The sequence below is a fragment of the Oncorhynchus clarkii genome, chromosome 11 (genome assembly GCF_045791955.1).
Source record: "Oncorhynchus clarkii lewisi isolate Uvic-CL-2024 chromosome 11, UVic_Ocla_1.0, whole genome shotgun sequence".
Classification (NCBI taxonomy): Eukaryota; Metazoa; Chordata; class Actinopteri; order Salmoniformes; family Salmonidae; genus Oncorhynchus; species Oncorhynchus clarkii.
Window position 1 is genome coordinate 34529097 of NC_092157.1, and position 72089 is coordinate 34601185.

At 43.2% G+C, this 72089-nt stretch overlaps 1 pseudogene; it reads right to left on the reverse strand.

Moving 5' to 3' along the window:
* Nucleotides 1-665: 665 nt before the first annotated feature.
* On the reverse strand, nt 666-26958 carry LOC139420564 (MAM and LDL-receptor class A domain-containing protein 1-like; annotated as a pseudogene).
* Between the last annotated feature and the right edge of the window lie 45131 nt (nt 26959-72089).

A 72089-nucleotide genomic window follows, 5' to 3' on the forward strand; every position in this document is an offset into this window, starting at 1 on the left:
GGTGGATCAGAGAATCACCAGCAGCAAGAGCGACATCAACGATGTATACAGAGAAAAGAGTCAGCCCGGGAATTTAACACTGTGGCACCCCCATAGAAACTGCCAGAGGTCCGGACAACAGACCCTCCAATTTGACACACTGAACTCTATCTGAGAAGTAGTTGGTGAAGCAGGCGAGGCAGTCATTTGAGAAACCAAGGCTGTTGAGTCTGCAGACCATGGGAGACGCAGACCATGGGATAGGTGGCTGTAAACAGCTGAGGGGAGAGGACGTGGAAAAACCTACAGTAGGTAGAGGAGGAAGGGGAGACGGGGGAGTGTGAAAATACAAATGTAATTGCTTTTCTCCCCTACTGCTTTCTCCTCTCCGCCAGCAGCTGACCCAGACTCCACAGTGAATTTATACAGGCCCTGCAGGCCAACAGACTGCATTAATTCACTACACCACTCTACTCTCCCACTGGCACAATGGAACTGGTTTATAGTGAGCAGGGAGGAACAGAGAAGGAGGGAGGGAGGGTGGGAATGAGGGAACAAGCGAGAGAGAGACGTGATCATTCAAGGAAATGGCAGGGATGTAGAGTGTGGAGTTGGGAAGAGAAGAGGAAAGGAGCAGAGGGAGGAGAAGGAGAGAACGGAAGGGGAGCGCAAGAAAAATAGAGGAGTCAATTGGGGAGAGGTTCAGGAAGAGAGCGAGAGAGAACCTGTGAAAGTGGCTGACCTCCCTCCACACACTCAGTGGTAAAGGAGATGTCATCCAGGGCGATGTCAGTCCACACGTCACCCCCCCCCCCCCACTTCTGCCTGGAAGGTCACTCTGAAGGGGGCCGTGTTGGACAGGATCATACTGGCATAGAAACACCGATCACCATGGTTACTGCTGGCTGGCCCACATCAGCAGGCGGGTCCCACTTGGACCAACCATGTAGACCTGAGTGACACGCCACGAGATTTCAGCACTATAAATGTCACTTAGCCATGACTTAACAAGGGAGTCACACAGTGAGTACAAGGATGCACAACTCAAGTCTTTAAGTTATTTATTAGGACATGACTTAAAGGGAAGTTCAGGATTTTACAACTTAATGTTAGATGGTTCCTCACCCTGAAAGAGGTCTATGGGCCAGGAGAAACCATAATCCATAGTTCGGTTTTCTTTAACCTTTCTGATCTCCCCATCCCGGATCCGGGATCGTGAATACAGACTCAAGCTCATTACCATAACGCAACGTTAACTATTGATACATCGTTCTTGGACACATGCTTTCTCCCCTGAATCAAATGGTAAAGTAGAAGCAGCTGGCAATTGCGCACCGAATTCGACGCAGGACACCAGGCGGACACTTGGAAAATGTAGTCTCTTATGGTCAATCTTCCAATGATATGCCTACAAATACGTCACAATGCTGCTAAGACCTTGGGCGAACGACAGAAAGTGTAGGCTCATTCGTTGCGCAATCACAGCCATATAAGGAGAGAATGGAAAACAGAGCTTCAGAAATTCTGCTAATTCCTGGGTGATGCATCATCTTGGTTTCGCCTGTAGAATGGGTTCTGGGGCACTTACAGACAAAATCTTTGCAGATTCTGAAACTTCAGAGTGTTTTCTTTCCAAAACTGTCAAGAATATGCATAGTCGAGCATCTTTTCGTGACAAAATATCGCGCTTAAAACGGGAACGTTTTTTATCCAAAAATGAAATAGCGCCCCTAGAGCTCTAACAGGTTAAACAGCTAGCAATAAATCTATGGACGTGATGGGGGAACCATTTAACATTAAGTTGTAAAATACTGAACTTTCCCTTGAAGCTTTAATTCTACCTTTAATGTCCCCATCCTGTCTGATCCATGCAGACTCATAGGTGACACAATCCAATACTGGCTGGGGATGGGTTACGTGTTGTAACCTCGGCGATGTCACCTTCCCTTTCTGTGGCACAGTGCACGTACAGAAACTTCCCTTCTCCACCTGTGGATCATGGATAGAAATATGTAGACACATTATCTAGTCATTTCTCAGCTAGCGGGTCAAATCAAATGTGCAGTATTGGGGCCTAACAGTATATCTTTCTCACTCACAATTCCTTATCGGTCCCTGATCTTGCATCCTATGTCTCGTAAACACACGCGGCAGCCCTCTCGACACCGCCTTAGCCAGCTATGGCACCGAAAAGCTAGCATTTTGGCGGCGTGGGTGGTAGCATTTTAAGCTAAGGAGGGAGGTTACCAATCCAACTCGGTTACATAAGCCTATTGGTTCTAACAAGGACCCAGATCATCTTCCGCAGTCCTTTATTCCTCATCCCTGTCTCCTTCATTCTAGGAAAGAGCTGTATGCTGGTTTTTGTTATGTTTTCTAAACTTTTAAATTAGCGTTCATGTGCGACAGTAAAGCAGCTCATGCGTGATTAGGAATTTAACATGTCCATGAAGTCTGCCTTTATAATCACTGCAGCCACTCATCTGTGTGGCTCCTCAGTCCCCTCCACCATCACCATTCTTTTGTATTCTCTATTGTAGAGTCCATAAGCTGTGTGTGTGTGTGTGTGTGTGTGAGAGAGAGATCTGGTTGGCTAGGTCCATCGATCTGCCTCCCCAGTGAGATCATAAGGTCTGCCTGTGACACAAAGCACTGCCTGGTGTCCACATTCATCTCCACGATCAATGAGCTGGGTGGCCAGTCACAGGGGGACACACACACTCTGGCTTCGTCCCAAAGGGCATCCTATTCCCTCTGTAGTGCACTATGTTTGACCAGGGCCCATAGGGCTCTTTTCAAAGTTAATGCACTATATAGGGCATAGTGTGTTGACACAATATGTTATACATTCTGGATAGTTGTGTTCCACTATTACAACAATTGTTCTAAAGTTCATGGGTCAATTTGTTGCGATGTAATGCATCAGATACTGGTGTAACGATCGGCTTTCTACTTGGTTTGTGAACAAGTACACAAACACACACAGACACAGAGAGGCACAGACACACACAAACACTCTTCCAGCCCAACACTAGCCCCAGCAGCCATGTTTTTAACAGCACACAAACCAAACAGCTGTAAATACCCCCTTAAGATTACCAATAAACAGAAGAATGCTGGAATTTCCTGTGTGGAAATCCTCTTATTGCCACGGGAACATTGTCAATCTGCTTCAATGCTTTGGGAGAGTCTTAAATCTGCCACAGAAGATTGTATTCTGTGTGGTATACAGAGCTAATAAGTAATGGACCCAGATGACTCCCTGAACTCAGGCACTCAGGCAGAATGATACTCCATGGGTGTTTCCCAAATGCCACCCTAATTCCCTTATTAGGGCATTATTTTGACCGGGGAACATAGGACCCTGTTCAAAAGTAGTGCACTATATAGGGAATATGGTAACATTTTGGTTGATCCCGTTACTGGGACCTAGGACCCAAGTTTTCCCTGGGCATGTGATCTGTTATTTTTTTTTACCTTTATTTAACCAAGTTAAGAACAAATTCTTATTTTCAATGATGGCCTAGGAACAGTGGGTTAACTGCCTGTTCAGGGGCAGAACGACAGATTTTTACCTTGTCAGCTCGGGGGTTTGAACTTGCAACCTTTCGGTTACTACTTACTAGTCCAACGCTCTAATCACTAGGCCACCCTGCCGCCCCCTAGGAATTTAACATAATGCACTATACCTGTGGGGAGCCACACTACAGACTATTTTTCTCATCATTTGGTCAGGAACAACTCCGGGCCCTAGTTATATTCTATTCTACCTGTTCAGACCACGTGGTCAGTAAAACCACAAGGTCCAAGGAGGGCAGTACTGACCAGGGCTGTAGTCAGTGAGGAGTCCAGTTTCATGGGTGACTCGTCTGGCCAATCCTCCAGTCAAGGTCATTATCAGGGTTCTGAGTCAGCTGGCAGGTCTCCTCCCACATGTCCTCTGGCAAGTAAAAGTTACAGGAACCTGGTTATATATATAACCTTATTATATGGTCTGGGAGAGAGAGTGATTGGGGAGAAGGGGAGAACGAGGGAGGGAGAGAGAGACAGAGGGAGAGAGAGAACTTTTGTGAGTGTAATGTTTACTGTTAATTTCTTTATTGTTTATTTCACTGTTGTTTATTATATATTCCACTTGCTTTGGCAATGTAAACATATGTTTCCCATCCCAAATGAAGCCCTTACATTGAATTGAATTGAGAGAGAGAGAGAAAAGTTGCAGATGACTCATGTATCTCTCTCTATCTCAAACGGACCTCCCCACAGGTATAGTACAGTAGTCCCTAGCTCTGGTCCAGATGCTGAGCTGTCAGCAAGCCATACATAACTGCCGTAACCAGTACTCCCCAGCTCTACTCGCAACAGTCCACCTCGTACTGTATGTCTCGTCTGCACAGTCGGCCTCACTGTCACACACCAGGTGGGACTCGATGCACTGGCAAACAAAGTCTATGACCACTGTACAGGATGGTGGCACCACTGCACCTGGAATACACACTAACGCACACACACTGGCGGGAAGTGGGTTCAGAACAACAATGAAAAAAACTGTATACAAATTGGTTTTTATTATACCACCACCGAAAAGGGCACTTGGCGAGTAGGGGTGCAAAGGTGCATGTGCTCAGCACAGGTAAACTCCTATCTGTGCACGTGCCTGTGTGTGTGTATGTGCTTTTGGCTTTACCATCGTTGTGGGGACCAGAGGTCCGAGGACAATCCGATTTTGCCGGTCTCCACAAGGAAAAAGGCCATTTTAGGCTTAGGCGTTTAGGCTGACAAATAGTTAGAATTAGGGTTAGGGGTTAGGTTTAGGAGTTTGGTTTAGGCTTAAGCTTAGGGGTTTGTGGTTAAAGTTAGGGTTCAATGGGTAATTTGGGATTTTGGCAGTGAGAGTCAGATTAACTCGTGGATACCAATTGTATGTCTTTGCGTGCAGTATGAAAGAAGTTAGAGGTAATTTCGCGAGCCAATACTAACTAGCGACTGCAGTAACACATGTTAGCAACTTCCAAACTGGACACAGAGACTTAAAAATGGTATCCACGAGTTAATCTGACTGGGGAAGTAGATAAAAGGCCTCATTGCCAAAATCCCAAAGTATCCCTTTAAGAGTTAGGGAAAATAGTATTTTGAACAGGAATAAATTGTTTGGTCCGCACAAGAACAATAAAACAAATGTGAGTGTGCCTTTAAAGAACCAGAATAATAGCAAGTGTAAAGGAATTTGAGAGCAGATTGGGTTTGAGATACGGTTTCTCAATTGTGTACAAGCATTTTTTGGAACAATATTGTCCATTTTTAAAACAGAGTTCACAAGACAAACGTTGTGGCCTTTTGCAAAACAGTAAATGCCTTTTCAAAATGTTGCATTCTCAAAACATAAAAACATTCATCGAAACTACAGTACATTCTCAGAATCACAAATAGATTCACCAAAAGAACATGATTGCCTGCAAAAAAGATTAATGTAACTATACTTATCTCGAGTCCAAGCAGACAAAACATAAAGTTAGTCGGTCTTTAAAAAATCCCTGTAGATCAATACATTTTCTTTACAGTCACTAAATCATGATGATCAAAATTGGAAGCAGAATTATGAGCAATTACTCTCCTTTTCTGCACATTTCAAACATTTTCATACACATTGAATCAAATATTATTCCTGATTTTTTTTTTAAATAAATGAAATAAGCACAATGTGTGCAGGATTCATTCGTTGGTATCATCACTATCCAATTCCATGTATTCAATGCAAAGGCTAGTTTGCTAATTGTATTGTAGACATTCCATTGGTGCACAGAAACACTATCCCCAATTGAAATAAGGAAAGGTGAATACAATGGAGGAACACAACTGATATGAATGTATAGACCACAATCCACACCGAAACAAAGCTCTATAATGGAAGGAAACAGAGGTGGAGATGTTGACTTAGGAGTAACCCAACTTCATGCTCTGCATCACTGTCCGCAATATTGTAAAACATCATAACAATTAGACAGTTCCCATTGCCTAGAGCTTTCCATATATTGTACTGTCAGTCTGTTATATATGGAGTATTTCTCCTGTCTTATCCGGTGTCCTGTGTGAATTTAAGTATGCTCTCTCTAATTCTTTCTTTCTCTCTCTCTCGGAGGACCTGAGCCCTACGACCATGCCTCAGGACTACCTGGCCTGATGACTCCTTGCTGTCCCCAGTCCACCTGGCCGTGCTGCTGCTCCAGTTTCAACAGTTCTGCCTGCGGCTATGGAACCCTGACCTGTTCACCGGACAGCACAGCCAGAAGAGGACTGGCCACCCCTCATAGCCTGGTTCCTCTATAGGTTTCTTCCTAGATCCTGGCCTTTATAGGGAGATTTTCCGAGCCACCATGCTTCTACACCTGCATAGCTTGCTGTTTGGGGTTTTAGGCTGGGTTTCTGTGTAGCACTTTGAGATATCAGCTGATGTAAGAAGGGTTTTATGAATACATTTGATTTACTGTATGACACTGATGGCGTGATTTAGAATTTTGTGCCGTAGTATTTGCCAAAAACATTCAACACAATTGCACACATTTCTTATATTCTGAGAACAGAACACTTAACACTTGTGTATTCACTGATGACATTTGTATTTAAAGTTTTGCAAAAAGTGGTCTAAGACATGCAAGTCAGGTATTAAGGCATGTTTTTGCACCCCCTCAGGCTCGTGCGGTGGAGGAGATCTTCATGGGCTATACTCAGCCTTGTTTCAGGGTAATAAGTTGGTGGTGTGTTGATATCCTTCTAGTGGTGTCGGGGCTGTGCTTCGGCAAAGTGGGTGGAGTTGTATCCTGCATGGTTGGTCCTGTCTGGGGGTATCGTCAGACAGGGCCACAGTGTCCCCCGACCGACCCCTCTCTCAGCCTCCAGAATCTATGTTGCAGTAGTCTATGTGCCGGGGGGGTTGGTTCAGTCTGTTATATCTGGTGTAATTCTCCAGTCTTATCTGGTGTCCTGTGTGAATTTCATTCTCTCTCTCTCCCTTCACAGAGGACCTGAGCCCAAGGATCATGCCTCAGGACAACCTGGCCTGATGACTCCTGGCTGTCCCCAGTCTACCTGGTCGTGCTGAAGCTCCAGTTTCAACTGTTCTACCTGCGGCTATGGAACCCTGACCTCTTCACCGAACGTGCTACCTTGACCCAGACCTGCTGTTTTCGGCTCTCTTTATCTCTACCCCACCTGCTCGGCTATGAAAAGCAAACTGACATTTACTCCTGAGGTACTGAACTGTTGCACCCTCTACAAGCACTGTGATTATTTTTTGATGTTCATCTATGAACGTTAAACATCTTGAGGAACAATCTCCATCCAGCACAGCCAGAGGACTGGCCACCCCTCAGAGCCTGGTTCCTCTCTAGGTTAATTCCTAGGTTCCTGCCAGTCTAGTGAGTTTTTCCTAGCCATCGTGCTTCTACATCTGCATTTCTGTTTGGGGTTTTAGGCTGGGTTTCTGTGTAGCACGTTGTGACATCTGCTCATGTAAAAAAGGGTTTTATAAATACATTTGACTGATTGATTGAAAATGATCTGTAAATATATTTGAGCATTTGATGATTGCTGTTCCGCTATAGATATGTTTCAACACAGATCCAAAAATGTGATTGAGAAAACCTGTAATAACGCTTGTTTGATGAAAATGTGTGTGTGTGTGTGTGTGTGTGTGTGTGTGTGTGTGTGTGTGTGTGTGTGTGTGTGTATGTGTGTGTGTGTGGGGGAGTTGGGTAGTGCAGGGGTCTGGCCAGTTGCACACACTGCAAGGCAGCCCATGCTTATTGTTAGGTTGATCTAATGTGGAACACCTGTCTGTGGAAGAGCCTCTAAATAGAAGGCTCTGGCATGACAGAAAATACAACAGGGATGTATTCAGTAAGAACCAAACGGAAGCAAACGAGATGAAACAGGGAGGGACTCAGCTGAATTTGTCCAATTAGAAAAGCTTGTTTTCATTTCTCGTGGTGTTCACTAATGAATACAAGCCAGATTCTGTGAACCCTTTCAACTAAGAAGCACCCAACACAAAAGTATAAACAGACATGAATCTATATATTAGATTCTCTGATAGCATATCAGGACTAGGCTACATAACAGAATGGATCGAAGAAAATGAAGCTATTTTGATACTCGTGTGTGCGTGCTTGATTGCGCGTGGTGGGGTGTTAGCAATTGAATTGCTCATTTTCCTCACACAGCAGCTGGTGTGTTGAGCGTGTTAGACTGTCAGTATCAAAAACAATTTAATAAGGCAGTGTTTGACTGAGGAAGAGCAGCACAAGCATTTCTACTCACAGGTGTTAAATTGCGGTGTGCTCAAAAGGCAACTGGAAGAGCTAACTCAAAGAGAGATGCACATTTAAATGCTGCTGGAGCACTCGCATCTCTTTAATACATGTTATTCAAATCGTGACTCTAGCCTAAGGTGCTATTCCTAGATTTGGTTGTTTTTCTCTACAGGTTTCCATGGGTTAAGCTCCAATTTCAAGCATAGAAACTGACATGACTTGAAATTAATTACATTTATTTTCATTGCGAGGGAATTATATATTCATTTCCATATTGTCAGAGGATCCCGAGAGCTATGCAGGAATTATGCCAATGAACATCTTGTATGTTTCACAATTTAATCCCTGAATCTTGGTGTAATGGTTTTTAGAGTCACGTTCCGTTTGCAGAACATCTTCAAAGACAAGACTAGAGACTTTCTGAAAAGAATCACCCCGCGGAAGGAGTTCAGTAGAGAACAGTGTCAGTACTAAGTCTAGGACTAACACCTAGTACAAGGAATAACAAATTCAATCCTGATAGGATGTTGCCTAGAAAGACATACAGTATACCCCAGGCATGTGTGTATTAGCATGTAAGAGACAGATTTAATACAAGATACACTGAGTGTACAAAACATTGCTCTTTTCATGACAGACTAGGAAAGCTAGGATCCCTTATTGAGGTCACTTGTTAAATCCAACTTCAATCAGTGTAGATGAAGGGGAGGCGACAGGTTAAATAATGTTTTTTAAGCCTTAAGACAATTGAGACATGGATTGTGTACGTGTGCCATTCAGAGGGTGTACAGGCAAAGAACAAAGATTTAAGTGCCTTTGAACGGGGTATGGTAGTAGGTGCCAGGCGCACCGGTTTGTGTCAAGTACTGCAATGCTGCTGGGTTTTTCACACTCAACAGTTTCCTGTGTGTATCAACAATGGTCCACCAACCACAAGACATCCAGCCAACTTGACACAACTGTGGGAAACATTGGGAGTCAACCTGGGCCAGCATCCCTGTGGAACACTCTCGACACCTTGTAGAGTCCATGCCCATGCAACTCAATATTACGAAGCTGTTCCTAATGTTTGGTATACTCAAGCCCTGCTGGGACTCAGGCTGTCCTAATATGGACACCGTAGAACCTGTATACAAATGTTGTCGGTGCATGGGGTCACTTACTGGGATCACAGTCTGAACGACAGGCCTTAGAGAGCAGCCAGCTCCACTCATGCCTCTGGAGCGTGTCCCCTCAAAGATCACCTCCAAGTTCCTACGCTTCCGCAGAAGAAACTAGGCCCAGTTCCACACCCCCCCCCCCCTAGTTCCCAGTCTTGTTCCACACCTCCACCAATCCATTGTTCTCAGTCTGTGGAGAGGTCAGATGTGAGAGGTCAATCATAATATTCCATGGAATACATTGGTAAGGTTTCCGTAGGAACTCCTACTGAGCATATCCTAATATGGTTATTCTATACAGTGGCAAGAAAAAGTATGTGAACCCGTTGAAATTGCCTGAATTTGTGCATAAATTGGTAATCAAATTTGATCTAATCTTCATCTAAGTCTCAACAATAGACAAACATAGTGTGCTTAAACTAATAACACACAAATTATTGTATTTTTCTCATCTATATTGAATACATAATTTAAACATTCACAGTCTAGGTTGGAAAAAGTACGTAGGCTAACCAGGCCCTATAGGGTATAATGGGTCACGTGTTCAGGAAAAGCCCTGGGCACCAGTTATTCTGTCGATAATAGATAATGAGAGAAGCAAGGAATACTCATTTTGATCCAGCTGTCCAATCGGGCCTAATAAAAAGACACTTGTGGGCCTACCCTGGCACCTCTTTTATGCTTATTTCTTTGTCCCGCTTCAATTAAAGGGACAATCAGGTATTTAAAGAACAAAGTGGTCATTCTACTTAAAACAACAAAAATGCATGTACCATTCCCAGATTACCCCTTTAAGGCAGGAGAAATGTTGGAACAAACACACAATATATTTCCTCCCAGTCTGCTAACAAACTACGTAATCGTGGACTAATTGGAACACGAGTGAGGAGGAAGTGGTATGGACTGAATTGTTGTCCTTGATTGAGACAGATGGAATATAGATTTTTTTTGGGGGGGGGGTTGTTTGGGGTCGTTTGTGGTTGTTTGGGGTACATGTTTGGGGTCGTTAGAGGTTGTTTGGGGTACCTGTTTTTTTTGGGTGGGGTAACTGTTCATGATTGTTTGGGGTACCTTTATGGGCTTGTTTGGGGTACCTTTTTGGGCTTGTTTGGGGTACCTGTTTGAAGTTGTTTTGGTTGTTTGGTGTGATTATCTTGTGGTTAGGCTCTCGCTGACCATTCCTTAAATATACATGTCTCATCTATGATATGTGATATATGGTCATTGCAAGGACAGAGGTAATCTCATACAAAAACCCTGAGGTACAGTATAGTCAAAAAACAGAAGTTTACTGTAGCTTCTTGGACTACCAAATGTTTGCCAAGGGTCACCGTTTTCATAGCCACTGCAATGAAAGAGCCTGGACCTAATCTACTCAAAACAGATGACAGATAATGTTATTTTTTATTCAGAAGTTTAAAAGCATATTAAAATGCACCCTAGGGTGAGCCATATACATTCTGTTTTCTCTCTACCAGCCTACTATATGCCAATGAAGTCCTTGCTAGAAGTAATCTTGTTACGGAGAGGGTAAAACATAGATTAATAGCCAGTTTTACCACAGGATTGATCTAGATTTATGTGCGATATAGGAAGGGAGCTCCATCCATAAAACGAGTCTCGGCGCTGCAGCTGATGAGTGGATCGTACAGGCACGGTTCATATTTGATGCCTCGATGCGATATCAATTGAGGCACTTATCAGATCAATTTCAGAGTTTATTCGAAAGAGTTCACACTCTCCGCAGCCAAACCCGTAAATCCACTTTCTGCATAATGAGGCCGGCTATGCATTTACATAATTGTATCATTGGTATAAATTATATCACATTTGATGATAGACGCAGGACCCTAAACGGACGGCGAAAGTTGTAATCGCCATTAAAATAAATATTCAATCCATCTCCCCAATGTCTCACTATTATATTGAATGTCCTGGTAAGATGAAATCCAATTTATATTCATGGCCTTTTCATTTTATGGGGCCGCCGGCAGCTGATTGGCTGTCGGCTCACCTTCAAATCAGAGAGCATTATGGTTTTTTTCTATTCTGTCGAATATTCCGTTGTTGAGAAGTAAGGTCTATGAGTAAAGTAATGCGGAGGCAGATGTGTTACTATGGCTGCATTTACACAGGCAGACAAATTCTGATATTTCTTTCACTAATCTTTTCACTAGTCTTTTGATCAATCACATCAGATCTTTCTTTATACATCAATTAGTGAGAAACAATATCTAAAATTGGGCTGCCTGTGTAAACACAGCATGTACGCACACACACACACACACACACACACACACACACGTCTCTACAGACACCAGCAGAATATTTTTCACAGGCAAAAGACCGATCATTCAAACATTGTATAACTTTTGGCCTACTGGACACTATAATGAAGATACGACCAGTCAAGACCAGAACCGTGGACACCAAGGCTGACAACTGCTGAGACTGAAACTGTCCTAATATGGACAGCGTACCTATGGAATCTCTATGGGTCCAATTAATTGGGATTTCATCTGTATGAGAGGCACTGAGATCTTGACAGAAGCAGATAGGCACTACAACAATTCAAACAAGCATTCTGACTCACTGAGTAATACTGTACTAGAGTAATACCAAGGAACTTACATAGTAAACTCTGGTATAGGAAAGTATTGAACGTTTGGTTGGGGGCACCTAGATTCACCAAATAAAACAGCAATGATTGAATGAAATCATAGCCGCAGGAAGTAGGAGTGCTGAGGGTGCTGCAGCGCCCCCTGAAAATTCTGAATTAAAAAATCTATATTATAGAAAATAAAATGCGAATTATAATAATCATCGTACTAAAGTAGTGCACTGGGCCTTTAATAGTCCTGTATTAGCAGGCAAAAAGATTTGCCCAGCAGGTCAAAAGTAGCGCACTACATATGGAATAATGTAGGGTGCCATTTGGGATGGGCACAGTGTCACAGACTCCCTAAAGTGTTTGTTACCTCCCATTGTTAGAGTGGTAACTAGTACGATCATGACATAACTCAGAAGTTCCCAATGCTGATCTGAATAGACAGCTCAATGGAGTAAACGTTACATATTTAGTGTGTAAAGCCAGGTACGTGCAGTCCTCCCTACCTATCAAGGACTCCTGAGTCAACTACAGTTCCCTTTGTTCTGCAAACACCTTTGAAGACAGACGGCCTCTCTGTTGATATTGTATTTACACTGTCCTTCAGATTGGTGTGTCGGTCTCTCTCTCTCTGTCTGTGTGTACATGTCCTCTCAACATGCATGGCCTGTACGCTGATTTACATGCCTTGGCGACAATCCACATGTGACCCATTTCCAAAAACTGGGAGTGTGACAGAGGTCACTACTTCACAGGAGAGGCATTTAAACATAGCAAACGTGCCTTTTTGAACATGTGAACTTTTATTTGCCGTAATAACAAACTCGTATGTAATCTGAAAATAGAAATAAAATCTGAAATCACGAAGACATGGAGAAAATACACAATCGTGCCTAGTCCTGATTGGTTGAGATAATGAGGGGGCTGGGACATTCACGAGAAAGAGAGTCCCATGCTGTCACATCCTGCTCTCCTCTACCGCAGATATTTGAAATATCTAATTGGATTTACTCATATTTTCATCATGGACAACATGCAAAGTGTAGCTACAGCTATCAATAACAGTGTTGTCCTGAAAACTGCTGCTGGTATCAACAAGGCTCTCTGTCTTCTGTGGCAAAAGGAGTCTGGATTGGTCGAAGCTGAGTGGGAAGGATTATTTTTGAAAGTGTTTCAGTCTGCCTTGAATCATCATAATCCATACACAGGTAAGAGTCCACAGTTATTAAAATGCCAAGGGAGCTACATGTGCATATGGTGTTGTCTCAACTGTATCCAAAAGTTGTTTTCATCAATAGCTATTGGTAGAAATATACAGTTGAAGTCGGAAGTTTACATACATCTTAGCCAACTACATTTAAACTCCGTTTTTTTTTTACAATTCCTGACATTGAATCCTAGTAAAAATTCCCTGTTTTAGGTCAGTTAGGATCACCACTTTAAGAATGTGAAATGTCAGAATAATTGTAGAGAGAATAATTTATTTCAGCCTTTATTTCTTTCATCACATTCCCAGTGGGTGAGAAGTTTAAATACACTCAATTAGTATTTGGTAGCATTGCCTTTAAATTTTGTTAACTTGGGTCAAACGTTTCGCGCAGCCTTCTACATTTCCCACAATAAGTTGGGTGAATTTTGCCCCATTCCTCCTGACAGAACTGGTGTAACTGAGTCAGGTTTGTATGCCTCCTTGCTCAAACACGCTTTTTCAGTTCTGCCCACAAATGTTCTATATGATGAGCTCCAATACCTGGACTTTGTTGTCCTTAAGCCATTTTACCACAACTTTGGAAGTATGCTTTAGGTCATTGTCCATTTGGAAGACCCATTTGCGACCAAGCTTTGATGTCTTGAGAAGTTGCTTTAATATATACACAATTCTTCTTCCTCATGATGCCATCTATTTTGTGAAGTGCACTCCCTCCTGCAGCAAAGCACCCCCACAACATGATGCTGCCACCCCTGTGCTTCACAGTTGGGATGGTGTTCTTCGGCTTGCAAGCCTCCCCCTTTTTCCTCCAAACATAATAATGGTCATTATGACCAAACAGTTCTATTATTGTTTCATCAGACCAGAGGACATTCCTCCAAAAAGTAAGATCTTTGTCCTCATGTGCAGCTGCAAACCGTAGTCTGTCTTTTTTATGTCAGTTCTGGAGCAGTGGCTTCTTCCTTTCTGAGCGGCCTTTCAGGTTATGTCGATATAGGACTCGTTTTACTGTGGATATAGATACTTTTTTAACTGTTTCCTCCAGCATCTTCACAAGGTAATTTGCTGTTGTTCTGGGATTGATTTGCACTTTTCGCACCAAAGTACATTAATCTCTAGGAGACAGAACACGTCTTCTTCCTGAGTGATATGATGGCTGCGTGGTCCCATGGTGTTTATACTTGCGTACTATTCTTTGTACAGATGAACGTGGTACCTTCAGGAATTTGGAAATTGCTCCCAATGATGAACCAGACTTGTGGAGGTCTGCAATTCTTTTTCTGAGGTCTTGGCTGATTTATTTTGATTCTCCTATGATGTCAAGCAAGGAGGCACTGAGTTTGAAGGTGGGCCTTGAAATACATCCACAGGTACAACTCCAATTGATGTCAATTATCCTATCAGAATCTTCTAAAGCCATTACATCATTTTCTGGAATTTTCCAAGCTGTTTAAATACACAGTCAACTTAGTGTATGTACACGTCTGACCCACTGGAATTGTGATACAGTGAATTAAGTGAAATAATCTGTCTGTAAACAATTGTTTGAAAAATTGCTTTTGTCATGCACAAAGTAGATGTCCTGATCGACTTGCCAAAACCATAGTTTGTTAACAAGACATTTGCGGAGTGGTTGAAAAACGAGTTTTATTGACTCCAACCTAAGTGTAGGTAAACTTCCAACTTCAACTGTAAGCTAGCTTACTAGACAATTACATACTGGTAACGTTAACAGTATAGCTAGCTGAACTGGACAGTTGCATTCTGCTGTTAATGTTGATTTCTGGTGTGCTAAACCATGCATGATATGATACTCCTTTTCACGTTTGTCAGTTTGTCATGTATAACTAGCCAGGGAGCTACTGAGAAATATTGGTGCAAATGCTAATCTATAAGCAAGCTAATCAAACCCCATGCTAAATGATAGGGACACATGCTAAACTGACTAGCTAGCTAACCACAATGAAATTATAGCTAAATAGATGGTTATTGGATAATAGATTGAGGCATGGATATTACATGTCTTACTGCAAAGGGCAGCATAGAATTATGCTCTCAGGCTAGATTCCTTTGTTCATAACATAAAAGGCACATGACAGTCCGCTTAGACTTGGCTAAAAAGGCACCTAAAGACTCTCAGACCATGAGAAACCAGATGTAACTCTTGGCTTGAATGCCAATCGTCATGTCTGGAGGAAACCTGGTAGCATCCCTACGGTGAAGCATGGTGGTAGCAGCATCATGCTGGGGGGAATGTTTTTCAGTGGCAATGACTGGGAGACTAATCAGGATTGAGGGAAAGATGAACAGAGTAAAGTACAGAGAGATCCTTGGTGAGAATCTGCTCCAAAGCGCTCAGGACCTCAGACTGGGGTGAAGGTTCAACTTCCAACAGGACAACAACCCTAAGCACACAGCCAAAACAACACAGGAGTGGCTTCGGGACAAGTCACTGAATGTCATTGACTGGCCCAGCCAGAGACCGGACTTGAACCTGATCGAACATCTCTGGAGAGACCTGAAAATAGCTGTGCACCAACGCTCCCCATCCAACCTGACAGAGCTTGAGAGGATCTGCAGAGAAGAATGGCTTTGTCTCTATGGGGTACTGTGTGTAGATTGATGATTTAAAAAAAATCTATTTTAGAATAAGGCTGTAACGTAACAAAATGTGGAAAAGATCAAGGGGTCTGTATACTTTCCAAATGCACTGTTTTCCCCAAGGATTAATATAGAGCAAGTGTGAAAATTGAAGCAAAATGTTTGAATTCCTTTTTCTCCTAAATGGGATTATAAATGTATCAACATTTAAAGCAGCATTACTTCCTCATGTTTCCTCCAACTACAGTGCATGATATGCAATTTTGAAGCTCAGAGTCTGTACTTTTATCCAATATACAAACACATTTTCAAATTTTGGAACATACGACCGAAAAGAGATGGTCAGCCACATTTGAATCTCAACAGAGCAGTCCTTAGTCCACAGTGGCAAGAGGTACTCCTAACTCCTAATCTAAGATGATTGTACTGTGACCTTAGAACTCGTGTGAGACACTTTTCCACTCATCTCCATGACAGTGACCTTTCAGAAAGGTCATGTTCCATCTACGTGAGAGAGGGCGATATGTAAAGTAATCAACACATCCTGCAGGTCAGTCTGCCATTCAAAGTCAGACAGTCAAACAATCAGTGGGTTGGAGTCAAATTCCAGGTCCAACTGTGCACAGTCTGGGGTCAAAGCATTAATGCTCCCGTCTTAGACAGAGACTAGGGTTTTATCCCCGTTCCATCTGTTACTGCCCTTCTTCCCCTCTGTCAATTCATAACTGTCTCAATAATGTGGAAAAAGAATCCCAGGTCCAACACTAGCATGCTGCACTATCCTGAGGCCAATCAAATGCCTGGTTGGCTCAAAAGTGACAAAAGTTTATATGTCCTGTAATGTGTTTTTGTATGGTGTTTGTTGCTGGTTTATATGTCCTGTAATGTGTTTTTGTATGGTGTCTGTTGCTGGTTTATATGTCCTGTACTGTGTATTTTTTTATGATGCAAGACAGATTTCTGTGAAAACAGAGAATAGCCTACAATTCTGTTATCTTTGCTTATTATAGCCATCTAGTGACATCACAGAAATGACACCATTGAGAGCCAGAATGGATGCTGTGGGGGTTTAGATGATGTTTTTAACAACCATCCCCTCAGCAACTAACTTCTGACAAGGCACACAATTAGCTTCGGGCTCTAATGGGTTGGACTCGTAAAGTGCGTCTCAAATGCACTCTACTCCCTAAATAGTGAACTGCTTTTGACCAGGCGCTATATAAGGAATAGGGTGCCATTTGGAACGCAGCCCACTCTCATTGCCTGTAGCTATCCTTCTCACACCTCCACCGTGAGTTCTGTTACGCTAGCTTGTGCTAGCAGCCCAGCCTCTTGCGTAACAGTTGCCTCCTTTATCAGGGGAAGCTTAATGAAATGCTAATTCCAGTAGGTGGGATACTACCCCTCACATCTAGAAGAGGAATAAGAGGCTTTGCTGGAATTTACATGACTTCCTGACCTGCTTGGCAAATTGCACATAATGGTTCCTGCTGTATGTACAAGCTCACACACCCACAGGGAACCAAACCTGTAACCTGTACACCAACACACCAACACATGCACAACCGAGTCACACACCAACACAGGATGCCACAAGTGTATGGGAACACACAGAGCAGTATGTGTGTGCTCAACATGCACGGCTTGTACTCGATCTACTACCCACACGAATTTGAATCTAAAAATAATTGTCATTAGTCCTCACCCTTCATACAAACATAGTGACAGTCTCTCACACACAGGGAGAAACATCTGTACACTAACACACACACACACTTTGAGCACTACCTTGCCAAGTTTAATCATGTTTGAGATTAAACAAACCATGCACAGTAAGAAACAAGAGAACTCTGCCAGGTCACACTTTATTTGGATAGTCTAGATAGTCTATCAACAAACTATGTGTTTATAACCAACTGCTTGCTGAGGTTATGGTTAGGTTTAGAATAAGGGTTAAGGTTAGGGAAACACGCCACAACAACTTGCAAATGAAACAAGCACAAAGTAAAAAAAAAAAAAAAAAACAATTGCAGGGTGTCAGATTAAAAGAGGAGCATCTTGGCCCAGATGGTGGGGTCTGCCATGGTCTGGGACAACCCTCACACCTTCCGTGCCCCCTCGTCTCTACCCTCCTGCAGATTTCCAAGCTGTGGAGCACTGGCACGGAGAGTGACAGGTGTCTGTCTTGCCCCTCTGAAAATGACAGTGAACATGGCAACAGGACTGCAGCTCTAATATGACATTACAGTACCTGACACCCTATTCCCTTTGTAGTGAACTACTTTTAAAAAGGGCCCATGGGGTCAGGTCAAAAGTAGTGTGTTACAGTGCATTTGGAAAGTATTCAGACTCCTTAACCTTTCTGACTTTTACAATCTTATTCTAAAATAGATTTAATGATTCCCCCCCCTCATCAATCTACAGACAATACCAAATAATGAAGAAGCGAACAGTTGTTATAGATTTTTGCTAATTTATTAAAAATAAAAACAGAAATACCTCATTTACATAAGCATGCAAACCCTTTGCTATGAGACTCGAAATTGAGCTCAGGTGCATCCTGTTTCCATTGATCAGCCTTGAGATGTTTCTCCAACTTGGAGTCCACCTGTGGTAAATTAAATTGATTGGACATGATTTGTAAAGTTACACACCTGTCTATATAAGGTCCCACAGTTAACAGTGCATGTCAAAGCAAAAACCAAGCCATGGGGTCGAAGGAATTGTCCATAGAGCTCCAAGACAGGATTGTGTCAAGTCACAGATCTGGGGAAGGGTACCAAAACATTCTGCAGCATTGAAGGTCCCCAAGAGCACAGTGGCCATCGTTCTTAAATGGAAGAAGTTTGGAACCACCAAGACTCTACCTAGAGCTAGCCGCCCGGCCAAAGTGAGCAATTGTGGGACAAGGGCCTTGGTCAGGGAGGTGACCAAGAACCGGATGGTCACTCTGACCGAGCTCCAGAGTTCTTCTGGAGATGGAAGAACCTTCCAGAAGAACAGACATCTCTGCAGCACTCTGCCAATCATGCATTTAAGGTAGAGTGGCTTGACGGAAGCCACTCCTCTGTAAAAGGCACATGATAGCCACTTGGAGTTTTCAAAATGGCACCGAAAGGACTTGCAGACCATGAGAAACAAGATTCTCTGATCTGATGAAACCAAGATTGAACTCTTTGGCCTGAATGCCAAGCGTCACGCCTGGAGGAAACTAGGCACTGGTCATCACCTGGCCAATACCATCCCCACGGTGAAGCATGGTGGTGGCAGCATCATGCTCTGGGGAAGTTTTTCAGCAGCAGAGACCGGGAGACTAGTCAGGATTGAGGGAAAGATGAATGGAGCAAAGTACAGAAAGATCCTTGACAAAACCTGCTCCAGAGTGCTCAGGACCTCAGACTGGGGTGAATGTTCACCTTCCAACAGGACAACAGCCCTAAGCACACAGCGCAGGAGTGGATTTGGGTCAAGTCTCTGAATGTCCTTGAGTGGCCAAGCCAAAACACAGACTTCAACCCAGTCGAACATCTCTGGAGAGACCTGAAAATAGCTGTGCAGCAACGCGCCCCAGCGACGCACCCCATCCAACCGGACAGAGCTTGAGAGGATCTGCAGAGAAGAATGGGAGAAACTCCCCAAATGCAGGTGAGCCAAGCATGTAGCGTCATACCCAAGAAGACTTGATGCTGTAATCTCTGCAAATGGCTCTTCAACAAAGTACCAAGTAAAGGGTCTGAATACTTATGTAAATATGATGTCATTTATTTTTTATTTTTTTTTGCAAAAATTCATAACCTGTTTTTGCATTGTCATTATGGGGTATTGTTTGTAGATTGATGAGGGGAAAAACAATTTAATACATTTTAGAATAAAACTGTACTAAAAACAAAATGTGGAGAAAGTGGAGGGGTCTGAATACTTTCCGAATGCACTGTATACAGTCTAGGGTAACCATGGCAACGACTCCTAATTATCTATGCATCAGTGAAACGGCACTTACTAATTTTATTTGCTGACATCCTGTGGACAACCAATGCTTTTGGTGGAAACAAAGCCACTGTATTTTCTGCTGTAATCAATATATTTGCTAGCCTGAGTGTCCGTCTGTTCGTGCTATCATGCCAACTCCTTGTCACTCATTGTCATGCCAAACATGTTAGAGTTGGCAAAAGCACAAACAGATCTGGGACCAGGCAATGGAATTGCCCAACTCTATTCCATATGTCCATTCCTCAACATACTGTAGCTAAAATAATTAATGTTCCGTACCTTTACCAGGAAGCCTATTGCCTGATGCTTTTGTGGGAAATGTAGTACCAGAATTGGGAGGTTGTAGATGCCACGAGACTCCTTCTACACAGCGCTCTTCATGTGAGCCTTATCACCTTTCAATCCCACTCTATCGGCCTCCAGATAGACAAAATTACCTGGGAGAGAAAGAGCGAGACAGAGAGAGAGAGAAAGACAGACGGACGGAGAGGGAGGCGTGAGGCAGATTGATACCAGTCTCCTCAGGTTGCTCTTGCTGCTGGCGACAAATTACAGTGAGGTGATCGGGGTGCGAGGGAGAGGGGTCAGTGGGTGGTGGTGTAATCACTGCCACAGGTGCCCCCGGATGCGTGCCATTTCAGAAACAGAAAAAGAAACAGAAAAAGTTTCACGGGTCAATGATCAAACATCCAAAGACAGAAAATAAAGTTTTGGATTGAACATGAGTCAGTGATCTAAAACTGCTAGAATTAACCCCTTCTTACCAGGGGCGAAAATCTGATATCAACTTTGGAGGGGACAATTACATGAAATTTTCTCAAGAGCAATTCCTGAGGGGGACACCAAAAGTAGTGCTGTAACACATAGCCTACGTTGTAATATGTTAAATGTATATTGAGGAACCATAATTACTACTACTGGATAATTGATATGTACAGTAGTTAACTGAAGGGTTGTCCCGACTTGTTAAAATGTTATAATTGTTATAGCAGTGTTCCTTATCAGTCCAGTATGTATGCAGGTATTTGTATTTACAACCAGCAAATACCAAGCAAGGCCCGTAGGTGGTAATGGTTCTTTTGTTCAGTACCATTACCACCTACGGGCCTTGCTTGGTATTTGCTGGTTGTAAATACAAATACCTGCATACACACTGGACTGATAAGGAACACTGCTATAACAATTATTATTAGTAGTATTATAATGATTTAAACATTTTAACAAGTTGGGACAACCCTCACTGTACACTGTATGGGTGCAGGTTTCATAAATACAATGAACGTGGTGCGATCTCATCTCAAAGAATCTCCATTGAGAACCATCACAAAGTTGGTCTCCGCACTGAACTGACCTTTTTATTGAACTTTTTCTGATTCATTTCTATAGTCATTAAATATGTGCCACTGGTTTGAGTCTATTACAACATCTTTACAAGAACAAAACGCTCAGAATAAGTACAGTTCTAAAAGCAAAATAACTACTTCAATGAAAAACCCAAACAAATCAACCAAAATATCATTCAGAAATACTTAGTTATTGTTCAGTCAGTGTCTCACTCTTCAAACAACAGCTGTGGACAAGTATGTCACACAAAGTATGCAGTGACAGTAAGTAAGTAAGTGTACTGTCATGTACTAAAAACTACTAAACAAAATAACAAATATCATACTATACACCAGGGGTTCTCAAACAGGGTAGGTGGACTCCTAGAGTTCCCTGGTGTAATGGCAAGGGGTCCATGAAATAAAAAAGTGTAATGAACATGTTCAGCAGCACAAGGATTCCACTAACTAAAATATGCAGGGGTTCCAGTACTCAAAAAAGGTTGAGAACCATTGCTATACACACTACTGAACAAAAGAACCAAACATATGTTTGAGGGTTTCAATGGATCCAACAAATTGCTGGCATATATTTTCCCTAAAGACTGTCCAGCCTGTCTTTATGTACATTACAGACAAAATTCTGATCAGCACCTCAACTTGGTCAACCAACCCCTGCACCTCCACTGGAAGCCTCCTGAGAACCTCTGCTGCCTCTCAACTGCTGCCACAGGGGTATTTGTTTTCGAAAGAGAGGCAACTGCACTGAAAGAGAATCTATGTTCAGCTCAGGGTACTGATCTAGAGACTCATCCCCCGTGAGAAGCACTCTTTCAAAGTTTTGCAAAATGTTTAGACTGTCCTGGTCAAAACGGTCGCCAAACTGAACCTCCACACCATCCAACACTTTAAAAGATTCTACCCTATAGTGATCCACTGCTTTGCCATCAAATCGTCTTGAGTGGATTCAATCAATGTTGTTGCTTTCTCATACAGTGCAGGGTAGCTTTCATCATTTCTGCTGTTTACCCCACGCGCTGGATAACTGGATTTAGCTGGTGTGCTGTTACAGTTACACAGTGGCGGTGGGTTTGGCAGTTTTGATGTGCTGTGAATTTTACAATGGCTTTTCTCCAGTTGCTAAATCCTGCACTAATGAAGGCAGCATCCGCTCTTTGGCCAAAAGATGGCTGGCTTGAAAACCCTTGGCTACAGTGAAAAACCAAAACTCTTATAAGGTAGCCAGGGGAAATCGCGAAACCATCTCTCTTGAAACGTCAACACTCTGTTGGCAAGAGTTTGCGGTTCTATAAATTGTGGGTGTGGCTGATATGGGTTTGTGCCATCACTGAGGTAACTGGACAATGCTGTGCCACTGTCCCCTATACTGGTGCAGCTGGCAACAAGGTTGACACCTGGTCCTGCCGTGGCTGTGCCACTCTCCCCTATACTGGTGCTGCTGGCAACAAGGTTGACGCCTGGTCCTGCCGTGGCTATGCCACTGTCCCCTATACTGGTGCAGCTGGCAACAAGGTTGACACCTGGTCCTGCCGTGGCTGTGCCACTGTCCCCTATACTGGTGCTGCTGGCAACAAGGTTGACACCTGGTCCTGCTGTGGCTGTGCCACTGTCCCCTATACTGGTGCTGCTGGCAACAAGGTTGACACCTGGTCCTGCCGTGGCTGTGACACTGTCCTCTGAAGTCTCTCTCCTTGGCTCTTTCCCTTTCACCACCCTCACAGTCTGTCTCTAGAAAAGAAACAAGGTGTTTGCCGTACTCCTAACTACCGGTACCCAAAACTACACAATTAATCACAACAGCAATACCATTGCCTTAAACAAATCTTAGTTCAGTCACCAGTTTAAGTTGAGAGTGGGGGTATCCATGGCATTTTCCAATTATGTCCCTATTATACAAGTCAAAAAAATGTAGAACCTTCCATTATGTTGCCAAACAAAGACAAACTTACCTGAGACTCCCTGTCTCTGCCAGTCTGTCCCTGCCCATCTGTCCCCAGCTCTGCTGTCAGTGTGCCCTCTGTTGCCTGATCTGCCTAATGACATCATTGTGAAACATTTTCATTAGCATTTCATTGTTTCTAATGAACATTTTATCAACTAGTCTTAGGCTCCTAGGGTTCTTGCCCTGCGTTTTGGTGTACTGAAAAAAATACTCTGATGTCTGTCTTTTTACTTTTTTCTGACATTTTTCTACCTGGCAGGCTGGCTAGCTACACACACACACACACTTATCTTCTATCATTCTATATGGGCTTCGATCTAAAAGGTAGCTAGCAAATGTGAAACGGGTTGCAGTGACAAGAGTTGACAGCTGTCTGGGTTCACCATTTACACAACATATGCTGCAACCTTTTGTAATTTTAATATAGTTTGTTTCATATTGGCTGGCTTCCAACAATAGCTGAATTTGCAAAGCTAGCGAGCACCAATTCTGTTTCTGTGGTGTTTGCTATAATCTTTGCTATAGTCAGTTTACTCCAAGATCGGCACACATGTGCTTCAAAATCCCATAGCGTCAATTTAGCTTTTGCAACGAGACCATTAAAGATATTTAAGACAATGGTAGAAGAGGGTGTAGTTCTGTTCAGTTGGGAGTTCAGTTTATCGCTAACCTTATCACAGGGACTTTGAAGCACTACAGCTGCATGCTGATCTTGGAATAAACTGACGATAGCAAAGATTCCATCTTTGACGATGCCACATAAATGGAATAGGTACTAGCTAGCTTGATAGTTCATGTTTGCCTGCTAGCTCTGCTCATTCAGCTAGTGTGTGTGTAAACCCTGCCAACATAAAAACAAAAAAACATTGCTATGTCGCGATTGACTGGATTAACCTCACGTCAGTTACGTGCATTGAGTGCCTTTCAGACAGTAGATACGAACACTCTGTTACCTGCCAGATAAGGAACTGGCAGTGGATCAAACCATTGTGAGGCAAAGGGTGGGGAGTTTCTCCCATTCTTCTCTGCAGATCCCCTCAAGCTCTATCAAGTTGGAAGGTGAGCGTCGCTGCACAGCTATTTTCCGGTCTCTCAAGAGATGTTCGATCGGGTTCAAGTCTGGGCTCTGGCTGGGCCACTCAAGGACATTCAGAGATTTGTCCCGAAGCCACTCTTGTGTTGTCTTGGCTGTGTGCTTAGGGTTGTAGTCCTGTTGGAAGGTGAATCTTCACCCCAGTCTGAGGTCCTGAGCACTCTGGAGCAGGTTCTCATCAAGGATCTCTCTGTACTTTGCCCTGTTCATCTTTCCCTCAAGCCTGACTAGTCTCCCAGTGCCTGCCACTGAAAAATATTCCCACAGCATGATGCTGCCTCCACCATGTTTCACCGTAGGAATGGTTCCAGGTTTCCTCCAGGCTTGACACTTGGCCTTCAGGCCAAAGAGTTCCATCTTGGTTTCATCAGACCAGAGTATATTGTTTCTCCAAGTGGGCTGTCATGTGCCTTTTACTGAGGAGTGGCTTCTGTCAGGCCACTCTACCATAAAGGCTTGATTGGTGTGGTGCTACAGAGATTGTTGTCCTTCTGGAAGGTTCTCCCATCTCCACAGAGGAATTCTGGAGCTCTGAACGAGTGACCATCGGGTTATTGGTCACCTCTCTGACCAAGGCCCTTCTCCCCCGAATGCCTGTTTGGCCAGGCAGCCAGCTCAAGGTAGAGTCTTGGTGGTTCCAAACATCATCCATTTAAGCATTTGATAGAGGCCACTGTGTCCTTGTGCAACTTCATTGCTGCAGACATTTTTTGGTACCCTTCCCTAGATCTGTGCATCAACACAATCCTATCTCTGCGCTCTAAGGATAATTCCTTTGACCTCAGCACTTGGTTTTTGTTCTGACATGCATTGTCAACTGTGGGACCTTATATACACACAGGTGTGCGCCTTTCCAAATCATGTCTAATCAATTGAATTTGACACAGGTGGACTCCGATCAAGTTGTAAAAACATCTCAAGGATGATCAATGGAAACAGGATACTCCTGAGCTCAATTTCAAGTCTCATAGCAAAGGGTCTGAATACTTATGTAAATAAGGTATCTGTTTTTTTTATCTTTAATACTTTTGCCAACATTTCTAAAAACCTGTTTTTGCTTTGTCATTATGGGGTATTGTGTGTAGATTGATGAGGGGGGGAAAACATTTAATCCATTTCAGAATAAGGCTGTAACGTAACAAAATGTGGAAAAAGTGAAGGGGTCTGATTGCTTTCCGAATGCCCTGTATAGTGTAATGCTCTGTATAGGGAATAGGGTGTAATTTGGGACAGTGTTTATTCTGTTGAAATGTATTTCTGTATCAAAGCTGCGGTAAAGTAGTTATGAATTTCCATTCCAGACAAAGATTCATAAATAGAACTAATGTTATTTTTTTTTATCAATACTCTACCTTGAGCCAAGAAATATCACATTATTCTGAGGATATTATTTAAATGGTGTACAATATTATTTGAGGGGTTATGTGATTAAACTAATCTTATCAAATTCTGGGATATGGATTTTCATGTATTGGCAGAGCAGGTAGGGAATGTAAAAAATGTCCTCATCAATCCAAATACGCCATTGGACTCTAATCCAATGTTATCATGTTTTGTTCAGCAGATTTGAAGGAAAATGCATTGTCCGGGAACCACGGCCAGGGGAGGTTTTTCCAATTGCTCAAAGCCCCAAGATGTTCAGAGCCCCAAACTGCAGGTTTCATGATTATATGAACATATTGCCTGTACTATAACACAGAAATCACTAATACACTACAATGATCCTTATTCAGAGTGTGGTCAAATGCAGGTCTTATGCCATGGAGGGAGCCAATGCCCAACGTCCAATCAAAGACGTTGGCAAGTGTGCTCTTCCAACCACAGCGACCATGCTCGAAGGAGCAGGAAGTCCCACAGTCCTTTTCATCAGTGCCGTCACCACAGTCGTCTTGAAGTCACTTGTCTGGATGGAAACACTGATCATTCTTACACTGTAGTTGACCAAGAGGACACGAGCCTTAGGGACAACACACACACACTTTAATGCAATATAGAAGCATGAGAGGCCATTACACAAGATCAATCTACACTGAACAAAAATATAAACCAACATACAACAATTTCAAAAGACTCTACTGAGTTACAATTCATCTAACTCAATAATAAATAATGACGTAGGCCATGGAAGAACTGGAACATTTTCAGCTTCTAGGAATTGTGTACAGATCCTTGCGACATGGGGCCGTGCATTATCATGCTGAAACATGAGGTGATGGCGGCTGATGAACGGCACAACAATGGGCCATAGGATCTCGTAGGGTATCTCTGTGCATTTAAATTGCCATCAATAAAATTGTATTGCGCTCTTTGTCCGTAGCTTATGCCTTCCCATACCATAACCCCACCACCACCATGGAGCACTCAGTTCACAACGTTGACATCAGCAAACCGCTCACCCACACAATGCCATACACGCTGTCTGCCATCTGCACGGTACAGTTGAAACCGGGATTCATCTGGGAAGAGCACCCTTCTCCAGCGTTCCAGTGGCCATTGAGGGTGAACATTTGCCCACTGAAGATGATTACGACGCTGAACTGCAGTTAGATCAAGACCCTGATAAGAACTACGACCACGCTGATGAGCTTCTCTGAGACGGTTTCTGACAGTTTGTGCAGAAATTCTTCAGTTGTGCAAACCCACAGTTTCATCAGCTGTCCGGGGGCTGGTCTCTGATGATCCAGCAGGTGAAGAAGCCTGATGTAGAGGTCCTGGGCTGGCATAGTTACGCGTGGTCTGCGGTTGTGAGGCCGGTTGGACGTACTGCCAAATTCTCTAAAACGACGTTGGAGGTGGCTTATGGTAGAGAAATTAACATTCAATTATCTGGCAACAACTCCGGTGGACATTCCTGCAGTCAACATGCCAATGGCACACTCCCTAATAACTTGAGACATCTGTGGCATTGTGTAGTTTGTCAAAACTGCACATTTTAGAGTGGCCTTTTATTGTCCCCAGCACAAGGTGCACCTGTGTAATGACCATGCTGTTTAATAAGCTTCTTGATATGCCATGGATTGTCATGGCAAAGGAGACATTTTCACTAACAGGGATGTAAACACGTGTGCACCAAATGAGAGAAATAAGCTTTTTTGTGCGTATGGAACATTTCTGGAATCTTTTATTTCAGCTCATGATACTTGGGACCAACACTTTACATGTTGCGTTTATATTTTTGTTCAGTGTATTATATAGCACTGAATGGCTTACACATGAAGGCCTGGGGAAGCAGCAGTATCAGGGTCTGTGTAGTTAACATGATGTTGGCATGCATTAGCCTCCTCATACATCATGTAAAGGTCAAAGTTTATTTTATTTTATGATTTTTTTGTTCACCGTATTTAACCAGGTAAGCTAGTTGAGAACAAGATCTCATTTACAACTGCGACCTGGCCAAGATAAAGCAAACCAGTGCGACACAAACAACAACAGAGTTACACATGGAATAAACAAGCATACAGTCAATAACACAATAGAAAAAAAAGAACGTTTATATACAGGATGTTCAAATTGTGTGAGGAGGTAAGGCAATAAATAGGCCATAGTAGCGAAATAATTACAATTAAGCAGATGATGTGCAAGTAGAAGTATTGGTGTGCAAAAGAGCAGAAAAGTAAATAAAAACAATATGGGGATGAGGTAGGTAGATTGGGTGGGCTGTTTACAGATGGGCTATGTACAGCTGCAGCGATCAGTTGGCTGCTCAAATAGCTGATGTTTAAAGTTAGTGAGAGAAATATAAGTCTCCAGCTTCAGCGATTTTTGCAATTCGTTCCAGTCATTGGCAGCAGAGAACTGGAAGGAAAGGCGGCCAAAGGAGGTGTTGGCTTTAGGGACGACCAGTGAGATATACCTGCTGGAGCGCGTGTTACAGGTGGGTGTTGTTATCGTGACCAGTGAGCTGAGATAAGGCGGAGCCTTATAGATGACCTGGAGCCAGTGGGTCTGGCGACAAATATGTAGCGAGGGCCAGCCGATTAGAGCATACAGGTCGCAGTTGTGGGTGGTATAAGGGGCTTTGGTGACAAAACGGATGGCACTGTGATAGACTGCATCCAGTTTGCTGAGTAGGGTGTTGGGTATTGAGTAGAGTAAGAGGTATGTAAGGGTCAGGCGTAAGTAGAGTGAAGAACCACTCAGTTGAGAGGGGGTATGTAAGGTCAGGCTGCCAAGCACTAGGGCTTATGTCCAAATGGCACCCTACTCCCTATATAGTGTACTACTTTTGACGAGAGCCCTATTTGCCATGGTCAAACGTCGTGCACTACATAGGGAATAGGGTGCCAGTTGGGACACATTAGTGCTGTATCGTGTTATGGGTCATGCTACAACATGCAGCCAGGAGACTAGGGAAATAAACACAGCCCGACTGGACAAAGGACAGTGAGATAACTAAAAGTCTTATCCAGTGTAAAAACAACAGCTGTGCGAATTCCCTGTGGATTCTGTTTGGCTCTGGTCTTAAGCCCCTAGCAACTATCACACACACCACACACACATGCTAGATAAACAGCTGTAAGATGGCAGTAAAGTAAAGAAAAGGGAGCTCACCTCTGCATGATCCAAATTTCAACTTCATAATGTAGGGGGGGAATCACATGAAGCAGAAACGGTCAAATCCCAATGCACACAACTTAGTCAAGCAAGCCCTTCCTAAGAACTTAACCAGATAGCCGGGACATGAGACAAGCAAAGAGACCTAAAAAGACAATAATTAACGTTGTATATGAAAAGTAAGCCAAGCGAAAGCAAGCAGCCCATCTGAATGATACATTAGCATCTCTTTAAGTCAATGTCTTAGGAGGACAAAAGGAGGGAGCAGTTAGGCATTGTATCAGAAGGAGGGGGAGTAGAGGGCTGAGGAGAGGGGGTGTTGGTGCTGGTTTTAGGCTGTATAGGATCCAGGCATTCCTGTGGGGTCAGACTTGGGGTTTGGGAGTATTAAAGAGGGAGATGAGGTGTGATGAAGAAGGGTGGTCTCAGTCATTAAAGCAAAGAAAGGGGGATACATCCCCCATAAATTCCCCTAATCCTTTGTTCCCCTTCTTCAGGTGCACAGGACCAGAAGGAATCTGCTACCACCACAGTGACATGGGATGCATCCCAAATGGCAGCATATTCCCTCTATAGCGCATTACTTCTGACCAGTGCCATATAGGATCGTGATATGGAAGCCATATTGACAGTGTAGCCATTTCTCCACTGGAGGTAACGAAGAAAGAGTTTGGTCTACCATGATAGTCCATAGGCTACACTGTCAACAATTTCCATACATTCAAGTCATTTACAAGTGTTGAAATTTGTTTCTGCCTTTGTAAGGAGTTGATGATGTTCCAGACCTGGTTTCAAATAGTATAAAATTGTTAAAACACTGCGTATGTGCTTGATTGAGCTTTCCTGGCTTAATTAATGGACCAAACAGAATAGTCCAAAAAACGCAAACCACTTGGCACACAAATCGTTTTTGAACTCAGGTCTGATATGTTCTACCATAACAGCAAAGCAAGACTAGTTTATTCCACTATTCACCTCTTCCTCCATCATTCCCACTGTAGAAAAGGCCCATGGAGTTGGTGGAATAATCCTTTAATTCTTTGCCACTTACTCAGCTGGGCCAATTCTTTGTCACTTTCATCTGAACCATCTGTGGTGATCGGGGGTGTGGGCCATCAGTTATTGCTTCTAGTTATTACCACGGAGCGCGGCTTGGAGCGCACGCTTCAAACAAATTGTGTAATGTGAATTGTCGATGATCATGGTCCTACGGATCCTCATAGGCCAATTATGCAATCGATATGGTTAACCTCTTGAAGCTAGGGGACACTATTTTTATGTTTGGAAAAATAGCATTCCCAAAGTAAACAGCCTATTTCTCAGAACCAGATGCTAGAATATGCATATAATTGACAGATTAGGATAGAAAACACAAAAGTTTCCAAAACGGTCAAAATTGTCTGTGAGTATAACATAACTGATATAGGAGAAACCCTGGAAAATCCAATCAGGAAGTGCCTCTTATTTTGAAACCCTTCTGTTCCTATGCATGCCTATCCTCCATTTAAAGGGATATCAACCAGATTCATTTTTCTCTTGCTTCCCTAAGGTGTCAGTCTTTTGACATAGTTTCAGACTTTTATTTTGAAAAATGAGCGTGAAAGATCACATTGCGTAAGTGGATAGGTGGGGGCTCTCAGAGTGAGTTTTTGCGCTACAGAGTAAAGCCGCCATTGTTCCTCCCGCTGTTATTGAAAAACCTACACTCGGTTGATATATTTTAAAAACAACCTGAGGAATGATTCTAAAAACGTTTGACATGTTTCTATGGACATTATGAAGACTACTTGGAATTTCCGTCTGCGTTGTCGTGACCGCTCTTTCCTGTGGATTTCTGAACATAATGCGACAAACAAACGTCAATATTTTGGGTATAAAAATAATCTTTATGGAACAAAAAGTCTTGTGAGTGAAAACATCCGAAGATCATCAAAGGTAAACGGTTAATTTGATTGCTTTTCTGATTTTTGTGACCAAGCTTCCTGATGCTAAGTGTACATAATGCTATGCTAGGCTATCGATAAACTTACACAAACGCTTGGATTGTTTTCGCTGTAAAGCGTAATTTCAAAATCTGAGACGACAGGTGGATTAACAAAAGGCTAAACTGTGTTTTGCAATATTGCACTTGTGATTTCATGAATATAAATATTTTTTTGTAATATTATTTGACTGTTGCGCTATGCTATTCAGCAGTTGCTTACGAAAATTATCCCGGTAGTCCCGGTAGTGTCAAGACATTTTTATGAACTGGATTGTTGACTTCCCTAATTATGTTAATCATGAATGATTGTTATGATATGATCTTTGGGATGAGGAATTTGATCAGATACATGTTATTTGTTTCCTTTGTGATGCAGCACAGACTACTCAGTAAATATACCCCTTTGTGGTTAAAGGAATTCCTGCCTCAGTCTCATCCATTCTTCTGTCACCTGACACGTGACCACCTGTTCACCTTCACTGTCAGTCATCCTACCTTTCCAGCTACCCACACAGATTGCACTAATCGTTCAATGGTCCTTCGAGCCAGATGATGACTGAACCAAAGACAGGTGAAAAGGAAATGTAGGCGGAAAGGGAAGAATTGTCTCCACTGGAAGGAAGAAGAGAGGAGGAGAGAGCAGCTGAGGGAAAGATCTTGGAACAAAGGAAATATCCAGGAGCTAAGCCTAAAGCAACAAAGGCTTCATCCTCAAGAACCAGTCAACCACCTGGTTATCTTAAGGATTATGTGGTCAAGTTTCCGACATCAAAGGGAAAGCCCACCAGAGGTCAAAGTGGTGATGGATCAACTGTACGTGTCAGCCATCCACCATCCCCTTTGAGCCAAGGACAGGAAACTGCTTTGGAGCAGGAAAGTGGTCTACAGGAAGAACCCATCGAGGTCACTCCCACAGCACAGGTCGACCGGCTTCCTGAGGCAGGCTCCGCTCACCCCTTTACTAATGGGAAATCGTTGAGGCACTCTAGAGAGTTCGACCAGTGGATACCCTTTTGGAATTGGCCATGGCAGCCGCCATTCACTAGCCCTCAGCGATTCACAGACCGCTGTCCTATAAGAGGATGAAACTATTAGCTTAGGAGGAAATTGAGCGTCAGATTGAGGAGGAACGACAGGCTGACGAACGATGTCACCAATTGGATGTGCAGGCCCGTAGAGCTCTACAGGAACGGGAATTCATTGCCAAGGACCTGGCACAGCAGCGACGGCACCGTCAAGCCAGAAGGGAATTGGAGGAGGCACGGATGGTCTCATCCTTCCTGGAGAGGAACGAACAGGGAGTTGACCTGACCACCCCTCCACATGGACCTGACCTGTCCAAAAAAAAATCCCAATCTGTCCCTCTGGTACCGCATGGCACACAGTCCCCGGAGGCTCCGGGGTCAACAGCCAACATGAAGCACGGGGGACAGGTCGCTCCACCAACGCCTTCTATGCCAGTGACACAAGTTAGCATTCCTCCATGTGGACAAAGCATCACTCCTTCGCCTTTCCGCCAATTACCAACCACGGCAAATCATTCCTCTCATCCAGGCCCAGGCCAGTCCTCAAACATCAGGTGGGAGGACTCTCACCCAATTGCCACCACTGGAGAGTCTGGGACAGTAGGGGACCGGCCCAATGAGGCCACAGTGGGCTCATCAGAAGTCCTGGGTTTATCCTTCACGCAACCAGAAAAGGGAGCGAACATTATGAAACTACTAGTAGCCTCAGCCTATGGAATTCCCAGACCCAAACTGCCATACTTTGAGAGCGGAAAGGAGAGTGAATTTGTCCTTTTGGAAATGCCAATGGAGAGCCTACTGGGTATTCACAGTCATCTGTCAGAACGCTACAAATACCAAGTACTAATGGATAATTTGCGGTTTTCCAGTGCATACAGGCTGGCCCAATCCTTTATGCACTCCGCTACACCATACACTGCCGCTCTCCAGGCCCTGAAGGCCAGATATAGTGAGCCACGCCAGCTAGTCCAGAATGAACTAAACAACATCCGGAACATGCCTCCAATTAAAATGGGAGACCATGCTGCCTTCCAAAAGTTCTCGCTGGCTCTCCAATCCCTGACCTCGATGCTCCAATCCGTTGAAGGAGAAGACGGGAACGATCTGAAATGTGGCTCCCACGTGGACAGGCTTCTTAGCAAACTTCCAGGGTACCTCAGAGACAGTTTCATTGAACATTGTTTGAATAAGGGCATCCTGAAAGAGGGCTCGAGAAGCACCTATGTTCTCAGAGACCTGGCCACATGTTTGGAGGTGAAGGCAAAGGCGAAGAGCATCGCTCACAAGGGCACAATCTCAGCCATAGCCACGGGGGGAAGGAAATAGTTTGAACGCCAGGAGGGACAGAAAAGGCCAAATCCCACTACCATGTACTTAAATAGTGAAGCCGGGGAGGAACCCGGGAAGAAGACCCCTCTCAAGAGCAAGAACATCCAATTTCAGCCTTACTGCCCAAATTGCAATAGTAAGGGGCACTTCCTTGGCTCATGCCCCAGGGGCATCCCAAATGGCAGCCTACTCACTCAACCTCAATTGAAGGCCTAGATCACTTCAGGCGAGCGACGCTACAAGTGTGCCCGTAGCCATAAGGCGGAGATCTGCACATTGAGGAAACCCTGCAATCGCTGTAAGGAAATCCATCTCACCGTGTTGCATGATGTAATTCCCCAAGCACAGAAGGAGCAGAGTTTGCTCATGGTAGGAGCTGCAAAGGAGCTGTACCTCGACCAGCAGAACCGGTCTCAAAGGGTCATATTGAAGGTGGTCAAGGTCACTCTGCAAAGTGAAGGGAGAAGCATTGATACATTTGCCGTTCTAGATGATGGGTCAGAAAGAACAATCATTCTCACGGCGGCCACCCGTCAGCTAAACCTGGAGGGGACCCCCGAGACCCTCTCAGAACGGTGTGACATGATGTTATCCAAATGAAAGGCTCTGCTGTGACCTTTAGCATTTCACCTTCAGGAAATAGGGACGTGGCCTATAACATCACCAATGCCTTCACGGCAGATGGATTGAATCTCGCAGAGCACTCCTGTCCGGTAAGTGTTCTACAGAAACAATATCCTCATCTACGAGGATTGCCTCTTCCTAACCTGTCCAGAGTAGCGCCACTTATCCTGATTGGGTCAGACCACCCACATCTCGTCACCCCGACTGAGCCTATATGAGCTGGACCAGAAGGAGGGCCCATTGCTGTCCATACATCCTTGGGTCTATTTCTCTCCACCCAAGCTGTACAGTCACAGCAAATCCTCTTCACCAGAAGCAATCCAGATCCATCCCCCTGTGCAGCCACTGACCTCCTTCGGAATGTTGAGATGCTCTGGAAGATGGACACCTTCTCCAACCGGAAGCTACAGGAGGTCACTCGCTCGAAACATGACTCCTATGCATTAGACCTCCTGGAGAAGAGCACCACCACCACTGAAATGGATGGCATTCACAGGTATGCGACCCCACTGCTACGGGTGCCCAACCATCCTCCTCTGGCAACTACGACACAGGCTGTACTCCCACTACTGCGTGGAACGGAGCAACGCCTGGTGAAGAATCCTGAACTTGCAGAAGTTCGTAACCGAGAGATTCATAACCTTGTGAAGTTAGGCTATGTCACCAAAGTGACAGCTCATGAAGAGGGAAACCCACATGGCAAATCCTGCTGTCTCCCTCACCATGTTATCCAGCAACATGGTGGGAAGTATAGACTTGTCTTCAACTGTTCATTCCAAGCTGCTGGTCAAAGCCTGAATGGCCGTCTACTCCCCGGACCAACCTTAGGTCCTTCCTTGCTCGGTGTCCTTCTCAGGTTCCGGCAGCACTCTACAGCCATCAGTGGAGACATTAAAGCCATGTTTCATCAGATTCGACTGCTGCCTTCTGACACCACACTGCTCCGGTTCATATGGCGAGATATGGAACAAGATGCAGAGCCCACAATCTATGAATGGCAGGTACTCCCATTTGGCACCACCTGCAGTCCTTGTTGTGCCATATACGCTGTGCAGAGACACGCACGGGAGCATCCAGACAGTGACCCAGAAATATTGGATTCAGTGGAAAATGCCTTCTATGTGGATAACTGCTTACAGAGCGTCCCATCCACGGCTGAAGTGAAAGCACTCCTTGATAAAGTACAGAATCTCCTGTCCAAAGGGGGATTTGAGGTCCGACAGTTGGCTAGTAACAGAGCGGAGGTTATCCAGCACCTCTCACCACAAGCTAGGTCCAGTAGCAGTGAACTATGGTTAACGCAGTCTGGTGCTAACCCAGAAGAGCCCACTCTAGGACTGAGGTGGAGCTGCATACCGGATACTCTGGGGTATAAGCACCGCTCATCCTTGAATACCCGAAACCCCCACCATCTATTGGACCCTGGCCAGTCAATACGATCCCCTTGGGTATATCCTGCCATACAAAACCCGGGCCAAAGTCTTAGTCCAGGACCTGTGGCAGACCAAGAGGGACTGGGATGAACCGATCCACACGGCTGACCTAGTGGAATGATGGATCTGTTGGGAAACAGAGTTATCAGAGCTCTTTGAAGTCCAAAGGCCAAGATGTTATGTACCACCCTGTGCTGTCCAACTGGGATCATGTCTGGAACTACATGTGTTCGGTGACGCTTCGGAGCGAGCTTATGGGGCTGTTTCCTATCTAAGAGTGGAGGATAAGGCAGGCCACACCCATGTCTCCTTTGTCATGGCCAGGTCCAGGGTCGCACCCAAGAAGCAGTTGTCAATGCCTAGGCTGGAGCTAGTGCCGCCCTTTCCGGAGCCCAGTTGACCTCTACCTTGCGAGCCGAGCTCACCGTGCCAATCCAAAGGGTCATCTACTGGAGTGATTCGACCACTGTATTGACCTGGCTCAAGTCGGAGTCCTACAGGTATAAGGTGTTCGTCGGAACTCGCATTGCGGAAATCCAAGACCTAACAGAAGTCCAGGACTGGAGGTATGTTGATGGCATAAACAATCCTGCTGATGACGTTACTCGTGGTAAAACCCTTAAGGAACTGGCTCAACCCTATCGCTGGAGCTTGGGACCACGATTCTTGTCCCAACCAGAGAACAAGTGGCCGACAGCCCCCAGGTGTGCGGCCCCTCCGCAACCAACTGAAGCTCATGAGTTAAGGAAGTCCGCCCAATGCTACAGCATCTCTACAGAACCAACAACAGCTCTCCCTGACCTAGCACAATCCCAAACACTGCCGGATCTGATCACCGCCACAAAATAGACCGCAGATGGGGTGGCTTCAATACCCACCTCCCTTGCGGCAGAGACACTACTCCTCCAGCAAGCACAAGCAGTTAGCTTCCCTGGGGAGTTAAAAGCTCTGAAAGCCGGTAGGGAAGTTGCTAAGGAGAGCCGTCTTCTCTCTCTCGCCTCAGAATATGATCAAATCCTTGGAGTGATCAGAGTTGGAGGGAGGCAGCGCCAAGCAGAAGTTTTGAACCATGATGCTATCCACCCAATTATCCTTGACTCCAGACACCCTCTTACCAGGCTCCTCATTAAGAGTTATGATGAGAGGCTTCTCCACCCAGGGCCAGAGAGGGTCTATGGGGAGATGAGGTAGAAGTACTGGATAATTGAAGGACGAGGAGCCATTTGTAAGCACCAATACGCCTGCGTAGAATGTCAGAGATGGCGGGCCGGAGCCACGGTGCCCAAAATGGCAGATTTACCCCCTGCTCGCTTGCGCCTCCTTAAACCACCCTTCTGGTCAACAGGAGTAATTGTTTGTGGAAAAGCGCTGGGGCATTCTATTCAAGTGTTTGACAACTAGATATGTCCACCTGGACCTACTGGAGAGTTTGGATACTGAAGCCTTCCTCATGGCCCTACGGCGGTTTCTCCCCCGACGGGGGAAACCCTACGAGATCCTGGCTGACAGAGGTACGAACTTCAAGGCAGGAGAAGCCAGGTTGGAGGAAGCTTTCCAAGTCATGGAACCCAGCCTCCAGGATCAGCTGATGGACCAACAAATCTCATTCAAATGTAACCCTCCAGGAGCTCCTCATTTTGGAGGAACATGGGAGTGAGAGATCAAATCTGTAAAGACGGCCTTACGAGTCGTACTAGGAGACCAAACTGTCACTGAAACTGTCTTTAGGACCGTCCTGATAGAGGTGGACGGGAAACAGAACTCCAAACCCTTGGGATCTCTCTCTGCAGACATCGCTGACGCCGATCCGGTTACACCGAATATGCTCTTGATGGGACGCAGAGATGCGTCACTTCCTCAAGCCACGTATGCTGATACCAACCCGCGACACAGCCAGATCTTAGCTGACCATTTTTGGGCCCAATTTATTCGGAATTTCCTACCAAGTCTACAGCACAGAGGGAAATGGAGGAGAGAAATGGCCAGCCTTGAAACTGGCCAAGTAGTAATGATGGTGGACCCTCAGCTGCCTCGAGCCTCCTGGCCGGTCGGCCGTATCACGAAGACCATGCCTGGGACCGATGGTCGTGTTAGATCAGTGGAGATCCAGGTGAAGAATCGGACATGTATCCGGCCAGTTGCCCGACTAATTCCTATCCCTGAGATGACAGCGGACGGGGAGCAATGAGCCTTTTTTGAGGAGTGTGGAATTTAACACATTTCCGGGGTGGCTGTAGAAAAGGCCCATGGAGTTGGTGGAATAATCCTTTAATTCATTGCCACTTACTCAGCTGGGCCAGGGGCGCTTTAATTAGGTCAGGTGGAAATGTCCGACAGATCTCAACTCCGTAAAAAGAGGAAATTGCCATCGCCTGATCTCGCTGCTTTCTCTTCCTTAACTCCGTCTGATCCAGAAATTCTGTGCGTCCATGAATCCACTCTTACCTTTCATCTGAACTATCTGTGGCGATCGGGGGAGTGGGCCATCAGTTACTGTTTATCGTTATTACCACGGAGCGCGGCTTGGAGTGCACGCTTCAAACATATTGTGTAATGTGAATTGTCAATGATCGTTGCCCTACGAATCCTCATAGGCCAATTATGCAATCGATACGGACAAAACAGAGATGCTTGTTCTAGGTCCCAAGAAACAAAGAGATCTTCTGTTGAATCTGACAATTAATCTTAATGGTTGTACAGTCGTCTCAAATAAAACTGTGAAGGACCTCGGCGTTACTCTGGACCCTGATCTCTCTTTTGAAGAACATATCAAGACCATTTCAAGGACAGCTTTTTTCCATCTACGTAACATTGCAAAAATCAGAAACTTTCTGTCCAAAAATGATGCAGAAAAATTAATCCATGCTTTTGTCACTTCTAGGTTAGACTACTGCAATGCTCTACTTTCCGGCTACCCGGATAAAGCACTAAATAAACTTCAGTTAGTGCTAAATACGGCTGCTAGAATCCTGACTAGAACCAAAAAATTTGATCATATTACTCCAGTGCTAGCCTCTCTACACTGGCTTCCTGTCAAAGCAAGGGCTGATTTCAAGGTTTTACTGCTAACCTACAAAGCATTACATGGGCTTGCTCCTACCTATCTCTCTGATTTGGTCCTGCCGTACATACCTACACGTACGCTACGGTCACAAGACGCAGGCCTCCTAATTGTCCCTAGAATTTCTAAGCAAACAGCTGGAGGCAGGGCTTTCTCCTATAGAGCTCCACTTTTATGGAACGGTCTGCCTACCCATGTCAGAGACGCAAACTCGGTCTCAACCTTTAAGTCTCTACTGAAGACTCATCTCTTCAGTGGGTCATATGATTGAGTGTAGTCTGGCCCAGGAGTGGGAGGGTGAACGGAAAGGCTCTGAAGCAACGAACCGCCCTTGCTGTCTCTGCCTGGCCGGTTCCCCTCTTTCCACTGGGATTCTCTGCCTCTAACCCTATTACAGGGGCTGAGTCACTGGCTTACTGGGGCTCTCTCATGCCGTCCCTGGAGGGGGTGCGTCACCTGAGTGGGTTGAGTCACTGATGTGGTCATCCTGTCTGGGTTCCCCCCCCCCCCCTTGGGTTGTGCCGTGGCGGAGGTCTTTGTGGGCTATACCTTGTCTCAGGATGGTAAGTTGGTGGTTGAAGATATCCCTCTAGTGGTGTGGGGGCTGTGCTTTGGCAAAGTGGGTGGGGTTATATCCTTCCTGTTTGGCCCTGTCCGGGGGTGTTCTCGGATGGGGCCACAGTGTCTCCTGACCCCTCCTGTCTCAGCCTCCAGTATTTATGCTGCAGTAGTTTATGTGTCGGGGGGCTAGGGTCAGTTTGTTATATCTGGAGTACTTCTCCTGTCCTATTCGGTGTCCTGGGTGAATCTAAGTGTGCGTTCTCTCTCTCGGAGGACCTGAGCCCTAGGACCATGCCCCAGGACTACCTGACATGATGACTCCTTGCTGTCACCAGTCCACCTGGCCGTGCTGCTGCTCCAGTTTCAACTGTTCTGCCTTATTAATATTCGACCATGCTGGTCATTTATGAACATTTGAACATCTTGGCCATGTTCTGTTATAATCTCCACCCGGCACAGCCAGAAGAGGACTGGCCATCCCACATATGCTCTCTCTAATTCTCTCTTTCTTTCTCTCTCTCGGAGGACCTGAGCCCTAGGACCATGCCCCAGGAATACCTGACATGATGACTCCTTGCTGTCCCCAGTCCACCTGACTGTGCTGCTGCTCCAGTTTCAACTGTTCTGCCTTATTATTATTCGACCATGCTGGTCATTTATGAACATTTGAACATCTTGACCATGTTCTGTTATAATCTCCACCCGGCACAGCCAGAAGAGGACTGGCCACCCCACATAGCCTGGTTCCTCTCTAGGTTTCTTCCTAGGTTTTGGCCTTTCTAGGGAGTTTTTCCTAGCCACCGTGCTTCTACACCTGCATTGCTTGCTGTTTGGGGTTTTAGGCTGGGTTTCTGTACAGCACTTTGAGATATCAGCTGATGTACGAAGGGCTATATAAATAAATTTGATTTGATTTGAATATGTAATGAAATTATTTACATGTACACATGAAGACACTTGAAAGGGTGAAATGAGAAACGTCATTGCTTGCTAACTGATCGACTTTGATACCAAACTAATGGGGATTATAGATTGAATAACCATTCACTGTTTGTATTCTTTCATGATTTATGATAAATAGTTACGAGCCTAAATGACTCACGGATGATTACTATTGACTTCTTAAATAATGAACTGGGTTGTTGACTTCCCTAATTATGTTAATCATGAATGATTGTTATGATATGATCTTTGGGATGAGGAATTTGATCGGATACATGTTATTTGTTTCCTTTGTGATGCAGCACCGACTACTCAGTAAATATACCCCTTTGTGGTTAAAGGAATTCCTGCCTCAGTCTCATCCATTCCTCTGTCACCTGACACGTGACCACCTGTTCACCTTCACTGTCAGTCATCCTACCTGTCCAGCTACCCACACAGATTCCACTAATCTTTCACTCACCCTCTGTATCAGACTGAATGTTAGTGCAGATTAAACAGAGGATTAATGGACTTTAATATGGTGATCATTATGGGACAGCTCAGGAGCCTCCACTAATTTATATATATATATATTTTACTAAGAGCTGCTGAGCTGACCACTCTTTTCACCCTGTCTAGTGCCTACCCCACTTTTTACTGAGGCTGTACTAATATGGACACCGTACAGAGGTACTGTAATGACCCACTGTCCTTCATCCCTATACTCACTATGCGTATGACATTGCCACCTGGTGGATTGGGGAGTAGTAGAATCTGTGGAATCTGTGTTTGGTAGGCTGTGTGTTACAAGATCACTCATAAGAGCAACCACATCTCACAGAGCAACCACATCCAGTGCCTTGGAAACATCAAGCACGCTCCATTCTTGATTCACTTGCCTAAAGCGGCGGATTCACATAATGTATGTAGACCCATTCGCATACACACGCTGGTACACACACAAACACGCGGACCCACGCACACACAGACATACACACACACTCAGTAAACTGGCCTCAGGCTTCAGTCGGAACATTCACATGATAAGTGATGGTAACGAAGAGCACAACGAAAGGGGTGACATGCTAATTACAGGGTCCTTCAGGGCATTGTATTCCTGCTGTTTCATTCCAGAATATCCCAACAGTATAACAATGATTACATGATGAGATTTTCAGATGAAAAAGCAACCGGAGCACTAGCGTGAGCACAGGGCCGGCTCCAGGCATAAGCGGAGGCGGCCCTGTGCGGAGTCTCAATTTACTGTTGAGAAGTAGAATACACAAGGGGCAATTTCACAATTGTGTTGTGATTCAGCAGTTTCTCTTTTTCTCTTGTTACTGACAGTCACTCAATCAGCCATGTCAGCCAACATTTTTTTTTTAAAGCCTAGCTATCTAAACTTGTAGTAATCATGGCCGAATACCGAGCGGGGACGCAGGACATGTGCCCAGGGACCCTGACCTCCAAGGGGTCCCCATTGATTTTGTTACGCAGATATCATTAACATGGCATAACTCCTGGCAAATTGAGTAAAATTGCATGAAATTTGCTATAAAATTGCTAAACTTCTCTACTCCCCATGGCAGCAGCCATGGTGTTTTTCCCAGGGTGTCAGGGCCCCCAAAAAGCTAGGGCTGGCCCTACGTGCGCTGTGACACACAGGCACATACGGCTTTGCACTTCATATTAAACTTAAGAAAGGCCATTGAAACAAATCCTCGAAAAAATGCTGTCAAGACTCGCCTCAACAATGACCTGTTACATCAATGACTCTCCATAATGGTACGGTCATGACCCGTTACAGTAACGACTCGCAATAATGTTACGGTAATGACCTGTTACAAGTATTGACTCAATGTCACGGTAAGCGCCAGCCTTCACACTGCTGTCTGACTATGTTTATCCTACATGACTTTGACCCATTCCCTCTCATCTGAATAGATTGTCTTTCATCCCCCTTTCTTAATCAACAAAAGGCCCGTCCTCCATAGCTTTTTACATGGTTTTACATATCATTATACATCATAAGCTACTGTACATACCAAATGGCACCATAGGGCCATATAGCTCTGGTATTGTTTTTTTTAGCACTATATAGGGAATAGGGTGTCATTTCGGACATATTCATTCAGTAGCATCTCATGAAAGGCAGGAATTCTACATGTAAACTTTATTTATTTACATTGACATTTTAGTCATTTAGCAGACGCTCTTATCCAGAGAGACTTTTTCTGATGCTGTCACTTTCTTCCTGAGGAAGAGGGGGGAGGAAGAATGAGAAATAAAGTTCCGCCAAATTTCATTAATCATAGAAATTGATCAAAAAGGAAGAAGAGAGAATGCCACGTTGACCTTGCTTGCCTGGTGAACGACACGACTGTTGTTTTGATTTATTTTGGAATTGATCTCGGAGATTGTGAGACTGCCGACCTTGGGTTTGACTCATTCCAAATGGAATAATAATGTCAGGGTAATGAGCAGCCTCGTCTTCTAACGCAAGTGCACAAACTATCGGTATTTCTCTGTTTGATCCCTTCCTCCTCTCAATTGTTTATCTCATTTTCTTTTGTTAGGTATTGGAATACATTGTGCTAATCGGACTTGATTACACATGTTTTTGCAGTGTTAACAGTCCTTATTCCCTTTCAGGTGCTGTCAATGACCAAGGAATATAATCTAGTACACTCTTAAAAATAAAAGCTCAAGGTTGGAACCAAATAAGGTTCTTCAGAGATGCCATGTGGGAACCTTTTTTCTTTTCTTTGAAGAACCATACAACAATCCAAGTAGAAACAAAAAACAGAAATGTTTCCGGCCCTCCAAGACCAGTGTGGTGATACTGATGATTTGCCATCACAGATGATTTGTTTACATAGCAGTTTACGATAATTAACGTGACAGGTCAGGTGAATTAACGTAGCAGGTTAGGAAAATGTTAGGCTGTTAATGTTAGGGTTAGGCTTAGATACAATGCTACAGTTGTCAACAACTTGTCCCAAACACGACCACTGGATGGCGCTGTAGGCCTACTCTATCTGGCCACAAAAAAAAACGTAAACAACCATCTGTGGCGACAAATAATCCGTTTCATAACACCGGAATTGAATAGCCCTGCTGTAAGGTGTTGAACATTATTTGCATATTTCCCAGGGTGCCTTTTCGAGTTAATTTTACCACCCGTAACTGTGTTTGCTAGTGACAGACATGGTGGTTGTATTGATTCATTTTCAGTCCTGTGGTCTTCACCAAGTGAGATCCTAAGTAAATATGTTGTCATTAAAATTAAATTATTTTGAGGGCCTAGATGCGGCTCAATTTTACCCATTTCCACTTTTTGAGTTGTCTAAAATACTAGTTAATCTCTTTTTTTATCCAGTAAATTAAATGACTTTTCCTCATTTAGGGTCATGAACCTAACTTCAAAATGTGGACACACTGATGTGTAGATTTTTAATACAGTTTGCGCTGTTCTGTGAAGGGACTAGTACACAGCGTTGTACGAGATCTTCAGTTTCTTGGAAATTTCTCGCATGGAATAGCCTTCATGTCTCAGAACAAGAATAGACTGACGAGTTTCAGAAGAAAGTTATTTGTTTCTGGACATTTTGAGCCTGTAATCGAACCCACACATGCTGACTCTCCAGATACTCAACTAGTCAAAAGAAGGCCAGTTTTATTGCTTCTTTAATCAGAACAGTTTTCAGCTGTGCTAACATAATTGCAAAAGGGTTTTCAAATTTTTTAAATGATAAACTTGGATTAGCTAACCCAACGTGCCATTGGAACACAGGACGGATGGTTGCTGATAATGGGCCTCTGTACGCCTATGCAGATATTCCATAAAAAAACAGCCGTATCCAGCTACAATAGTCATTTACAATATTAACACTGTCTACACTGTATTTCTGATCAATTTGATGTTATTTTAATGGCCAGAAAATGTGCTTTTCATTCAAAAACTGACATTTCTAAGTGACCCCAAACTTTTGAACGGTGTTGTATTTGTTGCTTAATTAATCAGTCAATGTACATGCAAAAACATAGATATTGAAAGAGACAATTCCAAAAAAATCTATCTTCAATAGAGCATGCTGGGAAATATGACACTGTAATGATGGCTGTGGTTTTGGTTCAACTCTGGTTATTTTACACCACATTTCAAGATCGTTTTAGAATTCTGAAGAACTGTAGATTCCAGGTCAAAACCCCCCACTTAACTCAAAGGTTCTTTATCAGGCTAAAGTTCTCCAAGGAACCTTAAGAGCTGAGGAAGAACCATTTAAGAACCTTTTTTCAGTGTATGTATTTCTCATAAAAAGTCCAGTGAGAGAGTTAAAGTATACTGCCATTGGTCTGGCCTAAAATAATATTTAGTGTCAGAGAAATGAGAGCCCTTTTCTCAACTATGTCCAGGCGTCAGAGCCGTTTTTGGAATGGGTCTCTGTCTCTCCATTACAGGGTTTCTTAAACAATGGGTCGAGACCCACAGGTGGATCCTGGCCAGTTCCTTTTGGGGTCTCGAGACATGGGGCCGCATTCCAAATGGCACCCTATTCCCTTTGTCAGGGCTGCCCAACCCTGTTCCTGGAAAGCTACCGTCCTGTAGGGTAGTACACTACTTTTGAATATGGTTCCATTTATGACACACAACTGGTGTGGTTTTCTTGGTGGGTCCCCAGAAACTGCTCAAGGCTTTAGGAGTCACTGCTTCTCTGCACAAACTCCCGCTGATAATCAGGAAACAAGTGCAACACTTCATCAAATGCAAACACACAACTGTCAGAAGCGAGAGCAAGCTCTGCACAGTGGGAGTGTCCGGTCTCATATTGTTAGCTAGATATGAACATATCATTACCAACATCCTCATATTCACAGTGACTCCCCACGGACTCCCACTAACTCCCACTTAGCTGAGACACCATTAAAGCAATGCAATGTACAGTAGGTTGCATTCTCATACACATTCGTGGCTGAGAGCAAGAGGCACACAACAGGACTATTGTCTACAAGGCCTCTATTGCTCAGCCCAGCAGATGACTGGGGGTCCCTTTAGAGGCCACACACACACACACACAAAGCTTTCCCCATCCCCTCAAAATGCCCCTCTTCTGTCCCCCTTTTCTCCCCTCCTTTCCGGCACCCAATACAACAGTGGAGCTATAAATTGGACAGGGCAATTATAGCTGCTATGCACCGTGTGACAATGGTACTAAATCAGTACTTGTTGTTGTCTCTTTCTTGCGTCTCTCAAAGGTCGGCTCGTAAAGAACAGGAAGAATGCAGAGGAAACGTCATCTGAATGGAGACCAAGCCATTCTTTTTACGCCGACTGATAATGCTTTAAGTTAACTCAGTCATTTATGCACGGAAATAACATGACTGAGGTTACATTTCAAACAACACCCTATCCCCTACACAGTAGGGTGCCACTTAGTCCCAATGGGGACTCTCTCGCTTCTCCTTTCTTTCATCGTGTGAAAGAACTAGACAATCAAAAGTCAATTCCCAGTGTTTTCAGGCTATAAGGGAGGAGAGAAAACAAGGAGACCACTTAAGACTATTGAGATGCACCCTTAGTGACATCATGACATAGCTGATGGAGACGGGGGTCTCCAGTGCTTCTGAAGTAGACGAGAGCAGGCAGCCTGGCGAGAAAGTGATGTCATCCATACAGATGTTCCCCTTGGCGCTGTGGACCACCTTCATTTTTTATTTTCCCCAGTGGGAAATTCTGCTGTGGCAAGTCCAATAAGATAAAGATATATAGTAAACATATAACAGCAACATTCACACAAGACGGATATATATACAATCAAAAAATCTATAACCAACTAAGTAGCAAGCATAGCCATAAAGCTTGCCTGACATAACAATGCAACTGCACAAAAGATGCAAACAACAATAAACATAAGTCAGTTACCGGCTATGCGTATCAACCCACATATAAAAAACTACACTTTACTACAGAATACTACACTACTTACTATAGAATTCTGTAGTATACTGTAGAATACTATACTACACACTGTAGTATCCCTCGATCATGTGTAGTACGTAGTATAGAATTGTGTAGTATACTGTAGAATACTATAGTAAATAATACTGTATTATCCACAAAAACAAAGTAGGAAATACCACAGTCCGTAAAACACTATATATTTTTTAAATATAGTAAATACTGCAATATTTATTTTGCATATACCCTGCCCATTCCCCTGCCCCATATCCCAATTTGTGCCACCCATAACTAAGAAACTGACATGCCGAGTATAGTGCATTCGTAAATTACTCAAACCGTTTAACTTTTTCGAAAATTTGTTACGTTACAGCCTCATTCTAAAATGTATTTAAAAAAATGTCCCTCATCACTCTTCACACAATACCGCATAATGACAAAGCAAAAACTGTTTTTTAGAAATGTTTGCTAATTTGTCGTTTGTCCTGTTGGAAGGTGAACCTTCGCCCCAGTCTAAGGTCCTGAGTGCTCTGGAGCAGGTTTTCATCAAGTGTCTGTCTGTACTTTGCACCGCTTACCTTTCCCTAGTCTCCCAGTCCCTGCCACTGAAAAACATCCTCACAGCATGATGCTGCCACCACCATGCTTCACCGCAGGGATGGTATTGGCTAGGTGATGAGCGGTGCCTGGTTTCCTCCAGACGTGGCGCTTGGCATTAAGGCCAAACATGTTCAATCTTGGTTTCATCAGACCAGAGAATCTTGTTTTGCATGGTCAGAGTCCTTTAGGTGCCTTTTGGCAAACTCCAAGCGAGTTGTCATGTGCCTTTTACGGAGGAGTTGCTTCCATCTGGCCACTACCATAAAGACCTGATTGGTGGAGTGCTGCCGAGACGGTTGTCCTTCTGGAAGGTTCTGCCATCTCCACAGAGGAACTCTTGAGCTCTGTCAGAGTGACCATAGGGTTCTTGGTCACCTCCCTGACCAAGGCCCTTCTCCCCTGATTGCTCAGTTTAGCTGTCTCGGAGCTCTACGGACAATTCCTCCGACCTCATGTCTTGGTGTTTGCTCTGACATGCACTGTCAACTTTGGGACCTTATGTAGACAGGTGTGTGCCTTTCCAAATCATGTCCAATTATTTTAATTTACCACAGGTGGACTCCAATCAAGTTGTAAAAACATCTCAAGGATGATCAATGGAAACAGGATGCACCGGAGCTCAATTTCAAGTCTCATAGCAAAGGGTCTGAATACTTATGTAAATAAGGTATTTTAATTTCTAAACATTTCCAAAACCCTGTTTTCGCTTTGTCGTTATGGGGGATTGTGAGTAAATGTAATCAATTTTAGAATAAGGCTGTACGTGAAAAAAAATAAAGCGGTCTGAATACTTTTCAAATGCACTGTATATAAAAGGGCAGAAGCTCTGAACTTTCCATTCAGATCCCAGTCCCCCCCCCCATTTCTATGTCAAAGATAATACAACAAAAACACTACAGTACAATTTTGATTTTATTTAACTAGGACACTGAGTTAGGAACAAATTGTTATTTACAATGACAGCCTACCTCTGCCAAACCCAGACGGCGCTGGGCCAAATGTGTGCCACCCTATGGGACTCCCAATCACAGCCAGATGTGATTCAGCCTGGATTCGAATCAGGGATTGTGGTGATGCCTCCTGCAATGAGATGCAGTGCCTTAGACCGCTGTGCCACTCAGGAGTATACTACAGTCTGCAAAAACACTAAAGTAATTACTATAGTATATACTACTATTTTCTTACTAGAGTATTTATACTATTATCAACTGTAAATACTACAGTATACTACAGTAAATACTACAGTCAAGTCCACACAAACACTACAGTGAATCCTATAGCATTCCTGCCATAATGTACACTATAGTATTTTTTGATGTGGGAAAGGATGATCGACTGACTGATATGATTTATTTAAGTGTCATACACCTACCGGTGGCCAGCCCACGTGAGCTTACAAGACACTACTAAACACAGTACCATGTTCCTACTCAAAACGAAATAACACTATTATACACATATACAATTATCACGGAAAGTACAGCTACCATTTAGCCACACTACACAGTTAATTCTTCCTTCTTATCCAGGCATTGTGAAGAAACTGAGCAATCTCACAGATGCCCTGTTCTGAAACTAAATTCAAGCCTATGCTCGTCCCGTAACTAAAATACCCCAGGGTTGACACCAAGAAGAAGAAGAAGAAATTGTCATACAGAGGACAATAAAGCACTATGGATTTCGTTTTTGATTTTAATAAGATCACACAGTAGGCAAATTGTCACCTCTTCAGGAGAAGAAGAGTCTTTATAGACAGAGCGAGGGTTCCAGATCTGAGTCGTGCTGCACAAACTGACTTTTGGCTTTTTATTAGGTTCAGGCGGACATATGATTCAGAGGTGTCGTTCTCTTTGATTAGAGTGTACGTTAGGGTGTAAGAGTAGGTTTAAACCATATACTGTATCAGCGGCCCATTTTTTTCTTGTGGATCTCAAAAAAGCGTAGCCATGATTTGGTTAATACCGCGCAGTCATTTGATCCTGAATATATATTGCAAATCAGTTTCCCCAAAAAAATTGATAAGAATTCTCTACCACACGAATAAGAATAAGTACAGTAAACGAGATCCTAACATATGTTAATTTTGTTTAACACGGACCCCAAGGCTCTACCTGCAGAATCTGCCAGTGATCTAATGCCATCCTCAATGGTCATGTGTTTATCTAGAGTGAAACCATGGTATTTATAGAGCCCAGTGTAGAATAAATGGGGTTGTACCAAAACAAAAAAGTTGTGTGCACTTCTCTGCATGCCCTTCTTTCTGAAATGAACTATCTGGGTCATCTCTTGATTTTATCGCTAGTCTCATTTAGTACACCATTAATTAACAACATTTAACATATTCTGGAGATCATCTTCTGTCTCGGCAAGGAGAACTATGTCATCAGCATACAACAAGACGCTCAGGAATATATCCGCCACTTCAACAGCAAGATTAGCATGTTTGATTTCTAGATCATTAACATATATTGTAAATAAAGTAGGAGAGAATACGTCTCGCCGATTCACACCATAAGAGGTTGGAAACCAGCCAGTCCTGAGGTCGTTGACCTGAACTGGAGCCCAAAAAAGAGCTCTGAAGAATCTTCCATCAATCCCATTATAAGTAGTCTAAAATCAAGTAGGTCTCTATTCACCCAATCGAAAGGCTTCTGAAAATAACTAAAACAGGCAAAAGTTGGTTCTCTCTTGAATTCTAGCTCGAACCACTCTGTTCATCTGCAAGCTGACCACACAGTTCTAGATAGTGGGATGGCCTGTGATTTAGAATGTAGGAATACCATTTGCATGCAGTGCTAATGGGACTAATCCCTCTATAGTTCAATGGGATTTTAGGGTACATTTTTGGAGGATAGATTTTTGAGATATCTTACATTCTGAGAGCATGGTAACCATGTTAGAGAGTGGCAATAAAACGGCACTCTAAAATGTGCAGTTTTGTCACGCAACACAATGCTACAGATGTCTCAAGTTTTGAGGGAGCATGCAACTGGCATGCCGACTGCAGGAATGTCCACCAGAGCTGCTGCCAGAGAATTTAATGTACTTTTTTCTACCATAAGTCCAACCGGCCTCACAACCGCAGACCATGTGTAACCACGCCATCCTAGGACCTCCACATCTGGCTTTAACAACATCTGGACAGCTGATGAAACTGTGGGTTTGCACAACCAAAGAATTTCTGCACAAACTGTCAGAACCCTCTCAGGGATGCTAATCTGCATGCTCGTCGTCCTCACCAGGGTCTTGACTTGATTGCTGTTCTGCGTCATAACAGACTTCAGTGGGCAAATGCTCATCTTCGATGGCCACTGGAACTCTGGAGAAGTGTGCTCTTCAAGGATGAACACAGGTTGAACACAACACAGGGGCCCCACAAGGGTGCTTGCTCAGCACCCTCCTGTACTCCCTGTTCACCCATGACTGTGTGGCCACGCACATGTCCAACTCAATCATCACGTTTGCAGACGGCACAACAGTAGTAGGCATGATTACCAACAATGACAAGACAGCCTACAGGGAGGAGGTGAGTCAACAAAACAAAGGTGTTGATCGTGTACTTCAGGAAACAGCAGAGGGATCACACCCCTATCCACAACTAAGGGGCCGCAGTGGAGAAGGTGGTGGTTCCTCGGCGTACACATCACTGACAAACTGAAATGTTCCACCCACACAGACAGTGTGGTGATGAAGGCACAACAATGCCTCGTCAACCTCAGGAGGCTGAAGATATTTGGCTTGGCACCTAAAACCCTCAAACTTTTACAGATGCACAATTGAGAGCATCCTGTCAGGCTGTATGGCATGGTATGGCAACTGCACCGCCCGCTACGGCAGGGCTCTCCAGATGGTGGTGCGGTCTCCCCAACGCATCATCCTGTGACATCATACAGCACCCGATGTCACAGGAAGGCCAAAAAGATCATCAAGGACAACAACCACTTAAGTCACTGCCTGTTCACCCCGCTATCATCCAGGCAAGGTCAGTACAGGTGCATCAAAGCTGGGACCGAGAGACTGACAAACAGCTTCTATCAGAAGGCCATCACTAGCACCTTAGATGATGCTGCCTATATACATCGACTTTAATCATGGAATACTAGTCACTTTAATAATGTTTACATATTTTGCATTACTCACCTCATATGTATATACGGTATTCTATTCTACTGTATTTTAGTCTATGCCGCTCCGACATTGCTCGTTCAAATATTTATATATTCCTAATTCCATTTCTTTACTCTAGATGTGTGTGTATTGTGTCTATTGTTGTGAAATTGTTAGATCTTACCTTTTACATATTACGGCACTGTTGGAGCTAGAAGCACAAGCATTTCGTAACACCCGCAATAACATTTGCTAAACATGTGCATGTGACCAATAAAATCTAGTTTGATTTGAGATATGTCACTCATGAGCATTCTTGGGATGCTCTGGATCAACATGTGCAACAGCATGCTTCAGTTCCCGCCAATATCCAGCAACTTCACACAGCCATTGAAGAGGAGTGGGACAACATTCCACAGGCCACAATCAACAGGCTAATCAACTCTATGTGAAGGATATGTGTCGCGCTGCATGTGGCAAATGATCACACCAGATACTGACTGGTTTTCTGATTCATTCCGTTACTTTTTTTTAAGGTACTGTATCTATGACTAACAGATGCACATCTGTATTCCCAGTAATTTGAAATCCATAGATTAGGGCCTAATGAATATACAGCGCTTCAATAGACTGATTTCCATATAGGAACTGTAACTCAGTAAAATCTTTGAAAATGTTGCATGTTGCATTTATATTTTTGTTCCCCTAACTAACAGAAAACTTGACACTCAAACATTAGGAGAATATTACGTGTAACATTACAAAAACGTTCTCTCTCCCTAAAAATGTTAGCTGGGATAGAAGGGTTGATAACGCCTGGGGAAAAAGTCAAATTTACAATTTTCCCAAAACAATATCAGTTTGATGGTGAAGTTCTCGATATTCCAATATAATTTCCTTGTGAATTTGCTTAACTTTTTGGGGGCCCAACTTGTCTCACTCCAAACCTGTCGTGGAATGTCTATAACTGCTCCAGTTGTAATGTCTGCCTACGACTAAATCTACACTTCATAGACCATCATCTTTTATCAAATTTATGTTGGCACGATTTAAATACATTTATTAACTCTTCCTTCAGCTTTTTATTTTCTTTACACTTTAGAAACGTCACCTGTGTAAATTGCTTCAAATTAATACATTTTGAATTAAGTCTGTAAATCAACAAAATGTGATATAAGTCAAAGGGTATGAATGCTTTCGGGAAGGCACTTTAGTTCCTTATTCCAGAATGGTTTACCAACTATCTTTCTTTCTGGAAGCATTTACAGAATTCCGCTTGACATGGTCATCTAATTCCCTATATAACACGTCACAGACGGTCATACAAGGAGTCAATGCCATCTAGAGTTTTCTGGTGTATTTCAAGTTGATTAATAAGCTCCAGCAGAGCAATACAACACATTTTTGATTAGAGGAAATGATCGAATAGGTTTCTGGGTCTTTGCTTGATACATACATTAGTCTGGCCTTCAGATACAGCTGAAGTTTACATACACCTCAGCCAAATACATTTAAACTCAGCATAGCCTAGTGGTTAGAGTGTTGGACTAGCAACCAAAAGGTTGCAAGATTGAATCCCCGAGCTGACAAGCTACAAATCTGTCGTTCTGCCTCTGAACAAGGTAGTTCAAGGTAGTACCCACTGTTCCTAGGCCATCATTGAAAATAAGAATTGTTCTTAACTGACTTGCCTAGTTAAATAAAGGTTAACATTTTTTTGGGTCAACTTGGGTCAAACGTTTCGGGTAGCCTTCTACAAGCTCCCCACAATAAGTTGGGTGAATTTTGGCCCATTACACCTGACAGAGCTGGTGTAACTGAGTCAGGTTGGTAGGCCTCCTTGCTCGCACACACTTTTTCAGTTCTGCCCACAAATGTTCTATAGGATTGAGGTCAGGGCTTGTGATGGCCACTCCAATACCTTGACTTTGTTGTCCTTAAGCCATTTTGCCACGACTTTGGAAGTATGCTTGGGGTCATTGTACATTTGGAAGATTCATTTGCGACCAAGCTTTAACTTGTTGCTTCAATATATCCACATAATATTCCTACCTCATGATGCCATCTATTTTGTGAAGTGCACCAGTCCCTCCTGCAGCAAAGCACCCCCACAACATGATGCTGCCACCCCAGTTCTTCACGGTCCCCATGTGTCTCCTTGTGCAGTTGCAAACCGTAGTCTTGCTTTTTATGGCGGTTTTTGAGCAGTGGCTTCTTCCTTGCTGAGCGGCTTTTCAGGTTATGTCGATATAGGACTCGTTTTACTGTGGATATAGATACTTTTGTACCTGTTTCCTCCAGCATCTTCACAAGGTCCTTTGCTGTTGTTCTGGGATTGATTTTCACTTTTCGCACCAAAGTACATTCGTCTCTAGGAGACAGAACGAGTCTCCTTCCTGAGCGGTATGATGGCTGTGTGGTCCCATGGTGTTTATAAATTGCTCCCAAAGATGAGTCAGACTTGTGGAGGTCTACAATTTTTTTCTCAGGTCTTGGCTAATTTCTTTTGATTTTCCCATGATGTAAAGCAAAGAGGCACTGATTTTGAAGGTAAGCCTTGAAATACAGCCACAGGTATGCCTCCAATTGACTCAAATTATGTCAATTAGACTATCTGAAGCTTCTAAAGCCATGACATCATTTTCTGTAATTTTCCAAGCTGTTTAAAGGCACAGTCAACTTTGTGCATGTAAACTTCTGACCCACTGGAATTGCGATACAGTGAAATAATCTGTCTGTAAACAATTGTTGGAAAAATTACTTGAATCCCAATCCCCCAAAGTAGATGTCCTAACAGACTTGCCAAAACTAGTTTGTTAACGATACATTGGTGGAGTGGTTGAAAAACAAGTTTTAATGACTCCAACCTAAGTGGATGTAAACTTCTGACTTCAACTGTATATAATTACAGACACTCAGAAAAGATTGAACCCTAGCCTGAAATGTCATGCTCAACAGAGTGGTCAAGTATTCTGAAGCGATCCCCAAATAAAGAGATACAGTCAACTGCCACACTTTCCGCCAACTCATCAGGAGTAAAAAATTACTCTCAAAACATTCATGGTGGGTAATGACGTAATCAACAACTGCTTTCCCTTTTGTGGAGATTGATGTGAAATGATCTTTCCCGGGGGATATTCTTCCATTTAGAATCCTTTAGGAATTCCAGTAAGATTTCAACATGCTTATTTAACACAGTATCTAAGTTGGCCCTGGGCGTAGCATCATCAACATCATTAAAGAAGGAATGAGAATCACATCCCCATGTCGAGCCCTCAGGAGACAAATTACAGGAGAAAAAAATGAAACAATACTCGATGCCGATACTCGATGCTCAAATCTCGGTCCCTTTATGCTATATACTGATTTTTGGTCACATTTACTTTATAGGACTCTTGTTTCTAACCACAAGTCCAACTCCACCAGATCATTTACGTACTCCTACATGCTTTTTCCTATTATGTCCAAACCAAGTGTACCAATCCATTTCAATTGAATGCTGAGCTGTTAGATGTGTCTCATTCAGGGATATAATGTCAGGATTCAGCGGAAATGAACATCAATAGTCTTAGTTCGCAGTTCAAAGCCGTCCAACCATTTAACTTTCCACTGAACAAAAGTAATGGTCGGCACTTACTAGCTGGGCAGGTGAGTCTCAGTCCTCTGTTCTCTCTCTCCTCCGTGGCTCCTGGCCCCTGCTACCAGCATCATGATCAAATGGAGGCTGTTGCATCACTCACCCACTCCCAGGGATGTAGAAGTTTATCCCGGTCGGGATCTCTGGCAGAAGAGTTCTGAAGTGTGTGTGACTTTGCCGATCGTAGATAGAATCTGCTGAACCTTTCGTTGTTCCTTAGCCTTTGTTTCTGCCGGAGGACAGTCACTTTCTCCTGGACAGAGCGTAGTTCCAGCTTGATCATGCCTGGGCCCCCTCTCTTTATCTCAATCTCTCCCTCTTCGAACTGTAGGCCTGCTATGATGATGGACACCTGGGGGTCGAATTTAGTGGATGGGTTTGAGACGGTCATTTTGGCTTCCATATTGTCTACTCTTGCCGCTAGGTACCTTATATCCAAGACTAAGTTAACTTAGATCTATTTTGGTTGTTCTTTCAATCTCTGTCTTAAACACCTCTCTGTTTACACAGATCTGTTTTTTGGGGGGTCACTTGCAGACTGTCAATTTCACTGTTTCTCAAAGCATATATTGTCGTTAATCAGCTTCAGCTTGTGTAGTATTCCAACCAAGTCAGACTTTTTCTTGTCTTTCCCTTTCCCTTTCTCACTCATGTTGTTAACGATGTTGACCTTCAACTGTTGCTTTAGTTGTAAAGTATTTCTGGGAGCGATATATACTCTATTTACAAACCTTTTTGTTTGGAAAACCTTTTGGGTGAAGGACCCAGAAAGGAAAAGGAGGCACACTCTGACCTGCCAGTTTACCTGGCCATAGAGATATACAGAGAGCTCACCTGCCACAAGTGTCATCCATCCCCACGTGACCATAGTGGTGGGTAGAGGGCACACCTGCCACGAATGCCCTCTCCCGCATCCCCGTCACCGAGCAAGGAATCCCGTACACATACCATCGGAATCATAGCTTTTCGGTGGCGTAGCTGGCTAAGGCGATATCAAGAGGGCATTCCTGTGTTTTAGCAAAACAGATGGTGAAAGATTAATGACAGGTAACATTCAGGACTTGTGAGCGAGGAAGATATACTGTTATGACAGCTGTATACTGTAGGCCGTCTTTGTAAATAAGAATTTGTTCATAACCGATTTGCCTAGTTGAATAAAGGTTACGCAAGCAAGCACAGTGACATCAGTTACACAAGAGCTGCATCCCATCTGACATGATGGTAGATCACAGCACAGCAGGGCCTATGTTATAGCTGGCCCAATTAGTGATGAACAGTCTGACACATTTTTTACCATTGACAGACTTTCCTGCAAGTGAAATTCAGTAAGTGTGAGACTCCAGTGAAGTCTGGGAAAGTAACGTAAAGCAGACCTGGGACTTGTGCTTTCTGCATTACCATTGACTTTTCACTGCACCACTCTTATTGTGAAAATCATTTTATTCCCAAAACCACCTCTCCTCACCGCAGACCATAAAAGCAAAGCAGAGGTCTGGTGTACTGTATATACAAAGGTCATTAGTTGTGATTTAACCTTTTAATCTCCGAAGCTCAGTCGCTCTTGCTTTCATTTCCTTCTATTTCCCCTGTTCATTGCTGCTAACCCGCAAAGTTAGTCGCTCAAACGCGCAGTCTTAATGAGTTCTACAGGGGTTTTCGACCAAATTCCACCAGATGCTGAGGGAGAGAGGGAGGCAGCTGGTACAATGTAAAGCCTCACTCTCAGGAGAGAAGACTGACTTACGGCTTCTTCTCTCCTCCCTCTCTTCCCCTCCTAATTCACTCAGTTTAATTGGTGCCTATCCGCTGCGTGTGTGATTGATTGACAGGTCCGGTGTGGGATGAGACAGACACAGCACAACACATACGAGGCAGTCAATCAGAACGCTGACTGAACGATGTGAGCTAAGTCAGTCAGAAAGAAAAAGAGAGCCCATGGAATTACTTCACTGACTGAGCTCAGCACACACAGAGGACATACTCACTGACCCAGCCCTTGAAACATATTTCCCTAATTCAAACTCATAATCTACCTAAACTTCCTCCCTTAGGCTGGCTGTAGGCTTGTATGGTGGATTATTCCAACTCAACACTGAATTTAACTTTAAAGCAAATAAACCAAATCATTACACGCCGTCACCTATGGATCCCTTGTGTCCATGTATTGATCAGATGACCCTTATATCTGGACAAGGCCCTGACCTTAACCTTTGACCTGAAGTTGCATGCTTGCTCCTGCGGCTGAGGTGGGGCCCTGAGATTCAGGCGGTGTCTCCAGCTGCCTGAGAGAATGAGCTCTGCACGTAGATAGTGTCCTGACGTGTCCCGCAGGGTGTGGTCTGTGGATGAGCCTGTGCCAATGGTCGCTGTGCTGCCCACTTTGTTCAGCCAATTGAGAGGGAGAGAGATATTAGTAAACTCACTATGAAATACTGTGGGCTTATAAATAACTTCACGTCGTTCTGTGACTGGCAAGGACCAGGTGGCTAATGTGGAGACCAGACTAACGTGTAAAATAATTATTATGGCTGAAAATACATGCATTTTGAATGGGGTGGCCAAGATGGGGCACAGACCCAGTTTACTGGGGCCATAACATTTTGAACTTTAAAAGGAAAAGTCCACCCAAAAACTATTTTAGTATTTGTTTCATTAGTCCATTGTTGACCTAGACCCAAAATGTTTTGCTTTTCACCAATCAAGTTTTCAAGAAATCACCCCCATATAAAGCATTTTGCATCATTTGATGCTGCGTTCTGCGTCACATTTTGAAAGTAAAATATCTTAACCTGATTGCTGACAAGCAAAACATTTTGGAACTATGTCAACAATGGACTAATGGCTGGAATTTTCCTTTAATAGATGCAAGGAGGATTTTCTTCTGTATAATTACGATGGCTAAACGCATTAAATGCTTCAGCTTAGGTTTGGTACATTTCCCCTGTTCAAAATCAAATCATAAATCAATTAGAAAAGTATCATTACAGTGTTTGCAGTCAAGGTCAGGATGTTATTTAAGTGTATTAGCATACAGCAGCAAATTCATGTGAAAGTGACATCCAGAATGAGAATTATACTGTGACACTTGGGGATTCTCCGTTATTTTAAAACGGCACCTTCCATGTGTGCACCTCCATTTGAATGGAAAGGGACATCTATTACAAATAACATAAGTGTAACGCTATTCAGCCTACAAAGTGGCATGTATTCATGGATCCCCAAGGGAACTCAGGCTTCTCCCACCCAAAAACAAATGTATTGAGGTACAGTACCAGTCAAAAGTTTGGAAACACCTGCTCAAACCAGGGTTTTTCTTTATTTTGACTATTTTCTACATTGTATAGTAATAGTGAAGACATTAAAACTATGAAAAAAACACATATGGAATGTCAATGTAGCCATCCTTCGTCTTGATGACAGGTTCGCACAGTCTTGGCATTCTCTCAACCAGCTTCATGAGGAATGCTTTTCAAATTTGGAATCATCAGACCAAAGGACAGATTACCACCGGTCTAATGTTCATTGCTCGTGTTTCTTGGCCCAAGCAAGTCTCTTCTTCTTATTGGTGTCCTTTAGTAATGGTTTCTTTGCAGCAATTCGAACATGAAGGCCTGATTCGCACAGTCTCCTCTGAACAGTTGATGTTGAGATGTGTCTGTTACTTGAAATCTGTGAAGCATTTATTTGCGCTGCAATCTGAGGTGCAGTTAACACTAATGAACTTATCCTCTGCAGTAGAGGTAACTCTGGGTTTTCCTTTCCTGTGGTGGTCCTCATGAGAGCCAGTTTCATTATAGCGCTTGATGGTTTTTGCGACTGCACTTGAAGAAACTTTCAAAGTTCTTGAGAATGTAATTGAAATGCCTTCCAGGTGACTACCTAATGAAGCTGGTTGAGAGAATGCAAATAGTGTGCAAAGCTGTCATCAAGGCAAAGGGTGGTTACTTTGAAAAATCTCAAATACAATATTTTTTCATTTGTTTAACACTTTTTTGGTTACTACGTGTTTCATAGTTTTGATGTCTTCACTGTTATTCTACAATGTAGTAAACAGTAAAAATAAAGAAAAACCCTTGAATGAGTAGGTGTGTCCAAACTTTTGACTGGTACAGTATGTTATTTAAATTTCAAATCTATATAAATCCAAATGCCTAAGGATTTATAAGCGGGAACACGTTCGATTGGAGAACCATCTAATGAGTGAACATGTAGTTCATCTGAAACATTCTTACGAGAGTTTAAAAACAACATTTATTTTGTTTTACATCAGCAAGGGATTCCTGCATAGCTATAAAACCTGACTGTAGTTTTGACAGCCACATCAACAGAGGGTAATAGCATACATAATATATCATCTGCATATAGATGAAGTATAACATTTTGAACAGATTGACCAATGGTGTTTATATAAATAGTGAATAAAACAGGTCCCAAAATCGACACCCCTGTGGCACACCCAAGAACGGGTGTCAGAGCTCGAGGACAACTTATTCCATAAAATTACATCAAGTTACATCAAGTTACAATTCATATAAGGTAATCAGTCAATTGACTGGGAATACAGATATGCATCTGTTGGTCACATAACTTAAAAAAGGTAGGGATGTGGATCAGTTAACCAGTCAGTATGTGGTGTGACCACCATTTGCCTCATGGAGCGTGACACATCTCCTTAGCATAGAGTTGATCAGGCTGTTGATTGTGGCCTGTGGAATGTTGTCCCATAGATGGATAATGGCAGGGAACTGGAACACGCTGTCATATACGTCGATCCAGAGCATCCCAAACATGCTGGTGAGTATGCAGGCCATGGTAGAACTGGGCCATTTTCAGCTTCCAGGAATTGTGTACAGATCCTTGCAACGTTGGGCAGTGCATTATCATGCTGAAACATGAGGTGAGGGTGGCGGATGAATGGCACAAAGGGGCCTCAGGATCTCGTCACGGTATCTCTGTGCATTGAAATTGCCATTGATAATATGCAATTATGTTCGTTGTCCGTAGCTTATGCCTGCCCATAGCATAACCCCACCGCCACCAAGGGGCACTCTGTTCACAACATTGACATCAAACCGTTCCCCCACACAACGCCATACACGCTGTCTACCATCTGCCTGGTATAGTTGAAACGGCACACTTCTCCAGCATGTCAGTGGCCATCGAAAGTGAGCATTTGCCAACAGAAGTTGGTTACGAAGCCGAACTGCAGTCAGGTCAAGACCTTGGTGAGGACGGCGAGCACGCAGATAAGCTCCCCTGAGATGGTTTCTTATAGTTTGTGCAGAAATTCTTTGGTTGTGCAAACCCAGTTTCCTCAGCTGTCTGGGTGGCTGGACAGCTCTCAGATGATCCAGCAGGTGAAGAAGCTGGATGTGGAGGTCCTGGACTGGCGTGGTTATACGTGGTCTGCGGTTGTGAGGTCAGTTGGACTTACTGCCAAATTCTCTAAAACAACGTTGGAGGAAGCTTATGGTAGAGAAATGAACATTAAATTAATAGCAACAGCTCTGGTGGACATTCCTGTATTAAGCATGCCAATTGCACCCTCCCTCAAAACTTGAGACATCTGTGGCATCTGTGACAAATCTGCACATTTTAGAGTGGCCTTTTATGGTTCCCAGCACAAGGTGCACCTGTGTAATGATCATGCTGTTTAAATCAGCTTCTTGATATGCCATACCTGTCAGGTGGATGGATTATCTTGGCAAAGGAGAAATGCTCACTAACTGAGATGTAAACAAACTTGTGCACACATTTTTGAGAATAAGATTTTGTTGTCTGTATGGAACATTTCTGGGATCTTTTATTTCAGCTCATGAAACATGGGACCAACACTTTACATGTTGCATCCATATTTTTGTTCAGTATAGATCGGCATTTCACCAAGACATGTTTTCATCAGGGTATCTAGGGAGGTCATGTGACCAACGGGCGTTATGGTTGCTAGTCACTAGAGCTCCGCAAACCCGATACCTCTTTCTCAGTTTTGATTGTATTATTTCAATAATTAGCTCCTACAAATCTAACCAAATACTGACTAACAATGCCGACTACTCATGGGGGCAAGAAAAACAACTGTTCACCGGGGTCTTCACCTTATGGTAAGCATCAGAAGACTGGCCATAGCAAGGAAACTGAGGCCTTCATAGCTGGCGCCATTTCTGAGGCGTTATTCAAGCAAAATAACTCTCTCTCGAGGCTACAGTGGGTGTCAGCTGAGGCGGTAGAACCACTCAACAAAAAACATCAAGAGACTTTAGTAGCTGTTGAAGATCTTACACGAGTCATTGAGAGATGAATGAAAGTGGTCAACAACTTGTCTACTAAAGTGGACAATCTGCAAGGTGAAAATAGGGGAAAGCCAACGGAAAATCAAGGACTGTTCTGAACAACTGGAGAAAATGCAGATCAAGACGAATGAAATGGAAGACAGATCACATCTCTCAAATTTGAGATAGATTTATTTCAAAGTGTGACGAGATCGACGATCGGATTGCATTCCTACAGAGAATGATCCCATCCACATCTCGCAAAGTAAAGGTAGAGCGAGCCCACCCCATCTACTCGGGCCCTGGAACCGGTAATGCTAGACCCCAGACGCTGATCTTCAGGGTTCTCCGGTATAATAACCGCCAAGCCATTCTACAAGGAGCCAGAGCAGCAGAGCCCATTCACCACTCCGGCAAGGTACTGCATTTTTTCCCTGACTACACCTCCAAACGCAGGAAATGCCTTCAGTGATGTGCGGAGCAAACTCAGACTAAGGGGCATCCAGTCATTCTTCATCTATCCACACACAGGGGAGAGTGGCTGTTACTCACCACAGAACAAGATGCCATGGACTTCTTGGCATCACTGGGAAAGGACAACCATGATACTGCAGTGAGCACGACACCGGTTGTGAGGAGGAAAACTCAGCCACAGGGCCATGCAAGCACTGGGGAACCTATATATTACATTAACTGGTCAAGAGGATGTATCCACAACTTCGAGCAACATTTGAGATCGGGACAATGGAGCAAATGTTGGATAACATTAGCAGCAAAGTACGTAATTACAACTGTTAGCTAACTATCTCTTCAGTGGTGTCCAATATTACCTACATGTGGATGCTAGATTAGCTAGCTTCTTCAATCTTAAAAGGTATTTACAACTCAATTTACAACATTAGTTTGTTTTTGTATTTTGTCTGGTGGTAGCTGGCTAGCTAGCTAAGATAACTAGCTAGCTAGCTGCTGGCTAGGTTAACTTATCCCGTCTTGACTCTGAGTTTATTTTATTTATTTTTTATTTCACCTTTATTTAACCAGGTAGGCTAGTTGAGAACAAGTTCTCATTTACAACTGCGACCTGGCCAAGATAAAGCAAAGCAGTTCGACACATACAACAACAGAGTTACACATGTAATACAAATTTTACAACAAAAGGACAAACTTAACAAACAAAACAAAAGATCCTACCCCTTCCAGTCGTCTATGTATGTCTGTAGTCTATCAGGCCGTTACTTATTGTTTTTCTTTTTCTCTCTGAGAGAAAATGTCCACAAATGTCAGAAAAGTTATCAAGTTTACCGTTAATTTTATAAATAAATCTTTCCCATGAAGCTGTTTCTGCCAAGGCTATGTGCCATTCCTTAATACGAGGGAGGTTCCTTCTCCCTCCAGTCTCAATATTACTTTTTTGGCTCTGGTTAGATCAACTTTTAGCTAGTTTAAACACGAGCTTCTCAGTCTATCAATATCGTTAGTGTCATTCAGTAATGGCGAAGCAGGATTTGCAAGTATTGTGGTACCCAGAATATCCCCCAATCTTTTCCATTACCTTCTGACAAAAAGTATGCAAGCTTGGACAGTCACAGAGCATATGGTTTGTGTCACCTGTACTTGACTGACATCTCCAGCGTAGACTGGGTTCTATCAAACCTATTCTGTTCCACCTCAGAGTAGTCCAATAAGTCCTATTGAACACTTTAAATTGAATCAGTTTGGATCGGGCATCTCTCATAGGGAGGAGCATCTGTTGTACTATTATATTCCATTCTTCTCCAATTTTGACCTCCCAAGTCTTTTTCCCATATGGCCTTTAGGCCCTTACAAGTTCCATTAAATACACCTATAAGGTGGCTATATAAACCCTGCAGTATGTGGTAATTTGCAGAGGATTTCTATTTTAAAACACTTATATCAGAATGGGCAGGGAATGCTACCTTAAACATGCAATCTCTAAATTCGAGAAAGTCTTCTTCTCCAAAAGTCTTCTTTCTGTAAATTATATTATACCTGTAAGTGAATGTGTTTTCTAGATATAGACAACCCATGTTCTTTCTCCCCTTTTATTTTTGTTTAACCTTTATTTAACCTTTATTTAACTAGGCATACCAATTTAATACCAATCTTTCCAGAAAAACATTTGTCCTACTATTTTTAATTTAGGTTTGTTCCATAACAAAGCAGAGCTTGTCATAGAAAGGTGAAGATCTTTCTCTCTCTTATGAAACTGACTCCATATATTTTTAGTATGGGAAACGATTGGATTCTGCAGTCCCAGCTTTTTTTGACTCAAATAATCTGATGCTCTGAATGGGGCATTACGTTCTTCTTCCATGTCCACCCAAATTGACCCATTAGAGTTCTCAATTAAGAGACAACCTCTTTGTTTTTTGGTTGAATGTATTATGGTAAGCACTGCCCACCCATCTCCCGTCTCCCACCCGAGGAGCATAGTGTCCCAGCAGGTGTGTTTCTTGGAACATAATCACGTCTGAGTGTTTTTGTTTAAATAAAGATAATTCAATACCTTTCGTCTTTTTAAATATGAACCTAATCCGTTCACATTCCACGACAAAACGTTGGTCATCATATCCGAAAGGTTGTAAATATATTATTACCAAAAGATGACGTTAGAATATTTTTAAATGAATGCGTTTCAGATAGACACTGCTTAGCGAATCAAAAGAAAGTGAACGACTGGTAGTGCCTCCCACTTAGAACCCTAACAAATATGTCAATTACATATCCTTAAAACTCTCCCTCCCCACTAAACCAGGCCTTCATCCTTGTGAAGGTGTCACAAGGTCTTCCGAGCACTGACGCTCCAACTAGAATAAGAACTTTTTAACCACAGCTAAATATAGGCATGACCATATAAGTTTTGAAATCACATTTGACATGTCATAGATCAACCAAAAACATTGAACATAAAGCTAGGCAAACCATTATACTCGCAAAGAGAAACTTTCTCATGTAGAACGATACATGAGCTGTGCCCATCACGCATGGCACAAACACGCCTGTTGTGGCCAATATTGACCACAGGAGGTTGTCTTTTGTAAAAATGTCTTTCATGCAATCCACCATATTTAGGTGGATTTCGGGAAATCCTCTGATCCAAAGTGTGTTCCTCCAAATGTAATTTTCCTGGTTATGAAGTCATTCTTCGAGTTTTTCGATCTGTCTCCATTTTCTTCAACAGTGTCATTTAGGCTGGTGTTCTTGTCCTCCAAAGTTGACAACCTCTCTTAAGCGTTTGTAACTTGGTTGTCGAGAGAGTATACTTTTGTTTTCAGTGCGCCCACTGTATGTTTTATTTCAGCCACATCTTCACCCGCTTTTGCAATTTTCTCTTCAAGATTTTTTTCATTTTGCGAATCTCCTTTTGAACTGGGTCATCAGGCTGTTCTCCGCCATGTTCCTTGCTAGCTGCAGGTAGAGATGACATTTTCTTGTATTTTGTAAAAAGTGTATGCTTTTGTGTGTTTCTAATTTCTTTGTCCATGTAACCGATATCTTGAACAATTAGTTAACAAAATGTGTAACTATGCGTTGAATAATTAGTTAAAATGTTGTTGCAGCTACACAGCCTCATTACTAGCTGCTGCCACATTGACAGAAGTGGTTGTGGACCATTCTTGATACGCTGAACAGTTTCCTGTGTGTGAAAAACCCAGCAGCGTTGCAGTTCTTATCACAAACCGGTGTGCCTGGCACCTACTACCATACCCTGTTTAAAGGCACTTAAATATTTTGTCTTTCCCATTTACACTGACTGGCACACATACACAATCCATGTCTCGATGGTCTCGAGACTTAAAAATCCTTCTTTAACCGGTCTTCTCCCCTTCATCTACACTGATTGAAGTGGATTTAACAAGTGACATCAATAAATGATCATAACTTTCACCTGGATTCACCTGGTCAGTCCATGTCATGGAAAGAACGTACTGTTTTGTTTGCTCAGTGTATGCATATATACTGAACAAAAAAATATATAAACACAACATGTAAAGTGTTGGTCCCAAGTTTCATGAGCTGAAATAAAAGATCCCAGAAACTTAGGAGTATTTCTGTCTGTAATAAAGCCCTTTTGTGGGGAAAAACTCATTCTGATCGCCCAAGTGGGTGGGACATGCCCTCCCAGGCACACCCATGGCTGCGCCCATGTCCAGTCATGTGAAATCCATGGATTAGGGCCTAATGGAAAAAAATGTATACTTATTTTATTTATTTAACAAAGTTATGCAACACTCAATTCCCCTGTGTGAAAAAGTAATTCCCCCTTATACTCAATAACTGGTTGTGCCACCTTTAGCTGCAATGACTTCAACCAAATGCTTCCTGTAGTTGTTGATCAGTCTCTTGCATGCAGAACTGCGACATTTGTGGGATTTCAAGGTTTTGGAATGGCCTAGTCAAAGTCCAGACCTAATCCCAATTGAGATGTTATGGCAGGACTTGAATTTAGCAGTAAATGCTGCTTGAAAACCCACAAATGTCGATGAGTTAAAGCAGTTATGCATGCAAGAGTGGGCCAAAATCCCTACACAATGATGTGGGTGACTGATCAACAACTACAGTAAGCAATTGGTTGCAGTCATTGCAGCTAAAGTTGGCACAACCAGCAATTGAGTGTAAGGAGGCAATTACTTTTTCACACAGGGGCATTGGGTGTTGCATAACTTTGTTTATTAAATACATTAAATAAGTATGTAATTGTTGTGGTATATGTTCACTCAGGTTCCCGTTATCTAATATTAGGTTGTTTGAAGATCTGATAACATTCAGTATCTAAAATTGGCAAAAATAGACAATTAGAAAAGGGGCAAATACTTTTTCACTGCGCTATACAACAACCAGGCACAGAGAAAATACATAGACAAGAACATGAGACAATTACTTAAGGGCAGTGCATTAAGTATGAATGCATTTAAAATGCAGGAAGGATTAATTCATGGGGAATAGGGTTGGGTAAGAATAAATGCACTGTAGTTGTCCTTGGAAGACCAAGGACAACTCTCTATGAAAATCAAAGGGGAAAACATGTAACTCAGCACGAAAACAATGTTCCCTAATCTTTATTTTCACCTCAACCATGAAATGGAATAAAGGGTAGTGTCCAATAAGCTTAGGTATGTGAAGCCTCAATTGTCCCACATACACACTGCACACACCCCACCCCAGGAAATTACAGAATTGGAGTACCAGAGTTGATGGCCATTCTGTCAACCTCAAGGACCTCAGATAGGCAATCATAGCCTGGACAGGTAAGTATCAGAAACACCATAATTCTGTCTCAGAGGGCTGTGATGGTGTTACTGCTCCTGGTGTTTGTGTGTGTGTGTGTGTGTGTGTGTGTGTGTGTGTGCGTGTGTGTGTGTGTGTGCGTGTGTGTGCGTGTGTGTGTGTGTGCGTGTGTGTGCGTGTGTGCGTGTGTGCGTGTGTGCGTGTGTGCGCGTGTGCGCGTGTGTGCGTGTGTGCGTGTGTGCGTGTATCCCAGCTAGCACATAACGTTCTGAGAACCATATGTTTCTTAGAGCTTGGTGAGAGCGTGGTTGTTCTCTGGTTATTTTGCATAAAACCTTCCCACTACTTCCTGTTGCTTGGCTTAGGAATGTTCTCAGCACATTTAAGGAACTTGACAAAAAAAACATTATTTTCTTGGTATTTAATTACTTTAACAGAACATTTCCTAAAATGTCAAACATGGGTACATTTAACTTAATTTTCGACAATGTTCTAGAATTGTTCTCCAAATGGTTTGACATGGGGAATGTTCAAGTGTTTCAGAGAACAATAAGAAACAACTTTCTTCTGTGAGTCACTCCAGCTTTTGCTTTGGCTCCTCCTCCTGTCCAGCTCAGGCGTTTGGCCTTCAAGCTGCCGCCAAACCTACTGCTGGCAAACGCCCTTCACGCATCAACCCCGGACTTGTCTCGTCATCATTACACACACCTGGTTCCAATCCCCACTCTATCACTGTATATATATACACTCCCTCTACCATTTGTCTTTGTCGGTCATTGCAAATGTTACTTGTTTTCCTGAGAGGACTGCCACTTTATATGTTGCACGTTGGGTTCGCCCTGTGCGTTTTGGTTTATGAAGATATATTTTGAGCACATCAGCGTTTGGGTTTTCTCCCGCTTTGATCTATGGTGCTTAAATAAACTCAGTAGTTCTAAACCTGCGACTGCCTCCTGCCTACTCCTCTCTACACCAGTGACAGTGGGAACGTCAGTACTTCAGAATAACATCTCCTACAGGTTTGAAGTCATGTTCTCCAACTGTAAAAAAGAACATTTAAGAAGCAATGTTCTTCTGTGGGAATTTCAATACTTCCAGTTGTTCACAACATCAATAAGCTCTAAATTCTGTTCTCAGATTATGAAGGAAACATTCCATAAAAAAACACAATGTTAGCAACTTTCAGAGAACACTAAGAATGTCATTTAAAAACATATACATTCCGTTCTTAGCATCAACAAAACTCTATCAGTTGGCTGGCCACACCTGATCCTAATGAGTGCTTGTTTCATTTGAAAATGGGGTCTGTTTGAATAGACTAAAATGAACAGCTTTCTGTGTGTAAAAAAACATGGCATGCTAGTTCCATCCTGGTGGTGCAGTGGACTAATTCCATGGATAGAGAGAAAAGCATAGGTCCAATCTCACTGATGCTGTGTAATTTTCATGAGTCCTATCTGTGCTTGGAGTAATAAAGAAAAGTTTAACCAAAATAAGCTTGCAATGTTAAATGTCTTATTGAAACATTCAGTAAAAGTTTTAACTTCTTATGGCTGCAGGGACAGTATTGAGTAGCTTGGATGAAAAGTTGCCCATTGTAAACGGCCAGCTCCTCAGTCTCAGTTGCTAATATATGCATATTAATTTTAGTATTGGATAGAAAACACTAAAGTTTTCAAAACAGTCAAAATATTGTCTGTGAGTATAACAGAACTGATATTGCAGGCGAAACCCTGAGGAAAATCAAACCAGGAAGTGGCTTCTATTTTGAAAACTCCATGTTCCATAGCCTCCCTTTGCTCCATTTTAAAGGGATATCAACCAGATTCATTTTCCTATCGCTTCCTCAAGGTGTCAACAGTCTTCAGACATAGTTTCAGGTTTCTATTTTGAAAAATGAGCCAGAAAGATAACATCGCGTCAGGTGGTCGCATGAGTTTTGATCGCGCAACAGAGTTTGGGCTGCCATTGCCTTTCCCTCTCCTACTGATAGACATTTGCGGTTGATATATTATCGATTACATATTTTAAAAACAACCTGAGGATTGATTATAAAAAAAAATGTTTAACATGTTTCTGTGGACATTACGGAAACTATTTGGAATTTGTCTGCGTTGTTGTGACCGCTCTTTCCTGTGGATTTCTGAACATAACGCGCCAAACAAACGGAGGTATTTTGGATATAAAAATAATCTTTATGGAACAAAAGTAACATCTGTGTAACTGGGAGTCTCGTGAGTGAAAACACCCGAAGATCATCAAAGGTAAACGATTAATTTGATTGCTTTTCTGATTTTCGTGACCAAGCTACTTGATGCTATGTGTACATTATGTTTTGTCGAGCGATCGATAATCTTACACAAACGCTTGGATTGCTTTTGCTGTAAAGCATATTTTCAAAATCTGAGACGACAGGTGGATTAACAAAAGGCTACGCTGTGTTTTCCTATATTGCACTTGTGATTTCATGAATATAAATATTTTTTGTAATATTCATTGAATGTGGCGCTATACAATTCAGCGGTTGTTGATGACAATTATCACGTTAATGGGATTGCAGCCATAACAAGTTAAGGAGGTTATAAAAAATAACTCAAAATAACCTATAATTTCCCTTATCAGAGTTTTCATAAAACCCACCTGGAAAAACTTCAAGGAATCAAAGTTAAATGTTTTCAGAATCTCCCTGCAACATAAAAATAAACGTTTCCAGAACAGGGAAACTGTTCACTTCTGTTCCCTGAATGTTTAAAAAAAGTTATGATTTACCGGTCAGGAAACGTGTGACTTCGTTCCCACAACCTGTGTGTGTACTGTATGTGCGTGCTTTCATGACTGTGCTTGTGACTCACCGGGGGTGGTCATTGACTGGCCGGTGGTTCTGCTCTCCGAGGTGTATGATGTTGCCCTGTATTGCCAGTGGAATGAATGGAGAAGGACAGAGGGAGCGGGAAAGACCCTCTCCCAACCACAGGAAGTGAGAGAGAGGAAATAAAGGCACCATTACACAATACCAATGGTCTTTGAAAATTCAGATCAAAAACATTTCTGATTCATGACAATTCTAGTGGCCTCGGTCTCCTCTGTGGATTAAGAGAGTGCACAGAAAGAGAGTGAGGGAAAAGACTCCAATAATACATTGCTGGTCAAATAACAGCCCAAGCCGTTTTGCCTTTGCGCTCACAATTAAAACGGTTACATGGGCAGACAAGACCTGATCCTAGATGGGCACTTGACACATACGGCCCCAGATCTGAGAGAACACGTCTACTACCCACCACAGTGCTATTCATCCAACCAGTCATGTCTGAAGTCACACGCCCTGCTCTCATTCCCACACTCCCTGTGCGCCCCACACACAAACTCTCCCTCTGGACAGATTTGGGGCTGTACTGTAGGGGCTTCTGTCGGGGAGAAGGCAAGTCCCCTGAAACAAACTAATTATCACACAACTAGGGTTGCAAAATTACAGGGGTTTTCAATAATAATTCCCCTGGTTTTCCAGAAATCTTGGTTTTCTTGCTTCCAGGATCCTCCAACCTCAATTTGGGGAAAACCAGGGTATTTATTGAAAGTTCCCGGAATCTTGCAACGCTACATACAACACATCTAACAAACTGTAACTCAACCTAGAGTGGGACACAGCTAATACTGTATGTACATGCTCGTGGTAAGGTATAACTACAAAGGGTCATCTTCCAGGAGAAAACTTGTGCTTGCTTCAGCTGCAAGCGAGTCAGCTGCAAGGACAGGTCATCAATGGCGATTAATGACTGTGCCCTCCACCAGAATCTGCCAAAACAGAGAACAAGGTCAGGTGTGTGGGAAAAGAAGAGTGCTCTGTGTTTTCCATTTCAATTCCTTGTGTTTGGCTGAATCCCAAAATGGCATCCTATTCCCTACATAGTGTAGAGCACTACTTTTGACCAGGGGCCATGGAATAATGTAATTTGAGACACAGCCATATGTCTCTTTCAGCCACACAGGTAGACATCTTATCATAGTTCTGACCTCAGCAGGTTAAGTCTATAGCCTGGTAACAATCGCTCTGCCAGGAAAGCAGCAAACAATTCACCCCACAACACAGTTGTAGATTGTCGATTCAGCATAACAGCAAAACGAGGAGAGAACCAGAGGCTAAACTACTGGATCTTGCGTTGAAAACCTGTTTGAGGGGCCATTTTCCAATCCTCAGCAAGCCAAGTACGACTGTGGGAAACAATTCAATTAACTGGTAGCTAGCAAGCAAGCTCAATTCTCTCAGCTCTGTTCTATTAGAATTCCAAACACACCCTGAGTTACAATGCAGCTTGTTGTGGGCTGATAGGGCAGAGAAAGTGTGTGTGTGTGCATGCGTCCGTGCATCTGCAGAGAGAATGCAGTCTGTGAGCCTATCCATCTCCTCCATCCAGACAGGGTTGTTTTCTGCTCCTCCTCTAGCTCACCTCAGGCCTGAGCTAATTAATCTGGGCTGTTAATTGGATGGGAGCTGGAAGAACCTGCAACAGCATATTAGCTAGTAACTTAAGCAGGTCCTCATTGCAATTTAAGCTCAAAAGGAAGGAAGTCTTCTGAACTAACTTAACAGAATCGCAGGGAAATCCGTGATTTTCGTTTGGGAGCAAAAAGGCTAACGTACCGATCTCACTGCTTTCTGTTGAGTCTCAGAGCAAGAATGGGCGTCTCTTCAGAGGAAGAAGTGTGATTTCATAGCAGAAACATCACTGACATGAACATTCTCAACATGAACCCACCATGCCTCACAAAGGCTCATTCACCAGACGACAACAATGAACCCATCACATATGAAGTAATCGTGATCCTCTGACACCCCTGCTGAAAAAAATGTTGGGAGGGATCTTAGACCATTCCTTCATACAGAATCTTTCCAGATGCTTGATATCCTTCATTCCCTCGTATGGACTGCCCCTTTCAATTCAAACCTCATGTTTTCAATGGGGATCAAGTCTTGAGACTGACTTGAAAATGTTGATTTTTGTGGTCAATTCAAAAATGTGTGTGTATTTTTTTATTAGTTATTGGGGTTATTGTCTTGCTGGAAGATCCACTTGCAGCCAAGTGTCAGCCTCCTGGCAGAGGCAACCATGTTTTTGGCAAAAAATGTTCTACAGTAAAATATAGTGGTGGATCTTTGATGTTATGGGGCTATTATGGTCTAAGATTCCTCCCTCCCAACATGTTTTCCAGTCTCATAAATCCTTTTCGAAAAAGGCTCAGTGTCTTTATCCTCTCAGGGGGATGGTGCTACAGTATTGAAAACAGTATGGCAATAAATTTGACCCCTATCTTTATGAGATTTGTTTTATTACTTGTTAAACAAAATATATTTCTCTGAGCAATTGTATTAGTATAAAATAACAATTTGCATATAAACTGTAGTTCAGTATTTTAATTATTTATTTGATACAGTATTTCCAACAATTATTGCCCTTACTGTATATCAGTAAGTCCTTACTTTAAGTGCTTAATTTTTCAATAAAACACTGGCTTTATAAGGCCTGCAAATCAGATTATGCTGGTTTGTTAAATTCTTACTGGAATCCAGTGGGGATATCCAACAATTTGAACTTTCATTCACACACAATCCACATTCAGGATAACTGCCAGGTTTAGTACAATGAATAATTTAGTACAATGACCAAATGAGACTACCTCAACCATCTAAACTGGAACAACCACATTTCAGTAACAGGTGCAATAAATCCAAGTAACAGATTGGATTTGTTTAGAAATATTTATGTTATTATCTTTCTATAGTATACAATAGATTTATTAATTCATTACTCAATCAGTGTACAAGCAAAAACACTGATATTAAAACAAACAATTCAAAAAATCCAACTGCAATAGAGCATGCTGAGAAATATGATAGTGATGGGTGTGGTTTTGCTAGCTAAACAGACCAGCCTGACCAGCTAGAGACCATACTGGACCAGCATACCAGCATCAGACCAGCACTGACCAGCATGGACCACCATGAACCAGCTTGACCAGCTGTTTTTTTCAGCAGGGACTGATTTGACGAGTGTTGAATGAGTAATCTGTAGGGTTGCAAAACTCTCCCTGGTTTTCACAAAATCCCGGTTGGAGGATTCCCAAGTTTCCTGCTTATTCTCTCCTGATTCCAGGAAACTTCCAAAATTCCAATGTTTTCTAGAAATCCTAGAAATGTTGCAACCCTAGATACCTGGAAGGACTTGAGGTAGAGGGTCTTCCTGTGCCACAAGTTGCCTTGGTCACCGTAGTGCACCCACAGCATGTGACCGCGGCCAGGGGCAATGATCTTTATGTATATGGCCAGCCGGAACACGAGACCCAAACATGTGGTAGTAGAAGCAGAACACACAGGGGTGCTGGGGGCCAGTGGCGATACCGGGGGGTATGCTGGAACACTGGGTAGGCCGTGTCCTTAAACTCCTGGAGGGGGGGGGGGGGGGGGGGGGGGGGGGGTGTTGAAGGACTCGATGTTCAGGTAGTTACCATTAACATTGCCCAGGGTGTTTTCCTTTCAGGGTC